The sequence below is a fragment of the Serinus canaria genome, chromosome 7 (assembly GCF_022539315.1).
Source record: "Serinus canaria isolate serCan28SL12 chromosome 7, serCan2020, whole genome shotgun sequence".
Lineage (NCBI taxonomy): Eukaryota > Metazoa > Chordata > Aves > Passeriformes > Fringillidae > Serinus > Serinus canaria.
The window spans coordinates 20459323-20526889 of record NC_066321.1 but is presented as its reverse complement, the minus strand read 5'-3'; the positions used below and the strand labels follow the sequence as shown (position 1 = coordinate 20526889).

Here is a 67567-nt window from a genome sequence, read left to right as displayed (position 1 = left end):
TGAGAACTGGAAGTCACGTAGGAAAGATTTTCTGAATTTGCAGTTAGGTGGAAAAAAATTAATGCAAATCTTTTAGAGATTCAAGAGCAACAGGAATTGACAGGTACAGAGAAAAGGGAGTTAATTCAGCCTCAGTTTAATTGTCTGTTTAATAAAATGAAAGGATGAAATTGGCTGGGATGAGAGCAGCAGCTTGAGGGAAGACAGTTCTGCTTAGACTTGCAGTGTTCCATGGATGTTGTCAATATATTAACATGCTCTGAATCTGCTTCCTTTAGGCAGGTGGATGGGCTTGGTTTTCAAAAGCTGTTGTAGTGTACAGAGCAATTAGTATGTTTCTAATACTTGGGTTCTGTTTCTCATCTCTAAGCCGTAAGTAGCTGTATTAATGCATTATTTTATGTGGGAGGGAAGAGGGCTATTTCCTTATTCAAACTGCTTTTCACAAGTTTTGTGGAATGACACTTTCACTGATGTTCATCTGTGGATGAAGCTGTTTTGGTGTCAAGGGTTTTGATGTCTCATTGCTGAAGATGAGATTACTTTATTTCTCAGAGCTCTTATGTTCACTACATCAAGTGGTTACTTTAATTAGTGTTTAGGTGGTACATTTTATAGAAAGATATGTTGTTAAGCTTCAGAAGGTAGATGTTGTGGAAGAAACTAACTCTGGAAGTCTCATGGAAAGCCTGCAGGTAAAGGGCCTAATGTTTCACAGCCACAGTGTTTGTGTTGTGGGATAGTATTTTCCAAAAGCTCCCTGCTCACCTCCATGGCAAAGATTCTCAAGCCAAAGATCTTAAGTGTATCTAGGATTGTTTCTACCTCATGGCCTTTTTTCTGGTCCTCTAGGCATTCATGTGATACCAAGACCAAAAGGTACATTTTGCAGAATGCTTTCCAGTTCTTCATGGGCTCCTGACAATGGTTACTTGATGTGCTTCTTGCTTCTTACTGGTACAGTCTTACATTTTACATACTTATTCTCATGTCAGGCTTCTCGCTTCTATGGTTTCTTGGTATGGTAGCCTTTAGATCCTTGGTTGGTTTTTATCTCTTACAATTTTCTGTAATCACTAAATAAGAAGACCTTAAAACTGGGTCTGCAAGAGAGCATGAGTTTGAGAGCATCCTGTGTTACCAGTTTCAGTAGTTCAACTTTCAGTAAGTACAAGGCCTGTACATACACTTGCTATAATCTCAATATTATGTTCATTCCTGAATGAACCAGTGGTTTGATCCTTGCAAGTTGCAAACAAACACTAATTCTTGCAGAAAACAAGAGCTTTTAATAATTGTTAATTACCAGGTCAAGGAGCAGTATGACTAAGGACAGTATCATCATCACTGAAAGGTTTGTGAGAAGCCAGATTTCTGGTCTGATTATGAAGATTTTCTTCTGGCAAGGGACTCTGCAGAGCACTTTTTTGGGCTTGTCTGAAAAAGAAATATCAGGCCTTAGTTTTAGGCATTTTGAGCAGCTGGAATCAGGAAGATAAGCCATGCCAATGGCTTCAGGAAAGATCTGATATGTTCTCTCAAAGTTGTTCTGGATGTTGGGGAATGAAGAAATGGAGCTAATAGTCAATAGTCACCTGTCAAGAGTGGTTCTTGGCTTCTTGAAGTGAAGAACTAATGAGCAGCCAGCTGTCTTTCCTCCAGATTTCCTCCACTACCATTAACACCAGGTGTGTAGAGCATGTACTGCAAAAAAGGGCAGAAGATGACATGGCTGAAATAACTAGACAGGACTAGTAGCCATTTTCCACAATAGGAGTACTAGTGGTTGGCATCAGGTTGTTCTGTTTCTAGTTTCTAAAAGATTGTATCAAAAGGAAGCATTTTTAACAAGCCATTTTACATATAATTCCTTCTTTCATCTTGGAACTAAGGAAAAAGAAAGCCATTTCTGACTCAAAACAGAGTGTCTGTAATTCCAGAACTCACTTTGGCATCTTGACACTGTACAAGCCTCTATGTGAACAAGTTGGTACCCTTCTCAAGCCTCATTATTGCAGAGCTGGCAGAAAATGCTATGGAAATTAACTGCAGGGAAATAACCTTCCTTCCCCAGCTATGCCTACTCTTCTGTCAGAAAACTCAGTTACACAGATTTTGTGCTCAACATGAGATGGACACCACCAGGAAAAGGTTCCAAAGCAAGATTTAGAACTATTTGTTTCTTGAACACTGCTTTTCTAATGGCCTCCAAAAGTTCAAGTCTTGACCATACTCCTGCCTGCCCACAGACATAACAAAATTTATTTCTGTATATACCTTGCAACATAGCTGCATTTTTCACAAAATTTGTTGAAGAACAATACCTTTACAAGGATTATAGGATGACAGACCACCATATCAAATAATTTTCAAACAGCAAAAATTAGTTGATAAGTGGTATCACATAATCCAACACACCTTTCTCTGTAAAGGTCTTTCAGGTAAGAGTCTTGTGGCCCCTGACAATAAAAGAACCATCAGAGAGATGATTGGGTACCAGGCATGGACAAAAAATCACTGAAATTTTACATTATCTAAAGGAGTCCCTGACTTTCACACATACTGGGTAACCCACCTACGCAAATTCTTAAGTTCTGTGTTTCTCTGGAACCTACTCCTCCATGTAAAGTATTCACAGAATTTTATTTATCATTTATGCACAAACACCACAAATGGCTACTTCATCACAGTTGCTTCCTAACTGGATGTTTTTCTTCCATCAGGACTTGTTTTGATTTGATAGACAAACACCAGAGAATGTAACAGAAGAAAAGACATCAGATTTGCAGGGAAAATCAATGGGATTCTGTTAATGTAATTACCCTATGGTAATTACCATGATGATGTTAGGTGGGACTGTTCTACATTTACTGCTTAAATTGATTTTTGATTTCTGTCCTCTGTCTAGGACATTGCATCAATCATTATCAGTACCTCAAGAAAGCAGTGGAATACAAAAAAGATCTTACTGCTTCTGCCGTTGTGGTTTTGGAGACTTTAATTCTGTCAGCCATTCTTCACTCTAGAATAAGGTACTAGACTGTGATTTTAGTACTACAAATGGTACTGCTGGAGGGTTTAGTGGTGAAAATGATGGCTCTGAAAGGGTAGTAGCCATGTCTTTTATTGTTAGCTTGGCTGCAATGTGCGCTGGGACCTTCTGCTTTCCTGAGCTCCTGCTATTTCTGATTGTACTCTTTGCCTATTTCTGAGGTGTTGAGCACAAGCTAATCTGGCACAGCTGTATCCCTTAGTATGTAAACACTGGCTCCCTGTCGGGACCTCAGCTATAGCCTTGCATAAAGAAACATGTAATGTTCAAGTGTGGTTGAAACAGACAGACACAAGGCTGTATGGCAGCACTCTGCCACACTTTTCAAGAGCTGCACGGGGGAGCAGCATAAGAAGACCTGAGCTATGTGACTTGGTATAAAACAGCTTCTACCAGACACTGAACAGTCTGGTAAGAAAAGGGTGCTCTTGTGGGCTGGTTGGAACTTATGAACGTGAGGACCAAGTGAGGATGGTGGGAAAAAGGTAGGAACAGATGGGTTGGATAAGTGACTTGGAGCAGGGTTGCAGAGCACTGTGGAGACACACAATAGTAAGAGTTAATATAGTTTATGGATCCTAATCCCTGATGTTCCAGTGAAACCACCTGGAGTATGGGTTTCAGACAAGTGTGACTGCAGCCATTGTGGGGGGCTGTTGATGAGTCAGACCAGATGCAATAAAGCAAGGAAAGGGGACTCAAAAAAGAAAAATCAATTGAGAGCTGCATAAAGCTTTTTGACATACATGATGCTTTCGTAGCAGTCCTTACTACCTTTTGGGTCTTTACTTACCTGTGCACTTCTCTGTCGTGTAATTTTCCTGCTAGGTCATAGATACCATAATCCCAGCAGAGGACCACATATTAAACTGAGATCTGCCATAGTATGCACTCTTGCTTGAGGACTAATGAAACTTGTACCTGGAAATGTGCACTACTATAGGTGATTTATGATGGAGAAAACCAGATATGTATTGAAGCTTGAACTGTGCTGCTTGAGCCATGTTTGGGCTGAATCCTTTCATTTGGGGTACAAGGATATTGTGTCTATCTTGGGAACTAAGTACAGGAGAATGGATTTGGCCTGTGGCAGCGTCAGGCTCGTTTGCATCCTCACTTCTGTGGCTCTTTTGCATGTTGGTTTTATTTACTGTCTGAGGAAAAGGTCATTTCTTGGTTACCCAGCCCCACAGGGCTTGTTTCCCTGCTGTGGTGAGGGCCCTGGCAGCCACCCTGGGACGCTCCAGGCCCCACAGGACGCTGGTGGTGGGCGCGGGGCCCTCAGACCCCACGGCCCCACAGGCCCCACAACCCCTCAGACCCCATGGCCTCACGGGCCACACAGACCCCTCAGACCCCATGGCCTCACGGGCCACACAGCCCCTCAGACCCCACGGCCTCACGGGTCCCACAGCCCCTCAGACCCCATGGCCTCACGGGCCACACAGCCCCTCAGACCCCACGGCCTCACAGACCCCACAGACCCCACAGCTCTGCGGCTGCCGCAGGCCTGTGCACACGGAGTGCAGCTTGAGTAACATGATGGCTTTTGGGAGCATCCCAAGGGTGCCCAGGTCCTGCTGAGAAGGAAAAGGAAAGCAGGTAGCAGGCATGGGCAGGGGTGAACCGTGTGGCATCGGTGGCCTTTGTTTTTAGTGGTGTTTGGCCAGTGTGCTGCCATGCCAGTGAAATTTGAGGCAGTGTCATAGGCGGCCATAGGTGTCACAGCCTCGTGCTCCTGACTTACATCCAGAGATCTGTGTGGGGATATTGGTGCCAAAGCTGCCATCTCAGGTAATGGGATTTAATCATAATTTTTCCACGTACATTTGTAGCTGTTTTTACTACATGTAATGTGTCCTAAATGCATAATTATTTAATAGCTTCCAAAGGAGCTATTCAAGTTTTTTTTTTTTCTGTAAATAACATACCTTTTAAAACTGCACAAATTCTTAATGTCATTTTGGGTCTTTTCTTACATTTCCTTTAAAAAAAAATTGACCTCCCCAGTCAGTATTTACCTGAAGAATTAAAATAGTTCCATTTTCAGTTGTGCTAATTAGCTTTTTATGTGCCCAATTTTGTATTTGCTCATCAGAGATTCGGAGTGAGGGGTGTTTTCCAGGTTCCCTGAAAGTCTTAACAATCCTCAGAGGTAGAAGTAGCTATAAAAAATATTTCCAATGTAGGAGGATTGAAGGATGTGGCAAATTTTACAGTTTTCCTGTTCAATACACGTACAATACTGAACACTAGTGAGTGGGAATAATCATGGTCAGCTCAAACTTCAGGAGCAGAGTAAGGGAGGTGAGCTGTCACCTTCCAGTGTTAATCCCTTCACTGCCTTCGTTTTCAGCCTCCTTTAATACTTGTCTTCCAAATTTCTTAGAAGCCTCTTTGTTCCTCCTGCCTCTTCAGGCAAGAGCAACAGATGTTTCCTGTCTGTTTCTGCAAGGCAGAGAGCTTTGCCGTAGAAATGGTCAAAACTTCGTTCTGTCCTGCTTATGAGTGAGACAGTGGGTGAAAAACAAACTGAGGATCCCGTTCTTGAATGCTGAATGTGTAGAAAGGGGGCAGAATTAACTGGCCTGATGTCATTTCAAGGGATCTTTAAAAGTAAAAAAATGGTATTTGTGAATTTTTCTTGTCCAGTCATTGCACAGGTTTCAAAATTTATTCAAGACTGAATTATCCCATCTGTATAATTTCATGCAATAAAGCCTACACAAGTAGAGAAAAGTCTCACTTCTATGAAAATATCTAATTAGGTTTAGAAAATTGTAAATAATTTATTGCTTAAACACAAGTTATATCTTTTCGTTTTGGTATACTTCATGACAGAAGTCATAAAGGGTTTGCCACATTAAAGCTCGGTTCAGCATTACACCACAAAATGTAAGTCAGGTGAAACACTCTTATTATTTTGAGTAAGGGTTCTAAAGTTTTGCTCAATGTTCATGACTTTTCTCATACTTTAGAAACAGACTAGTTTTAAAATTGAGCACCAAATGTTATAAGAAGATTGTAGATTTCAGAACCTGAGCATGTAAGCAGTTGTGAAGGATTACAACAATTTTTTAAAACATTAATAGCTATCTAAGTTATTAAAAAATTAACACCAACCCTCCCCCCGACTTGGCATGTCAAATATAAACAGTTTGCAATCTGAATGTTTAAAGACTGGTGTGTGTGCATGCAAAATGTGATTTGTTTTTCAAGTGCAGTGTTCAGTACTTATTAGTGATCCCTGCAATTTAAACTGACAGTTCTCTTTGAGTATATTTTAACCTGTGCTTAATCTGAGGAACACTTGAAGTAGCATAACTGGAAAATGCTACAGAGGCCAAAAGTTTTCTATTCTTTTCTCATTTAGTTTCTGTTTGACAGCATGCTTTTTGATAGTCCATTTAGTGTGTGCAGATTACTTGTGCATAGCAGGCAAATGAAGTATGAATTTACAATCCCAAGATTTCAAAATGTATTTGAGGACTGTGAGGTGATGTGGGGCTTTGTTGTTTATCATTGCTTGTTAACTTAGATCCCTATTTATTGAAGCATGAAAGTTTTGTATGTGCTAAGGAAGAAAAGTGGAAAGGTCCAAGACAAGCTACAAGAAAGTACCTGAGCTAGGAGTACAAACTTTCCTGATTCTCTTCAGCCAGGAAAGCATAAATACTTGCATGAAACTGTTAAACTTTTTAGTTCTATTATCTCTCATTCTTTTCATTTCAAGAAGGACTACAGAAGGCATGCTAATGGCAGTCTTAAATATCTATACAGTTACTTCATTTGATCTCAAGGATTATGGTGGAATCTTATCCCCCTGGATGTTTAGGAGATGCAGAATTTCATTCAAGGTGTTTATTATTTGAGACAGCTGCTTTAATGGAAGCATCTGCCACATTTGGATCAGAAGCACACTGTTTCTGACAGTCATCTCTTTTTCTAAATATTTTATTTCTCTGTCTCTTCCTTATTTTTTATTTCCCCTAACTTTTATCTCTCAACAGTCCTGTCTTTTGTCTCTCCCTGTTGTAGAAAGTATAAAGAGGATATTGTTTTAGCCTGAGTAATTTTTAGTTCTTACACATAAAAAATTTTCTACAGTGCATTATTGACTTTTGCTAGATTCCTTTCAATAAAATTTCTGATGTTACCACCCAGAACTTCAAATTCTGGAGCAGTTGTCCTTCCATTTTAAAATACTTTTGAACATCAGAATATGATATGAACATGTGACCATATTTGAGAATATCATGGTTCAGAATTTGGGGTTTGCTCTACTGAAAAACCAAGTGTCATTCTGAAGAATCAGAATCAATCTCAGGCCAAGCTTGGCCCTCTAAGTATTCATCTGTATAAAATGTCCATTAATTTGAAAGTTGTGCCCACCCACAAAAAAAGAGATGGCTTTGACTGCTACAAACATTATGGCTGGAAATCTGTTAAATAAATAAAGCTGCATAGAGGACCAGTGGAGTACTGGCTACAAAGGCTGCCCAAAACCTGTGAGCTACCAGCTTAGAGATCTGCTAATTACTGTTGCAGAATGGGACTGTTTCTGAAACTATAAAAGTATAACTAAAGGTACAGTGAGCAAATAATAGCTTCAGTACTCTTTATGGAAATAAAATATTGCTGAAATGGAGGCTTTTACATCCACACAGAAGAGAATGAAAAACCAGGAAAATACAGAAGGATACCAAAACTCTTAGTTCAGTTTGAAGGAAACCGTACAAGAATCCTAGGCTTCCCTGACAAAAAGAAGGAAAAAAGTTTCCTTTCCCAAAGAATATTATGTGGTTATTTAGAAAGAAAAATAAAGTAATTTTGTCTATAATTTTGAATTTCTTATAGAATAGGAGTTTTGGTTTTCTATTCTTTTCATCCTGTCTCTTAGATTCAGTGATGTTCCAACTTCCTCATGCTCAATTTGGCCTTGCTGGAAAAATGTTAAACGGCATGGTCAGCCCACACATCTATTACAGAGACTCACTTAGACTGGAGTAGAGGCAAATAGAAAGAAATCTTCTGCCTAAACCTTTTTGGGACATAACATAATGGACTTTGAAATAAAAGGTGGAGCTTTCTAAAAAATGGTGTTTCTTCCAAGACCTCTCATGGAGGGGAATGCAAGAGAAAGATTGTAGCAGCTTTGGCAGCAAAAATGGAGAAAAGAAGCTGACAGAAACAGATTGCTAGATGAAATAAAAAATATTTGGCAAAGAAGCAGAGGAACACAGATTCTGAAAGAGCCCTCAAACAGCTTACTATCCTTAGAGGCCAATTAAACCTGAATCAGTCAGGAAAGACAGAAAGAGCCCGCCGCAAGCTTAATGATATTTTATATCAAGCAAAATAAAGCCCTGAGATTATTGTCATATAAGGTGTAGAATGCTAAGAGAAACAAGCTAGCTTGGCTATTAATGATACCAGAGTGGTATTTACATTTAAAACAAAATATATTTGTAAGGTCTTTGAAGGTTTTCTGTGTCCATCTGTATGCTAACAAAAAATCAGCTCCAGCTGACAAAATATTTTATGTAATGAAGCAAATATGCCCCCAGGTTCCAGCTGCCCAAATCACCATTTGAAGCTATCTGAGTAAGAAAGAAATTACAAGATATCTTCAGAAAATTGTTAGCCAGCCTAGATATTGTGTCTTTTAAATACTTCTAAACACCTTTCTTAGCTACTTGTAAAGGCTGGTTGGCTTTTGCTTTTGGTAGTTGATACATCGCTTAGCAAGAGCTGGCTAAAGCATCTCTGTTAAATGCCATTGTTGTACATTATAGTAGAAGGATATAATCACTGACAAGGACACAGGTTAGAGTAAGGTCACCAGTTACTCAAAAAAATAGATAAAGTTATGTGTCTTGCCCTGTGTCCCCATGCCTTGGATCTCCAGCAGTCATTTAGAGGTGTGGCAATTGAAGGCTATTTTACTGGCATACCACTTTATATAAAAAAGAAGCTTAAGTAGGAAAGTCATGTTTTCATTTTCCCTATAAGTCTCCCTAAAGTGTCAAATACAAAAATAAATTGGAGAGATTTGTAACTCAGAGTTAAAATCAATACTTCTCAAATTTCTACTCTTCAGACATATAATTTAAGCATCTTCAAATGAAGCATATACCAAACCTCTTGTGACTGCCATCTTAGCTGTCTTGAAAGTCAGTTGTGTTCTGGGTTGATAGACACAACTGCCTCTTCTTTCACAGGGTGCTCTTATCATAGTGAAAATTTTCAGATTTACTCTGAATTTAGAAAACTTAAAGGCAAGATCTAAACTCCCCAAATTACAAAAGGCAAAAGGAATCAAGGAGTAATTTATATTTGATCTAGAAATAAACATCCAAATTATGTTCCATATCTCATTGTTTAGCTTTCTTAAGGGCAGAGAAAAACCCCTGGATATAGGCTCAGTAGAGAAGATTAGTCCTCATCCACAGGATTTTTTTGTTGTTTGTATAGGATTTCCCATATGTGCCTTCAAAATTCAATTGCAAAATTTTGAAACATTTCTGAACCAATTTCTGCATGCTTTAGGGTAATCCATTTTATTATTCTTTCTCTATATCTATCTGTTGAAGTACTTCCTATGGATATATAATGCTGTAATTGCTTTTCATGTTCTTCAGTTTCTGATTCCCTTACAAGTAATATATATTTAAAAATATTTTTAAAGATTGAGAATGTAGATATCTATCACTGTATACAATTTTAAAAAGTTAGAATTTGAATGAATTTTGTTGCTTTATTTCTCTGTAGTAAAAACTGTTATTCCAATTATTTTTACTTTGTTGATTGATAGACTCTCAACTACATGAAAGTTCAGTTGTAGGCCCAAGTGCACTTTAGCCTCCTGTTAGGATGTCTGATGATCACCAAAACCTTGTTGTTCCTAGTAAATGAGGCTGTTTCTCAAAATACCTTAAGTCCTTATAGAGAGCACTGAATCAGCTTTCTCCTTTTACCAGGTGGCTTGCCTTGTGTAAATACCTCCAGAAGGTGCACGTCAATGCAATCCCTCATGGGTGTGTTCACTGCAGCCCCAAGAGCTTCTTTCCCTGTGTAAGCATTTGAGAGTACCTTGGTCCTGCAATAAGGTATATCAGCTAATGGCTTTGTAATGTGTCCTGTCACAAAACAGAGCATGCAGACTATGAATTGACTCTTCATATGCGAACAGCTGGAGTGCAAGGTAGTTTTAAATGCATGCTACCATGTTATCCTCATGTCTGTACAGTCATTGTAGACCTCCTGCTGCTGAGCAATTTCTTTCAGAAATTTGAGTATTTTACCCCCATCATCTCCCAGATTCACGTTTTAGAACCTAAAATTATGGCCCTGAATTTGACTCACTGACAGATTCCACTTGAACTGAAACAGTTACAATGGCTGGCCACACACAGTACCTGAGGATGTGAAAATACATTCTGAAAAGCAGCAAAGTAAAGCAACCTTCTTGAAGAATTAATGACAACAAGAACTTATTTACCCTTCTCCTAACAGGGGGAACCACAGATGGAGCTGAAGAAGAAGTACTCATTCTTGATACTGTGTCTGGTTATGAGTATGACAAGAAGACATATATGAAATTCTCATAATATTTTTTTGTTTTGTTTATTGAAATCAAAATAAGGCTTTCTTTTGTTTTTAGAAAGAAACTGTAGGGCTTTTTCTATGACTCTGTTCTCATGATGACCAGTAACACATGGCAACAGTACTAGGGCTGCATCTGCTTTTTGTACATTTACCAAAGCAGCAGTTTTCCTACAGAACTAGAATAAGGGCATTTATATCCAAATATATATGAAAAGTATGGAAAGAGTATATATATAAAACTTGGGTGGCAAGGAATAATTTTGTTCCTGAGATATAAATTTGAAAGGGAAATTCTTAAGGCCTGTTTATAATTTATTTTTATGTTCTCATTAGAATTAAAATACCAAGTGATTGCAAAATATTCAGATCCAGAAGAGATCATTATTTTTATCTTATTCACCCCTCCAGAATTCCCATGCTTGAATTCAAAGGAAGAAGATCCCAGTTTGGGGCTTTTTAATTTTTTTTACTCTGCAATCTAAACAGTTCATCTTTTCTCTTAGGCCTCATGACACGAAATTCCTTTGGAACAGCAAAGATGCAGAGGAAGAGTATTTAGTAAAGGGAAGCAAGGGTTAAGGCCTGGGAGTGAGTATTTAGTAAAGGGAAGCAAGGGTTAAGGCCTGGGACTGCAGAACAGCTGGAATATGTTAGTTTTACAGGAAGTCAGCCTGGAGAGGGAGTGTGAACTGCCAGCAGGTGGCTGAGAATGGCTGGATAAGGAAGTGGTGGGACTGGAAGAGAGCTCTGCCTCTTACTGAGATGACTCAGGCACTTTTAGCCTGTTTTTCTTTGTAGCAGGGGACTTTTGTCAAAGCCCATGGCAGTAAATTTAGCATTTCCTTTAAATATAACAGGTTCTGGATCTAACTCTGCTTGTATTGACAGTTTTTGTTTGCTCTGCCTCTTAAGGCTTTGCCTTGTTCTTTCTCAGGTGAGGAAGAAAGAGCTGGTTGGTTGCTAGACAGGCTTCAAAGGGTGAGACACTCAGGTGTCCCTTGGAGAAACTGCCTCCAAGTCAAGCAGACACTGTTTTGTTAAGAGAAACTGCAGCAGACAAGTATGGGAAGAAGGGTCTGCTGGGGTTTCTTTCCCTTCTGCAGCAAGGAAAGTTAGGCTGACAGAGACAGCTGCTCTTACCACAGTGATGCTTTGCTGTGGTTTGCAGGACTGGTCTATGTCCTCCAGAAGTCCTAGTCATGTTTTGCTGTGGGTGGCACTGTACAAACACAAGAAGCTGGCCCTGCTCCAAAGACCTTGCAGTGTAGGTGTAACTAAGAAGCAGAAGACCCAATGGAAGTGCAGATCTGGGAGCATAGTACAGCAGTTTTCTCAGCATTTAACTGACACAGTGGTAAAAAAACCTGAACCAACCAACCAACCAAAACAAAAAAAGAACAAAAAAACCCAAACCAAACCAACCCAAAAACCAAACAAACAAACAACAAAACAAAACAAACAAAAAAAACCCACCAAAAACCAAACCACAAAGAAAGTTGGAAGGAAGGATTTGAAGATGACATGAGCCTGGACAATTATTTCTGAAAATCTCCTCCTGAGCATGAAGAGCAGTGTAGCTAAGATATATGTGTTACTATTTGACCATCCAATAGGATGACATTTGGCAAAATTAGAAGAAACCAAGATAGTAAGAGCTTGGAGAAGACTTTTATCTATATGGATGGTTGGCAAAAACTTCACCTTGTGTACTAAACGTCAAGGCTCTGTAATTATTGTATATAGGTATTAGAGGACCTATAGAGAAGTCTGAGTTGAAGATACCTGAATTACTTGTTTGAGGAACCAGCAGGATGGCCATATTATGACAGGAGACCTTGTGCAAGGTTAAGTTGGAGAGAGAGAATGGTGAGGATAGTAAAAGCTCTGTTTTAGCCACAATGATATTCAGCTATTGATCCAGAGAGAGCTGTCAGAGAAAGGATGAGAATGTATGTACAGAAAGAGGCAGGTATTAGGGAACTAAAGTACTTTGTGTTGACATGTGTACATGAGAGGGATTTATTTTTGAAGTCAGAAGAGGTAATATTTGGGGCTGGGGAAAACACTAAACAAAGACAGAGTCCCAAAGAAGTTGCAGTGTAAGTGTAAGATTAGAGACTTCAGATGCAGACAGAGGAGCACAAGCGAACAAAACACCTGACAGAAATCTGGAAATCAGAGGGCATAATCACAGGAATTTATCCATAGAGTCCCTGCAAAGGCAGGCAGATATTTGAAATAAAAGAAAATGTTAAATCCCAGTCAAAAAAGACCTTTGCATCATGAAGAGTGTTGCTGACTTTTGAGGTCAACTCAGAAAAAGTTCAGACAGAGGAGATGGAAGCAAGGTTAGAAAGTACATTCCAGCATCATACAAAGGAGAGCATATTGAGGGTTGGTGGCAGTTAGGAAAATGTTCTACAGAGAATACAGAATATCTTAACATTTGAAGGAACAAACTGCAGCCAGAAATCCAATTCTCTCATAAATTAAATACTCATTACTAAAGTGGTCTTCTGTATATCGTTACATGGCTATACCCTTGTTGGTAAATTTTGTTGTGCCTTTGATACTTTTCCAGAGTAGTACGTAACATGTTCAGGTCTTTGCCAAGACTCATCACTTATTAGTCTTGGTGTTTTGCTAATAATATACTTTTCCCCAGCTTATATTCTTATAAGTGGACAAAAGCAATTACTTCTGAGAACTTACAGAAGTGTTAAATAAAAAATATGGTTGAGAATTAATAGTTGTTTGTTGTGGTGTAAAGCTAGGTTCTTCCCCTCAGCTGTGACTACTTCCTCCTTGCCTGTCTCCTTACCAGTAAGTTCGAAAGATGCCCCTCAGGCCTGCGGTCATTGGCCTGTCCAGGTGTCATTGTTCCCTGAGATCCTCCCCCTCCCACCTGGTTGGTAGCTCACCTGTTCCCCCCCCCCCCCCGACCTTCCTGTGAGCTTAAAAGGGGTTGCGGCCATGCGGTGGGGGTCTGTTCGGAGCAGTACTGAGATTTGGAACTGGAATACTGTGGAATAAACTCTGGATTTAACTCTCCGGCAGAACACACTCTCTTCCTCTTCACTATCGCCTGGACTTTTCTGCTAGAGGTAAACTGAGTTTTGCTTTGCATGGGCCTATCTCGAGTGCTTAATAGTAACTGCTTGCGAGCCGAAGGTGTCTCTGAGGAGAAATATCCCCAGTAGCCACTTGTAGCTCGAGAGAAAGCATCAGTTGTTTTCATTACAACTAGCCATAATTTTTATTCTAAGATGTGTTTAATTGAAACAATAGCACTGTACTCCAATGAACTGTACTAATCCAGTAGAGGCATTGGCTATCTAATATTTTGAGAAAACATTCAATACAGATTGCTTTCTAAGAGAAAAACCCAGTGACCTGTTACAAAATAATTTTGGCAAACACAAAATGATAAACTGCTTGGCACTTCTTATCAGGCAAACTACTGCTTTAAACTCATGTATGGATAATGAAGTAGCAGTCTGCATAGGAGCTTTCATGACAGTAAGATAATAAATACTGACATGGATAAATTGTCATGAGTTGAACAAAAAAATCCCTGTCAAATTATCATTTTGATGAGGATGGTGCATCTGATTAAAATGAAAACAAATGTGCTGGTGGCTCCTTGCAGCAGTAATTTTGCTGTCCAAGATGACAGAGTTAGTTCTGAGAAACTTTTTAATTGTTTTATCCACATAATGGCATACTGATCACTTTCATGTCACTGGGCAAGGAAATAATCTTGACAACAAAAGCTAGATTTCATACCAGAGGTACCACTTTAATATTTAATTCTTTATTTGTGGCAGCACAAATGAAAATAGTTGTATAGCATGATGACTGGCACAGTGGGATCCACATTGTCCATGTCATTGAGCTGGATAGGAGCAGATACAGAGAGGATGTACAGATGCATGACATGTGTTTACCACAAAAATGTTTGCAGGACCCCTAATAGTGTGGCTATCTAAAATATTTTCCTGGAACTGCTCAGAAGGTCTGCAAATGATACCTGGTTTCACTGTAGTTTACCAGGATTGCTGCAAATGATACCTGGTTTCTCTGTAGTTCACCAGTGTCTCAGCATCCTCAGTGTTTGTTGCATTCTTCACTGCCACCTATCTCCATGACCACTATGGATGCAGTTGTAGTAGTTAGAGCTTCATTCCCAAATTATCAACCTTCCAGAATTATTCAAGTGGGGAGTAAAAGAGGCTGAATGATAGTGCCACATCAACATTTTGTGTGCTCTTTGAAAAAGAAGCAGATTTGTTTGAATATTTGTTTAATAGCTTAATTAGATCTGGTTAAATCTTTACTTTGGGGGTTGCACTGAGCATCCCTAAGCTCAATGCATGAAACATGAAAGCAGATCATGTCTGTCTTGGGTTTTTGGGACTACATCAAATAAAGAGCAGTGGCTTGAAGGGCATAGCCTTTGATCATTCACCTGAACTTGATTAAACTAAACAGACTGAACTAAATCTGTCATTTTTTAAATCAGAGTTATGAATTTGAAACTTACTGATGGTCATGCAGTTCTAAAAATGATAAGAATCAAATTACCCTAGTTCTAAAAACTACTGTTAAAAATCAAGGTAGCTAAGTGGCATGGTTCTTTTAATACACTACATACTATTTGGAAAACACAGGAGTATATTTTGGATTACATGTATAGAGAAAAGTTTACTGTTTGATAATTTATTTCACTGAATATTTCAGATAATTTTCTCAAAACCACTGATGATTATATTTATTTGTTTGTATATCTATATTCATTTATATTCATTTGTATTTATTTTATATTACTTTAATTTCAAAAATATGTTTTGCTTACATTTGTTTAGTTTTAGTAATATCAGAAGATGAAGAGACTGACCAATTTCTTTGTCATTTATCATGTTACACTGCTACTGAAACTTTTCAACACTGAACATTTCACTAATTCCCTTTTCTCTGCCATCTGTCTGATCTGGCCTCTATCCAAATAATGCTGCTTTCCCAGTGGACAAGGTTGTCCTGGTACAAGAGTTTTTAGTCAGGGTAGGGAAAATTCACATTATTTTCAGTTACTTCTTTGATATTGCATATAAATATTGAATGGCCATATAAACTCTACAGTTTGTAAATTCTAAGATGCACACTAAAAATACCTGTTTGTCACAAACTCTGACTTGTGCTGTATTTTATTGAAAACCTGACTCTGTTAAAAATATTTGGTTTTCTGTCTTTATGTTCTGTGTAAGTTTGCTTATTTTGACAATTACTTTATTACAGTACCTGAAGAATGAATGTTTTGAAGTTTGGTTGTCTGGTTAAAAAATATAAAGTTCGAGATTACACACAGCATTGTAGAAATGTTAATTCAGCATTTTGGAAATAGTTGTCTTTTCTTAGAAGTTCAACATGAAATGTCTTAGGAAAGATAGTATATTTTAGAAGCTGAGCACTTAGGCACGTGCAATTTAATAGACTGTCAAGCTGGGCACAAAATCACAAATCTCTTCTTGACCAATATCTTAGGAATTCTGGATTTATTTAAATTATATGTTTTGGTCATATATTTCTTTAGGTATTATATCATATCCAAGGACATTAACAGAGAAATTACATCCTACAGATCTAAGAAAATGCAGTGCATCATTAAAAATGCATATGAGAAAACATTGTATTTTTACATGCACAAGTGCATTAACTGTTGAAAAGGCAGAGAGGTCTCATTTCACCTTCTTCCCTTATGTGTGAACCACTTTCATGCTAGTAATTAAATAGTGTGTTTTATTGTGAGCAGTTGTAATAAAATCTACCAGATATTGACAACTTCTTTTAGGAGGAGCACATTACATTATATTTTGAACTATGTAGATCATCTCTGAACAGTGTTAGAATTTCTTGTTGGACAGTCAACTCTGGGTCTACTAGAATACATTTTACAAGCTTTGCTTTTTCTTTAAGAGAGAGAAATGTCTTATGTTAACTGTAGTCCTGGTTTCAAGAAGGGATTTTCATCCATTCAACTGAAAGAGTGAACCTTTGGCTTTCAGGATCTATCACTGTGTCAGAGTCACTTCCAGCTCTTGACTAGGATCTTGAAACAGCTGTCTTCTCATGCAGCGAGCTGCAGGGCCAGCACCGAGCCCTGAGCTGCTGGGACAACACGTTGGGACTTCAGTCCTTGGTTTGAGGATACACACGGAGGGCAGCTGAAAGGTGTCAGCGCTATTTAAGTCTCCCCCAGGCCATAACATGAAGACTTGCATTTCATTTATCTAAAGGCCCTTTTCCAGCCCCCTGGCAGTACAAATGTTGCATTCCCTTACCCTGTTCTGAACTGCAAGTGTAGGAGGAGTGAATGTAAGCATGTCTTCATCTTTTGACCTCATCATTTGAAAGAATGACTGGTACCTGGTAAAAAGGAGAGTCGAGAGTGCCTGAAATCAAGGCAGCCAAGGACAGCAATTTCATTCCAAAGGCAGATAAAATTGATAAAACTGACATGTTAAAAAGCTTCTTACTGAGTTTCTACCTTGATAGTTCAAAAAGTCTCCCAGGAGAAATAGAAAACATTAATTTTCTGGGTTTCATCTGGCATTTCAGAAAGTGTATTTTCTGCATCAGTGTAGGTTTCTATAACAAGAAAACTCTTTCTCATCCTTTGGGGGCAACCAAGTTCAGTACATTAAGCAATTGTTCTTTAGTTTATTTATAAGTTTATAATTTTTCTAGTGTTGCTGTGAATTTTTATTACGCTATTTGAAAGATTCCCAGTGATCAGCATTCAATGTAATGGTCTGGAATTGTGTCTGGATTCCATTTTGTGCAATTATGATACTGGTTTACCATATTTTCTTTACTAAGCAGACACTCAGCACTCATAGAGCAGAGTGTAGCTTTACAGCCAGTTATTACTCTGGTAAGTTATTTGAAAGAAACCCACCAGACTTTAACTTGATGAAAACAAACATACTCTCATATAAATTCCTAAAGAGAAAACTGACAGATTAACAAGTATGAAAACGGAATCTGCTCTCTTCACCAAAGTTTGCCCAAAGGCTGGGAAGCAGCTTAATTACTGGATAATATTAATACCTTGTTTTTACTGTGGAACAGATGTATGCTGCCAGATGTTTTTCCTGTGGGGAAAAAAGAACACAAAACAACAACAAATACACTGACCCTCATCACATCCCAAACTTAGCATATTATTTATGTTACATATAAATAGAATGTGATTGTTTTCAAACGTCAGCCAGCAAATTTGCCATCAATTCTTGTGAGATGAGAATCAGCCCTTGTATTTAATGAAAGATTCACTGTTGCTTAATTATATGAATGTTGTCAGAAAACAGTCTTTCTGATCAGAACATAGAAATCAGGTTGTGATGTTAAGTATTGTTTTCTTGCAAATAGTGGTTTTTGGATTAACACTGTTGACCCTGAGCCCTGTTTTTGTTGTCAGTTGCTAAAAATAGATTTATGCATGGAATTTATTTTAAAATATTGTGGTTTTTTTTTTTTTAAAGAGATAGAGATGTTTGGAGAGGGCAAAATCTGGATCATATTACTTGTACTAATACTGGATCATAGTACTTTGCCATTGCTTGTTGCTTTTGTAGACTCTTAATTTCCACATTAATCTGAGAACTGATTAATCTGTAGCACTGGATATATCTTATTGTTCTGTTGTTGCTGGCAATGTTTAAACCATCATCACTCCAAAGGCCAGTTGGGGGGGGACAATTACTGCCAGTGATTACTGCCATCTTACTGCCTCTGCACACCTGGGTGAGGATTGCTTGCTCCATGTGGAGTCTATGTATGAGGAACTACCCTTTGCATTAGGGTGTTCTAGTCGAGATATGCTGCATGGCAGCTCTAATAATAGCCCCAAAACTGTTTCCTGAATGCTCTTGTCTCCCTGTTCTTTTTCTTGCCCTGCCAGCATCACCGCTGTAGGAGCTCTCTGGAGCACAACTGCAGTGGGACCCACGGTGTCTCTGCCTCCCATGTTCGTTGTTGCCCCTCCACTGCAGAGCTGTTAATCAGTTTGAGGTGCCTCAGCAAAGCTGGCATGTGTCCGAAAATCTGGCCATACAACTGAGCCCATGCCAAATAATGTAACTTTCCATATGAATGGCTCCTTCAAAGCCAGTAGGAGCACTCAGAAAGGCTAAAGCTCGGCATGTGGGTCAGCAATTTTAGTATGTCTTCCTCTTTTGGAAATGGCGATGTGGATTTATATTTTCAAATGCTGTGAAAGGGAAGCCCCTCCCACATCTAGAGCCATCCACTAAAATATTCTGGATAGCAAAGACAGCAGAACATGTCAGTCATGCTATCCTTGCACTACTCAGACATCTGTGAAAATTTCATGCTTCTGTGAGCAGATTCTCCAAAGGGCTGAATTTGGCTGCGTGTCTTTGAGTGCATACTTCCATTTTCCCTGCTGTGCCTGTCTGTTGTATGTTTTTAGTTGTCTTTGGCATTTGGGGACAAAAAAGAAAAAATGTGTATTAAATAAAATGTATAACAGGAGACAGAAGGCTTAAAATGGCAAAAAGCAAGAAAAACAGACTTGCTGTAAACCTGGAAATACTGTTCCAACTCCTAGTGTGTGCAGGAAATGCAGCACATATGGCACATGGAATCACCTGGAGCTAGGCCTCTCTGTTGCACCTTGGCATAGGAGAGCAGGAACAAAGCAGAGATGCAGATTGTAACCCTTAGTGGCCTGGTGTCTGGTAAGGATCAGCTTAAGCTTGTTCTTGTACTTGGCTTCCAGTTCACAAATATGAGATGTTAAAAATAGAATCATTACTGAATGATCACTTTTGTACTTAAACATGGATATCAGTGCATTTTTGTTGATTAGAAACTTTAAATATAATTCTTCCAAGTGTGTAGGAAATACATATGAATGTAATTGTACCCTTTCTTATAGAAAAGTTGGATTTTATTATAATGACACTTCATTTATGATGCTCCTTGAAAAAGCTGTTTCTGATATTATGCTTTTAAGTGAGCTTCTCAGTGTTCCTTACAATCATTAATGAATCAGACGTTAGATAAAGACAGTGTAGGTATGGCAGCATATCATTATACAGGGGAGTAGAGTGAAGCATAAGGATGTAAATATTTACTACATCTTGCACAATGTTGAGGAAAAGATAGCTCTAAGGGTAGAATGATGCTTTTTACTGTTCACAGTGAACTCATCATAAAAAGAACCTTAAAAAATTCAAACCTTTGCTAACTTTTGCTCAACATTGGCAAAGGATTTTGTCTGATAAGGAATAAAAGAAAAAAACTCAGAACATCTGATATTGACTATTTGTTCTGTTTTTTTTTTTTTTTTTAATTTTATTTTATTGAAAAGGCTTCCTTTTTTTCTTTCTTTGGTTTTTGTTTGGTTTGTTTGGATTTTGGGTTATTTCTTTGGTATTTTTTTGGTATTTTTCATTTATTTGGAAAAAGAAGAAGGATAAAAATCTTCAGAATGATAGAAAATACTTGCAGATTGATGCCAATCCATGGGATTTTGTTCATACAAAAGAGTCTCTTTAAGCCTCCAAAAGCTGCTACTTCTCTCTCCCTTTCTGCTCTAGAAATTTATTTCCTTCATTCAGCTTACTCTACCACAGACCACCTTGATACCACTAAGTATGTGCCCTGTCATACTAATGCATGTGCATCTCTGCTCAGTTTGTCTGTCAAAACTTAAAAGTTTTTCTGTATTTCATGCATTTCCAGAACAAAATTGCATCAAGCAAAACATTTTTTCTCTTCTTTTTTTTTTTACAGGGGCATCTTCACTATCACAGGCTGATATTATGCAGTTATATGATTAACTGAAATCTTATGCTTAGAAATAGAGAAGTGCCAAGATTTTAAACTTGTGAGTATAATTACATGTATTTTTAGAAATTGAAATGAGCTTATGCAGAGATTTTCAAAATAGACCTAAAAGGAGGAACAGAAAATGTCCAGCAAATTTTATACATTCAGAAATTCTAAGAACATTTGTTATATTTAAAAGACAACAATTACTTGGAACCCTAGAAAAGGTGGCAGCTGTTACTCAGTGGAACTTTTCTTCTGCACAAGTATTTTCTGTTTAATAAAATTTCTGAATTGTTGCTGTGTACTTGGATAATATATTTAAGCTGCATAAGCAATTAAATACAATTTTATGTCTTGTATTTTCCAAAAAGTAGGGGACTTAGGAACATAGTGTAGTCTATGATGCATGAATTGTCAGAAAAACAATGTGTATGTTCACTTGAGACAAGGAAAGCTAGGATGTTCTGACTGTAATTAGCAGTTATTGGGGAGAAGGACTCTGCTTTTCAAAATGGTTTGTTTGCAGTAGTTGAATTTGATTAATGAAAATTATCCCTTTATCATATTGTGGCTGTTTGAAAAAAGTGGTTTTAGTACAGTGGAATTGGTTTCAAAGCTACCTGGAAACAACATTAAACTATAAACACGTGAATGAAGCAGTCTGTCCCTGTGCAGACTGATTTTAATAGCCACAGGTTCTGAGTTCTGCACAGAATGCTTCAGACGAAAAGTTCTACAGCTGTTTTTGTCCCTTTTCTCCTCAGCTTATATATGCTGTGACAATATAAGGGTTTTGGATCAAAGCTGAATTGCATTTGACTGCCCTGAAGCAGAGAGCAGAAGAAGTTGTATCTTAAAATTAAATGCAGTAGGATTTTCAGTGGATGTGTTGCAGCGAAGGCTTAAATTCTTGAGTCTGACCCTAACAGTTGCAGTCTCACTTTAGTGTCTGCACTGAGTTTGGGACCTGGTGCCTGTGGTCTTGTTCACAGGGGTTCCAGGATGAGGGAAGAGACGAGAAAGTTGACTCCATGTATCAGAAGCTTGATTTATTATTATATGATAGATAATATATTAAAACTATACTAAAAGAATAGAGGAAAGGATTTCACTAGCAGGCTAAGCTAAGAATAGAAAAGGAATGAATAACAAAGGTCTTCTCTCAGACCAAGACCGCCTGGACAGGTGAACTGTGATTGGCCCGTAGTTGGAAACAGCCTGACGAGGCCAATCACAGATTCCCCTGTTGCATTCCACAGCAGCAGATAAGAATTGTTTACAGTTTGTTCCTGAGGTCTCTCAGTTTCTCAGGAGGGGAAAAATCCTAAGGAGAGGATTTTTCATAAAACATGTCGGTGACAGGTGCCAAGTAATCCTCTCTTCAGGATAAAGTCCCTACCCTGTCAGGTTTGCATTCTATAGTATTCACCCCTTTTTATATTTATTACAATTAGATTTACATGTTTTAAATGTGTTGGGGGTTGCCTGAATTAAGAAAATGAGTTTTGATGGCTTAATGGATGAAAAGGAAGTGAAGAACAACAGATTTATTGAAATTTCCCACCTGAAATCCCCAGGATGGGGTGGGGTGAAATATTTTCAGTGATGGCACTCTGAAGGGGGCAAAAAGGGGACAAATGTGTGATAGAAATACCCTAAAATTCCTGACTGAGTTCTCTAGTTTTTATATGGTAGAAGATACAAGAAGTTGCCAACACTAGTGCTCATTTAGAAACAGGATTTATGGAAGTTTTAGCTAGCCTAAACTGTTTTCAAAGTGGGCAGTTACTTTTTGGTTGTCTCAATCTGCATTTTTTAGCACACCGATTTATTGGGTAAAAAAAACAGCAATGTCTTTCAGTGATAGTGACACATGAATGAATGAAGCCACTGATAGTTACTGAAAGCACTGTTGCTGAAATGGCCAAAATTAAACATTTTATTGGTAAAAGAGGGTAGCAGCAGCTTTGATCTCTCAAAGTCTTTTGCTGTGCCCTAAAGATTTTCACACCAGCTAATCATCCCAGGTGGAGAAAACAACACTTGGGAGTCAGAGAGCAAGAAAAAGTCAGAGTTCAGTGAAAAAGGTTATTCATGAGGGAAGATCTTCATTGGAGTTGGAAGGCAAACACAGAAAAGTAAACACAGCCCACTGGATTACAACTGGTTAGTAAATACAAATGCTCTAGCATTTCCATAGAGCTCTTTCTGTAGAGGCAGCTGTTATATGCAATGTATTGTATTATTTTATTATGATCACTTTTTTTTTCTAAGTTATATGCCTTTTTTTCATTTTTAGTGTGCTTTACTTACAAAAGTTGTTTGAAGTTAGTGAATAATAGCACTGAGAGACATCAAAGTTTCAGAAAAGTATGGGAAAAAGGTGTTACAATTTAGATGAATCAGTCATTATTAAGGTGTTTTGGGATCTGCTGGTTTGGCTTCTAATGTGCATTCAGAACACCATCTTGTGGCCTAAGTTTCCAGTAATGTGTTGCAGTTGTGAACTATTTTCATACCTCTCACAACAGTGCTGAGAATTGAGGTACCTCTAAGTCCCATGAACGCTGTGGCAAAACTCCCACTGAGCTTTATGGAAGGGAGAGGAAGGATCATTAGTGGCTTTTGTGAAGTGCAATGAGGTACTGATGAAATTATCTGTATCAACCTGAATTGCTTTTGTTCATTACACATGGAGCAATCCCTGAACAGAGGAGAGAGAATATAAATGAAGTATTTATTTAACATCAAGGTGCTAAATTTTGGGTGGCATATTGTAAGTAAAAGCCTGACCTTTTGCTGGGGCATTGACATACTACCTTTTGTTCCTTTCAGCTTGTCTTTTTAAACTTTCTGTTGTTTCTTTCTATTAATGCAAAATTGTCAAATTGTAAGCACTTCCCTATTCCTTATGTCAGTAGTAAAAGTGTTGGCAGGAAAGGTTAATCTAATGTGGACAAGCATTTCTGACCTGTTGTAAAATATCTCTTTTCTGACTATTCACAGCTATGGGCTAGCAGATAACTCTAATCATTCATAGACAGTGACTTCTTAGTTCTTTCTCAGAGAAGCTGAGATGAGATGGTTGTATTTTGCCATATGCTCTCACTGTCTTTGAAGTATTTCATTGTGTGTGTCTTGTTTGAGAGTTCATAAGATGGAGAAAAGCAGAGTTGTTCCTCAAAGAAAAGGTTAGTGCAGTTTTCAAGCATTACCCTACTTGTCAAATTTCTATCTCAATATCAGATGATATAGAAGGACAAATGAAGGTGAGGTAAAAGATTTATAACTGAAATAATGCCAGCACACTTACTTCTACCTGTGCCAGGCTCAGTCATACATTAATTATTTGGACTTAACTTCTTGTAAGAAATAGGTTCAGGTTTTTCTGTTTTTACGCTTCAGTCATAGGACTGGGAGGCCAGTCAACCTAAGATAGAGAGAGAGAGAGACAGACAGACAGACAGATAAATATGCATAATGTTTATATATTATGAGAAATACAGTGCTAAGTTTTGTTTTAATTGAAACATAAAAAGAAATATTTTTGATTTATTTATATTTTCTTTTAGCAGCACAATATTTATTTGATTTTCTCATTATGGTTAGCTCTCATGTGACTTTTCAGGCACCCCAGTAATATCCCTATCTTCTTATTCTAGTGATAAAAATACTTAGTCAGGCTATTTTCAATGCTTGATCATATGTGAATTGACTGAACAACCTACATCCTATTTCTATTCCTTTTATTCTGTAGATTTTTACCTATGCAACTTGCAGTAATTCCTATGAAGCTGTCAGAATCTGTTCTATCCAAATTACTTACAGATCCTGTTGTTCAGGGATCATTGCAATGATAGATTCTTATGGCCTCTCTTGTTAATGTGTGCTTAGGGAGTCCTTCATTTACACAATAGACTTATTCAATTTTTGGTGAAATGTGGTTATTACTCTTGCACAGAAGACACATGCTCAATCTAGATATGGCTTGCTTATTTTTTAAAAAAATTGCAGAAAAATAGGATGTCCCTCCACAAAACTCTGCTTTTAACCTTACAAAGCATTTGCCTTTACCTTGCTATTTGAAGGACTGGCAATTTCATGTACTGGACTGTTAATAACATCTGGCAAGAAGTCCAGCTGCAACAGAGGCAGACTGAAGCAAGACTGATGCTTAAGGTGCTGGAAACAGTGAAAAATTCACTGAGAAGTGTATTCCTGTCTCCATCAGCTCAGTGATGTGGCAGAAGTATGGTTAGAATAGTCTGGTACTGGTTGTGGACTTGTATTTGAGATTTTAATATTTGAAGGTACCAGGTAGCTTGAACAACTGTAGTCTAAATTCAACTGATTTTATCTACAGCATTTTTATTCAGCCCTTTTTAATGAGAATGGTGTTGACTTTAAAAACTTTTTCTTACTCGAATGCTCCTTTGATGTTATTATTTTAGTTATAATGCCATTTCTTGGTAAGTCATCTGTGCTGTGACTGAGTAGTGATGGGCTGAGGATCTAAAACTGAGGCAGGAAAATACAGAAAATAATTGTGAATATAACCCTGTCAGTAAATTGTAAATATAATCCTCTCTTCCTCTAATGATACTGTCATGGCAGTAGGCTGTGCCTGCTTATGTAGTAGCTCATAAGGCTGAGACCTCTGCTTGCAGCCTCCTAGACTATGAGCACTGACTGTGAGTTCAGTGGGAGAACATGAACTGAGGAATGCAGAGAGATCCTGGGAGCTCCTTTGTTCATAAGATTAACAGCTGTATCAGCTCTGCTGACTGCACCTTGTGTAGTATCTGATATTTAAGCTTTTGTAGTCTTAGTTGTACTTTTAGCTTCGAGTGGGCATGTGAAACCACATACCTTAGAGAAAAAAACCAAATAAATGGATACTATCATTCAATTTCAGGGGATTTATTCAGCCTATCTTGTAATTTTTACTTACATGAATAATTTTTGTTTACACATTCTTAATTTGAATGGGATTATTTGCATTAGTGATAATGTGAGTAGCAGGTACAGGATTAGTTCCTGTATTTGTCAGTGGTGTCAAAAGCAATAGAATATACAGTAATTTGGTTACATTTTCAATTATAATCTGAAATTAAAGAGCTTTATTTTGGAGCTGTTGCTCTGAATAGCAAGTATTGATATTTGTAATTGAATTCTAGGATAGAACTTTCCATACATTTGTAATGCAGAAAGCTCTCTCATCATGTGAGATTCACTTGGCAGATGAATGGTCACCACTTAGTAACAATATTAAATCCTACATTTCAAGAGTCAAAAGGAGTGGAAGCTGCTTATCAGGTAAAATATTTAATCTGTTTCATATCTAAAAATTCTATAGTGTGAAATTACTAGGTTGAGAAACATTTTGATAAATATTTGAGTACGTGCTGTGATTAATTTGTATTAGAATTATACTTTGAACTAGAGTAATTCATGTTGGTAGGACACCTGATGAGCCAGACCTTGATCCTGAAAAAGGCTTCAAGCAAACCTCCAATAAAAACTTATCTGCCTTGGGCAATTTTCAGGATTCAGAGGTAAAATTTGATCAGTGTGAATGGGTGGCAGGTTGAAAATAAATAAATCATGCTGCAGCTAGCCTGTTTTCCACAGCTACAAGTTTGGGTTTTTTTTTTTTTTGTTTGTTTGTTTTTTTTCTTTATTTCTTTTCCTTTTCCTCCTCTTTTTAAATTTTGTACTTGCACAGCTTTTTTTTAAGATTTATTTAAATCTAGTTCATTTGCAGCTTTTAGCTTTCATGTAATTAAAAAGCAAATCTTGGGAAGTGAAGAAATTTGGCAAATATTATTTTTTCAATGTCCAAGAATTTTATTGCTGGATAAACACTATCCACATTTATATAATAATGGAATAATATGGAATAATTTCTCCTCATTAAAAAAAAAAAAAAAAAAAAGTGGGAAAAGAAAAAGCTTGCAATAGTTTGAATACCAGATAGATGCAGATCATACTAGTCATTGTGGCTGCAATTACTTTGTATGCAGGGATGTCCAGTGACCATGACTCCAATCACAGCTTATTTCACAAAGAGGCAACAGCAGACAGTGAATGCAGTCCTGGTGTTTGCTCCCAGTAAGTGATACTGCAGGAACTCCCTCTCTGAAACACCAGCTTCCTTACTGGTCTGAGAAGGTGGCTCAGGATTTTGCCAGCTCCTTGATCACTGGAAGTGCTCCAGATCACAGCAGCAGTTGGTTGCCTATATAGATATAGATATAGATATGTATGATATAAAATACTTCCATTATTTTTCCCCTTGAAATTACATAAAAGATAATCACAGTTTGGCATTAAATAAAGACTTAATGTTCGGATTTACAGTAAGTATTTCTAATATTCAGGTTTATGTTTTTTAAACTGCTGGATTTATTTTAAAAGCCAATGTAACAAACAGTGAAAACCTGCTGCCATCAATTGTACTAGAGATTGTAGTTATGTGAGAATTGGCTTGATGTCAGGAATGAAAAATGGGTAGACAAATACCCAGGTCTGGAGAACCGGTCATTAGAGTTACATGAAGAAAGAGGAAAACAGGGATGTATTTTTTAGATGACCAAGGAGTAGCAGCAGATTTTCATCCTGTTGAAAAGAACACAAGAATAAGATATAGGGATTGTGAATCTAAAAGATTACCTGTTGTTCTTGGTCATATCAGATGGTCTTTAAGAATATGTTACTTTTCAGACAAAGCTTCCTTGTCTTGTAGCTGTAGACACCCTGGCTACAACTTAAGACAGAGAAAGACTGTGAAAGAAAAAGGAAATTATATATGAAATATTACATCAACAGTTTGACATTCTTGCAAAACAGGGAGTTCTGCTGAATGAACAAGAGGCAGTCTGGTAGATTTAGATAATTGTCTTAGCATCATTAATAACTTGAGGTAGTAGAGAGGATTTAGGAAATTGAAGTTGATATGTCCAAATACTGAAATGAAGAACAAGATTTGCATATTTTTGATCATAGACTCATTCATTATTCAAGTTGCATTTTCATCTGCAATAGGCAAGAGAAGACCACCATAGACTGTAATGATAAAAGCAAGGGCAAAATTTGACTGTGACTCAGGGGGAAATGACTAATCTTTCCTGATTTGTTCTGAATCTTGACATGTTGACCTCAAATACTCTAATTTATGAGAAAATGTCTTCTTTGGTCCCTCAGCTATTAAAAGTTGTAATGATGCAAGAGCACAAGATCAGAAAAAGCTTAAAAAACTTATTCTCCTAAATAAGTGATTCTAAACTCAAATTATATTCACTAGACCCTGTATTTTCTGAGTTGCCAGGGAGTTAGCCACAAAACTCACACTAAAGTCAATGGGAGTTACTAAATCAGTGGGAGTTGTATGCCATGATGGCATGTAAACTCTGTAAATTTCTCAGATAATAGCAATCAAAGTAGTGGTGGAAAATATAAAGTATCAGAGTAGATAAGATAGGAGTAAATGAGCCAAATATCTAACAAAACGTAAAACATGATGGAAAAGAGAAGATGGATGAAAAAGAGGTTGTTGAATACATTGAGTTATGTAAGACTGTAAAGGAGATTTTGTAAGGTTTCAGAAAATAGAATTTCTTGAGAAGCTGAGGGAAAATGGAAAGAAAGCCATAAGGCAGAATTGCTGTGAGGAACAGCTTACTGCTGACATAAAAGAGGTTTACTTTCAGCACTATACAAATGCATCCCAACAAGTACAACAAACAAAAATAGAAGCATCATAAAATCAAGAGTAAGGAGAAGGGGTTTCTATAATCATACAAACATATTACATGTAATGGTAGGTTTACATGGAAGAAAGGGAGAACTGTGCAGGAATAAGGAAAATACGGGAAAAAAACAGACCTGTACAGTGGTTGAAGAAGAAAGCAGACAGTTGGTGGCTGCCTAAGAAACATGGGAAACATGCACTCTATCTGTTGAAGAGGGTGATGCTGATCAAAATAATTAGTGCTGGGAGAAACTAACTCATCACAGCATGGGTTTTTTGTCTAGCAGTTATGTTCAGCAAAATAACTCACTAGTTCCGTAAAAAGTATTACAGTGAAACAGGGGACTTACTCTGATCTTAATGTTGTAGATTCTCTAATTCATTAAGATTTCAAACCTGTTAGAAAGTTTCAAAAGAAAGGGAGGGCCATTACTACCAATATTCCTTTTAGTTCTACAAGGTGCAGGTGCTTAAGACCCTTATAAAATCTCACCCAAATAAAAATGGAGAAAAGCTCTCTCCTCAAAAGCTACGATTTAGAAATGATCTTCCACAGAGACAAGGAAATAAATAAAAAGTTGTTCATAAAAACAATTTTTTAAACATTAGAAAGAGAGCAAAGTTTTGCAATGGATATGGAAAAATTATAAAGTTAAATGTCACTAAGCAAAGCTTACTGACTGTTCATACCCATGCAACTGTTGAATAGAAGAATGTTATTTTATGCTTATGGTGAGACTGGGCCATAATTGCAGACTAGAGGAAAACCAAAGTTAATCAAAGACAAAGTACTTACTCTGTAGAGCTACACAGTGGATTGTATTGTCAAATGAAGTCATTCTTAGAACTTAGATCTAAGAAAATCATCTTCTTTCAAAGAAATTGAGAAAAAATGAAGTCAATGTGCTGTTGCAGCAGGGGTTAAGCTTAGATGCCCCATGAAAAGTTCCAATTTTTATGGGTGCTCTATCAGCAGAACCTATGAAGAGATAAAAAATCAAGACACAAATTTTAACAAACATTAAATGGCCAGTGTGCAAAGCAGTTGAATTGTGAATTGCTTATAGGTAACATACACATTTCCTATGACATTTCATTAAAAAAATTAACTGCTACATTAAGCTGGCTTTATGTCCTGAAGAGCATATTTACAAGCAGTGTTTTACAGGTGGATACAATTGGTGATTTAATACACAGGCCATCTTTGAAGCTGTGTAGCAAATCAGATGAACAAATGGGATTTGGTGTCATTGAGAGATTGCATAAGCTTTCCAAACTAATGAACTTTGTAGTGTGGGAAAGTAAGATAGTGCTCTGAGTACAAAGCAAAAGAGGCTACAAAACCCCCCAAGAACAGCAGGAGAACACAGGTAAAGGTTTTGAATAGATGCCAAATACTAGAAGGTACAACAGAGATAAATAAAGTACACAGTAAAGATGCAATATAATAAAATACTGTAATTTGGGCTGTCAGCATGAATGTAGTGAGTTCAAAATAGAACAAGTGAGTTAGCTTTTATGGGGTATTTAACCACAAACTGCCATAAACAGAGACTGCTGCTGGTAATACATATTCAAATGCAGCAAATATGTTATTGGGGAAAATGATATAAAATCACACTATAAATTTTTTTGTTATATTTCTTGAATTTGTCTGCTAGGCATCCGCTATTTGCCTTTTGCAGACTTGACATCTGCAGAAGTGGTAGCTTCACTACCATTTCCCACAGTAAATAATTATGACTACATTGACATAGGGTATCCCTGCCCATGGCAAGGATTGGAACTAGATGATCAGTGAGGTCCCTTTCAATCCAGGCCATTTTATAATAAAAAGAATACTTATTTTGAACATGGACAAACCAAATTGTCTCACATTCAACAGGCAGTTTGCAATAGTTCCAGAAATGCCTCCTATAGCACGGGTTTTTTTCCTAAGTGATGTTAACTGAAAGTACAACCAGATCAGAGAAAAAAAAAAAATTCTCACCTCAGTATGTGGAGAAACTATGACAGATGTGTGTCCAGTGCTTCAGGACAGCTGTTTTTATGTATTCTGCCAGAATAGTTTACTTAGAGCTTTGTACCACTGGCTTCTTGGGCTGTTGGAAGCTTAAGAGCTGCAGAGGGTAGGTAATGTCGAAGAAACATCAATCCCTGGCATCAAATGCTACTTGCAAGGCTGCAGTGCTGTCTCACAATGCTATGTCAGAGTATTTCTTCACATTTAATGATTGCTATTGCAGTGTCCTGTGTTGTTTCAGAAATAGATAATGCAAATATTTCATGCCTTCTTAAGAGGTATTTTCTGGGCATGTTATCTGGTCTGATTTCCAGTAGCACAAGGTATGAGTCTTTCAGCAGCTGTTTCAGTCACCATTCTTAACTGCCTCCCAGAACCACTCTTACAAACTGAGCAAGGATAAAGTTTATTCTAATAATTAGTTACTGAAATAAGACAGATATTATTTTCTTATCTATCTATATATTTATATAAAGTTATATTTCTTTTGTGATGATGTTTTCTATTAATTCTAAAGGTACCTAGATTTTTCCATTATTTTCTTTTCTGTATTTAATTTTTCATAGCTTTATTAAATTAGTTTCCATCATTCAGTTCTTAATATCTTCCTCAACTATTACTATATACACAAAATATTACTGTTACTATTCACACAAGATGTTAGCAAAAAGACCCCCAAACCAAACGACTGCCACCAAAAAAAACCCTCACAATCAAACAAACAAATAAAAACCCCCCAAACTAAAACAACAAAAGAACCCAAACCCAAAAATAACCCCAAAACAAATAGCCCCATAAACTAAAAAACAACCCCCCAAAAACCCCTATCATTAATTAGCAGATTATTCTGTTATTTTAGCAGAATAAAATCTGAGGAAAATGCGGGTTTTAGAGTAAAATGTTTTAGAATAAAATTGCAATTCTTTATTTATTGTTCAGTGAAATTTCTGCAAATTTACTTGAAAGGCTTGCCACCTGCTCTAGCTTTTATCCTAATTTTTCTGTTGTTCTGTCAATGTTTGATGAGGAAATTACCTGCTATAAAAGAGACGTTTGAGAATCAAAGATAGTAAGTAGGAAAAATCTCCAGCTTCTTCTTAATTTAATTATTATTTTTAGAATTCTTAATTTGCTTACATTTTATTATTTATTAAATTAATTAATCCAATATACCTTAATTAGTATAGTTTAATATATTTATTTCTCTAAAGAGATATGTTATATTTCAACTGGGGTTTGAAATAAGTTTTATGTAATTAGCTAGAAATTTTCAATTGTTTCATATGCAGTCGAAGGAACACAGTAATTTTCTTTGCCTGTTTTCTGGATTATACTTACTAATTTCTCTCTTCCCATTGGACACATGCTGTATTTTCAGAGGAGCTTAGTTCCAAGAGCCTCTTTTTTCCTTCTGCTATGCAATGTTTTTAGTAATCTTACAATTTTACAAGTATATACTTATATACCTGTTACATGATAACTAGAAGAGCATTTTTTTTGATTCATTTTTACATTTCAGTGATAGAAATAAAAAATCTTTTCTCCTTCAAAGAAATATTAAGATGCTTGGAGTAGTGTCTTCATTTTTAACCCTGCAATTGCTAGGATATAAGAGATTAAATTTTGTATGTTCTCTGTTTTTAAAGTAATAACTGTTTCTAAAGCAATCATAAAGTAAGGAAACATATTTCCACACATACTGAAATTAGTCAGATGAGTTAGGAGAAAGCTGAACTGAAATCAAAATAAACCTGCAGCTGGTTTTTGCTGATCTTCTTAAAATGCTGCCATGGCTCTTGGAACATTCCATACATTTTCAGGTTAGGCACTTCTGGCTTTCAAACAAAACCAAAATAGAATTATTGAAGAAACCATGGCACAAGCAGTTTTTCCACAATATTTTTAGCCTGATTGCAAGCAGATTTCATGGGAATTTAGTGATTTAGTTCATTCTGAGATTTACTGTACCATTCAGAGAATTTGTTCTATTTTGCCAATCCTTCCAGCCAAAATGTAGGCCATGGAAATTTTTTAATTCTCTCTTTACTGATCAAGCTTGTAATGATATCTATTCCTTGTGTAGAAATTAGACATTCATGAGTATGGAAGATGACTTGTCCCTGAATTAGGATTTAAAAAAGGAGATACTATAAAAAGGAACTTGACAGTGCAGTAATAGTAGCAGGAAACTGGGAGACTTTTAAAAAGCAGATGCTCTTGTGAACCAAAACACAAGTTCTGGAGGCTCTGAAATGTTCATGATAAATTTAAAAATACTTGAAATCTGAACACTTTCTCATCTTATTTCATTGAAATTCAAATTATAGTAAACTTCCACTTTAAAATGAACATGCAGATGCTTGGATTTTTTTTTTTCCTTCGCAACAAAATTACCTTCTGATGAAATTCAGTGAAAGCAAAACACTTAAACTTTAGACAAAAAGTTGACAGGCTTTATCCAGTTCTTTAGAATCCCAATAGAAAATAATTACAGCAGAGATTGCATAGATGTACAAGAAAGCTGACGTAGCCTGTGACATTTTGGTTCTATTTCCTGTCTCTAAAAGCTCAGATCTGCACATCTTTATATAAGCAATTAAAGGTATATTTTGACGTGCATGAAGAAAATGGAAATGTACTCATAGAGTTCTCATAGGATGCTTTCTGATTCTTATAATCTGTTCAATGAGCATTGAATCATACTTGTAAGTATACTCCTCGCTGAATTTTCTCCTCCTAATTTCTGCAGGGATCATGTGGAAGAGGAGGAAAATTTCTGCAATGAAGTTTGAAGAAACTTTTTCTCTTTAGGAAAATATAAAGAAAGGGGGCATATGGCTATCTTCATAGCTGCTGCAGAAATGAGATTTCACAGTGCTCTTAAAGTAAGTGTCCAGATCTGCATGGTGACAAATCACACTGAGGTTTGTCACTGATCTCTCATCTTATCTATGGGGCTTGATGTGATTCATCCAAGAATCCTCAAAGAGCTAGCTGATGTTATTGCAAAACCCCTCTCAATGATTTTTGAGCAATCTTGGGAGTCTGGAGAGGTCCCAGCTGGTTGGAAGCTGGCAAGCATTGTCCCAGTTTTCAAGAAGGGCAAGAGATAGGACTCTGGAAACTACAGGCCTGTTGGTGTCACTTCAGTGACTGGTAAAGTTAGGGAGAAGATTATTCTTGGAGGCATTGAAAAACACCTGAAAGACAGTGCAGTCACTGGTCACAGCCAGCACAGCTTCATGAGAGGAGAGCCTTGCTTATCAAACCTGATTTCTTTTTATGACAAAGTAACCCACCTGGCTGACCTAGGGAAGCCAGCTGATGTAATCTTGGATTTCAGTAAAGCTGTTGATACTGTCTCTCACAGGATCCTTCAGGACAAAGTGTCCAGCACACAGCTGGATGTACCTGCCATTGCAATGGGGGAGCAACTGGCTCACAGTTTGGGCACAAAAGGGTTATAGTGAACAGACTGATGTCATCCACTTTCAAAAGAGGGTGATGTCCACTTCCAGATTTCTACCGGTTTGGCTGCATTGGCAGTGGACTAAAATCTGAGTATTTCACACAGAAACTGTGATAGAAAGACAAAAGAGGAGCTACAGTAAGAGACGCTTGTCCTGTTTTTGTCCAGTCATCCGTCTTAGGGAGAGTGAGAAATATTCAGTTTTATAGGCTATCCTGGAACTTTTTGTTTACATTAAAAGCCAGACTGTTCACTAATGTGTAAATAGGATGCAGATTCAACTGATATATTATAATAAGAATGTTGAATCCACTGAGAACCTGGAATTAGGTGTATTTAGAACTAGAAGACTGAGCACATTTGTTTGTCAGACTCTTCCCAAATCATAAGATTAATGTTTTATTGCAGCATAACCCGTAAATTCAGATTTGGTACAGAACAGACTGAATAAAGAAGGAAGGAATCTGTTTAAAGATAGTTCTGATAACCTTAAATAGAATAAGAGTTTTCCTTACTCTTCTTATACTGCAAATTTAACTGCATTTAAAATCTGTGCCAGGGGCTGTGGGAGACTGCTGCAAAGCAAGTAGACTACATTATTTGTAGGGTTTTGACAAACAACTGATGTCTGTCTCTGACTTGGCAGAATGCAGGTCTTTGTGACCATTATGAACAGGCAGAGAGAACTTGCTTAAACTGCGAACAACAGAATCAGAATATTCAAGCACAACGTGAAACTGGATGTTGTATGGAGTGAGTCAAACACTTTTTTTGTCAAGAAAAAAATGGCTGAAATCCATTCTTCTTTTTTTAAATCCATTGATTAAAAAAAACCCCCACCTATGAAGTACAATTCAAGGAACAGTAGAAAAGATTTTCCAGATAGTTTACATGATAGTAGTTCCAGTATATCCATATTTTGTTCTGGGAGTAGCTATTGTCACTAAATAGGTGTAAATACTTATAGAAAAGCCAGGACTAAGTAAAAGCTAGAAATGTTTTCAAACATTTGCACTTTGCTGATGCAAATCTAACTCCAAAGGGAAATGGTTTTCTGTAATGAGTTCCAGATGTACTTGTAAAAGTTACAATGAAAAGGTAATTATGTTGTAAATAGTGGGAATGCTTTTCTTCATCAAAGTGAGAGTTTCTTTATTCCTGGACTCAGTTAGCTGGAATAAGAAATACACACTGGGAAGAGCAATTCTAAACCCCTGTTACTGATTCTCTAAATTACTCTTTCCAGGACAATCAGTATTTACTTCAGACAGATCCTCTTTCTGATGAATGGAAACTCTACACTGAATACATAGAACACATGATTGTAGATGGGCTGTTCAAAGCTATCAAGTGTCTTCTTCAGTAACCGAATGAAAACACTGAGGCAACATTTAAATCCATTCCTTTATCTGCAGTGCAGCTTTTTCTTAATAGCAGTGAAATAACTTTTAAACTTTCTTTGGGCTAAATGTCAATGGCAATTTCTATGATATTATGGGAGGACTAATCAAAAACAGCTATGATACTGCCTCACCTGTAGACAGATTGTCAAATATTTCAGAAAAGACCCTTTTCGGTTTTTCCTACTTTTGCTACTTTTATGGAGGTTTTTTTGGTTTTTTAAGTGTCACAATTGACCTTTCCTCTAGTCTACGTTAGATTGTAGTTGTTTGGCCAGCTGACTCACCCCTATCCAATGGCTTATGCCAAGAAGGCTAATAACTACTAGATACATTTTATGTATGTATCTAGTAGTTTCCATCAGCCACCAGCATATATTTTTAAAATTATATTAGCTGACTTCTTTTTAGTTCTTTTTAACTTCTTTTGGTTCACTTGCCCAAATGAGAATGCCTTTCTAATACACACTGAAATCTACAGCTGGATGGACTCTCTTAAAACCTGGTTCAGGAATTTACCTCCTACTTTCACTTTTGCATTGTGCCCAGGCAGTCTTTGGCTTTACAATGCCTGTTTTACCAAGCATTTGATGTCAAATGAGTTCTACATATTCCAGGCTGGGCACTTCTCAAGAACTGCTGGTTTCTTTGTGATTATAGGTTGAATGTTTGCTTTCTTGGTTACTACATCTCATCAGGACACCTGATACTGTTTCTGCATCCAGATCTGCAAGTATAGATGAGCTATGTATCTGCAGTAATTTCCTTCTCTAAAGCTGTGAGGTTATGTCCACAGGTAGCTGACAAAAGTGTTTAGTGAATTACAGTGAAACAATTTTGCCAGAAATGTAATGTAAATGCAAGATTTTGTGTAAGAGTATTTTTGCCAGACTAGCAGGACATGCAAAGTCTTTGTGCAATTTCTTCCTTTTGCAGGTTTTTTCATATGTGATGAACAAATATCAATACATCAGTATATCAAAATATCACTGTTTACACAGGCAAAAATAGATTAAATATAAATTGGTTACACTGTACAATAGTGAAAAGGAAAAAAAGGAAAAAGTTGAATACAATATTGCATTTTTGGAGCTCTACTGGAAAGTGACACTGATGGCCATAAGGACCAGAATCACAGTCCATCTCACTAGCAAGTGCTGTAAGTTAAACCAACTTGTTGGAGGATGTGAGTAATAACAAGTGCTCTGTTTTGTCTCTAGCTGATGACTGTAGGTACTTTGAATTTTTGATGTTAGTGTGATGCATGAAACATAAATTATAATACTTGAGAAATATGTATCCAAGCCGTCATTTCTTATTAAGTTGTTTCAGGGAGCAGGCAGGAAACCTGCTGCTAACTGAGAAGTTATAATTGTCATTGCCATCAGTGCAATATCTTTGGTCTTGGCATGTGACTTAACTTTAAGGATGTCTTTTCTTTCTTGAATTTGTCTCTTCTGCTTTTCCACTTTTGGATGTTTGTTTAGCATTATGTATATCAGATGGATACCCTGGAAGAAAGAAGTCAAGTAGCTATGAGGAAGAGGGACTTGGCCACTGTCTGTTTTCTGGAACAACACTGAATACATTGAGTACCACTCTTTGTTAGATGATAAAATTGTATGTGTGGAGCACTTTCTGCTCAGTGGAAAATTTCTTTGTAAAGGGAAGTTTGAATTTTATTAAAATTCTGAGGGTTCAAAATGTTCATGAGACTTACTGCATTCTAAAGAAGAGGTATTTCCATTCTTGCAGAGGTTCCTTTGCTTTCATTTCCCATGCCTATTATTGAAACATAAATAATTCTACTATTCTGTTGTCTTGTCTAAAATCTCTTGTTCATCGTGTTTCTTTTATTTTTTTTTATTTTTTTTTAGGTCCAATGCTCTACATAAGTTAATGAATCTTCAAATCAGAAGAATTTTTAATAGTTGTTTCAGATCAAGTTGACCATAAGCTTTCTAAAATTCAATTGGTGAATTTAATTTAAAAGGGGATCTCAAATTTTAAGGAAAGCAGCTCAGGTTTAGTTAAGCTTCTCTAGTTTCTGTTTAATATATATTTTTTATCTATACATCCGTAAGGACAAGTATACATGTATATATGCATATATATGTAATCCTCCTCTCTATATGTGTGTGTATATGTAGATGTATATATGTGTATTTATATTGAGAAGGATGGATTGAATGATGTTTTAAATGCCTTCTGTCCCTTTAAGCCATGCAACAATAGAGATATTTTGCAGACTTTCAAGCCATTCTTTGGGAGAGGAACTCTTTGAAATTAGCAGCAATCCTGGACACTTTTAAAAGATGGATGTGGATCACAGCACTATACCCATCCCCTCAAATGCCCATCCAAACTATTTCTTGCTGTCAGACAACAAGTCCTGGTCCCTGATTCTGCAGCACTGACAACCTCAATAGGGTTATTACTTGAACCACATGCAACAGATGCAGAAAAGGAAGAGATGGTCAAGAGTAAATGACTCCATAATATTTCTCAAGAATGACTTCAGTCATGCGAAGTGCATTTCTCTCTTGCTTAAAAAGAGGGGGGAAAGGGAGCCCACCAATTAAGCCTTAACACTATGCTTCTGTGTTTTATTTGATTGAATTTACTTGTTCATTAATATTTTTATGTGTTTGCTTTGCTTTAAGTTTTCAGGTGTTCTGTGCTAATTACCTCAACATTTCCTTACATTGCATGTTCCTGAATGGAGAGGCTCACTCATGAAACCAGAGAAAGGTTGACGAAGGAAGTGTGAGGAGGAGAGTACACAGCTGTGGGTGAAATAATGAGACACCCATAGAATCATAAAGGCTGGGAAAACCCTCCAAGATCATTAACTCCAACCTTGACCCAATACCTCCATTAAACCTTGTGATGAAGTGCCATGTCTACTTGTTTTTTGAACATTTGCAGGGAAGATGACTCTGCTACTTCCCTGAGGAGTCTGTTTCAATGCTTAGCCACTCCATGAGTGATCCAATGTTTATGCAGGACCAGGAATCCATAGATTACATTTTCAGTCTTAAAACTGACCTCTTGAGACCTTGTGGATAGCAGCTGAGAGACCTGGGGATGAAGATCTCAAGGAAAACTGGAGGTAAGGATTCAACATTACAGCTCTAAAACTTTGGTCCACACTTAGTATACGGGCAAGTATAAAAATAACCCTAAATACATTTGGGTTTCTTTTAGAGCTCTTTACCTTGGACACTTTTACTGAACGTATTTTAAAAAATTTAATGATGTTTGCTGTCTGTTCCCAATTCTAGGGAAAATGTTCTGTTGACTTAATGTGTCCAAAGTAGGAACATTGTACATTTATTGTAGTGTTCTCAAGTTTCATTCAAGAGATTTAATAAGCGTTTATCAATGTTTTACCAGCACTGTCCTCCTAAGAATCAACTAGAATGTTTAGAACAAAAACTTGTTTGTTGGTGGAAGGCAATTTTTCACCTAAATAGTCATGTGTTAAAGGCATTTTTGATGACAGAATTTAACTGTGGATCTCCCTTATTAATAGATTTCAAGGCCAAACAGGAGCATTAGTTTACATGGTATGCCTTTCACAGAATAGGATTTCCATACTGCACAAAGATGATCTAGAAGGCCCACCTGAAACTTTTATTTTTATGTTTGGTCTTGCATTTCAGTTAATCCTGAAATGCAGTCAAAAATGTAATGTCTGCTCCTCTCCAACCTCTGCGAAGAGCAGAGCTGAGGGATACAGAGGGATCACATAGCTCAAATAGCCAAAGATTCTGGGTCAGGGGGTTCAGCACAGCGTGTGAGAGATAGTGGACTTAATCCACTGTCTGATTTACAGCAGAACCTTGGTCTTGGTCAACCTCTCACATTCCAGTTGAATGCATGAAACATGGGGAAATCCACTGCTGCATTTTGATATGTACAATTTTTATACAAAACTGTTGTAAAGTTGGTTCTGTCTACTGCCCTGCTGGGACAACAAAAATAATTTTTGAAACATGAACAATTCTGGTTAAATGAAAATTCTTTTTCCAGATGATCTGAGCTAAAAAACTCACAAGAAGCATACGATTTTGATTTGGCAAACAAATACTGAAAATGTCTCAATTCACCCCTACCTCAAAATTAAAAGGTTTTTCTGTACATAACCTGAGGCATGTTAAATCCCTTTACTGTAAAAATCTACAGAGTAATCTTAACCTTGAAGGATTAGGGCATCCCTTTTTTGTGCAGGTAGGTCAGGTAATTAGTAGCTAATCACTTTGCCGGTGTGCAAATTATCTTGTCCTGGGTGCACTAATAATGCCCTGAGCAGCTCCTCCTGGGGCTCCTCCCCATACCCATGGGACTCTGCAGAAGCTCGTCCCTGTGGTCTCACTTTCTCTCAGGTACAGGCTGTTCCTGTCTTGCAGCCTCCCCTCAGCCCTGCCCCTGGGGGTGCTTAGACCTGGCTCTGGACCTGTGCTCCAGGTGTGCTCTCCCGGTGGACCTCAGTGGCTGTGTGCTCTTGCTTGACCTTATGTCTCTCTCTTACCATCCTGGCTGTACTTGCTGGTGAAACCCAGCATCTCTTTCACTGCTGACTGTGTCTTGGGCTATTGATGCACCCAGTTACAAATGCCTGGCACTGCTGCAATTCTTAAGGCCCTCTGGGGCTGGGCCCTTGCTTGATGAGGGTATTGTTTTCTGGGGTAACTTTCTGCTCAGGGTTCACCTTCCCTTGGGGAGCAGGCAGCCCTTGCTGCTCCACGATGAGCATGTGCCTGTTTGCACACAGAGGTACAGAGAAATGGTGCAGAGATGGTGTGTGTGAATTGGAGGCAGTTCTCTTGAAAATTTGAACCATGCTCTTTAATGTAACTTTAATTAGAGAAGTGCTGGCAGACCAAAAATTGAGGCAGTAAAAATAGCACTATTGTAATCTTTGGGGTTTTTTAAAGTGTTTAAAACACTGGATCTTTATGAATCAGAGTTTTGCTATCAGCCTGATTTTTCCAAGTGACTAAATGTGTTTCTGTAGTTATTTTTTCCCTACCATCACTTGCAGGAAATGTGAAGATGTATACTGCATGTGAAAATGGGGACTCTTTCCCAATAATTTCTTTACTATTCATTTCTAATCTGTCTTGCCTCTTAATGCAGCTGAAAAATAAACTTCACATGCATGGAAATATCCATTTTAATGTACAATTTATAAGCAGGTATTTCATTGTGCTCTTATTTACACATTGTCAGAGGACTGCTAGTGTTTATTAAACTTCTAGCCATTTTCTTCAAATAGTGATAGGAAACTTTTCTGAGCAATATAACTTGCAAGGAGGTAATGAGGTTCAGCTGTGTCACAGGATTGTGGAATTAAGTTGAACGAGATTCAGAGTAAACACAGATGTTTGCAAAAGCCCCATGTAACTTTTTCAAAACAACATCAAGGAAAAAACACATTTATCTTTGTGTATATTTTTCCCTTTTAATTACTGTGTCTAATTACACTGTTGTGAGTGAGTCCATGTCCATATTCAACTAGACTTGTGGCTGACATTTTTGTCAGTAGCAGGTATATTACAGAGCAGATGAGCCTTTGGGATGTCTAACAGGAATGTAAGGAATATGGTGGGTTTTTTTTTTTTTTTTGGACCAGACTGGGTTCAACCCCACCCTTGTTAAGAGCTAAGCTGGTTAAGCAAAATGACTTGACATGTTTGGGGCTTTCTAAAACATTCAGTTGTCACTATGAGTATTTTTGTGCCTTTCTTATGAGTGGGTCAAAATCTATTTATCAAACTATTTTATCATGAGTTGCACCACTGAGGTATCTTTTGTGTTCCTGAGGTTTATTTCAAAATGTAATATATCTAAACATTTTCTAACTAGAAAATGTAGAAATGTAGGATATTGTAAAGAATAATCTTTTATCTTTCCCATAAACTGCATTTAGCAAGTTATTCTGTGTAGAGAGTCCCTCTTTGTCACTACATAACAACAGCAGGGAAGGAATTGCACAAACTCAGCTAATGTTTTTCAAAAAAAGGAAAAAGTAGGGAAAGTTGAGGAGAATAAAAGTATGTGTGTTTGTGTGTGGGGTGGGGGTATTTGTTCTGCAAACTGACAAACACTCTCTACTTGTAATGTGGTTAGGAATTACCTGAAACGTGGAAGAATCGTAAAAAGATTGACTTCACTGTAAAGCATGAAGCGGTACCTCAACAGTCCAAAGAAGTGTTGGTTATCAGAAGAAAATGTGTACTTTTGGAGGTGAGATCAGTTCAGTGCTCTGAACCAAATGATTTTTCATTTTTTGTTCTGATAACAAGCTGGAGGCAAGCTTCACTGAACTGAGAAATTGTAAACTCTTAGAAAAGGCTGTCGAAAGATAACAATTCTATGTTTCTGCGTAATGTATTCTGAATGAATCTGATCATTTAAAGCCCACTCCACCAAAATGGGAGTCATGCTTGTGTCCTCTTTATCTTCAATTATGTCTAATCTCTTTCTAATTTAAACATGATAATGCTGTTGTCAGATCAAATACAGATTTTAAATGTTTTTTTCTTCTCCTTTGGCAATGTTTTAAATGTATGTGGGCTTTTAAATGTATGTGGGCAGTACTGACTGAGCCTATAAAAGTTTTAGGTAAATTTAAAGGAAATAAGAATGCTTAAAACTGAAATGGCTCATAGTTCATGAGATGGAACATATTTAATGAATGACAGCTAAGGAAAAGTTAGGCAACAATCTCCATGGATTACCTGTTTAACCTCTAAGGAGCCCTGATTCAATAAGTAAGTTGTATCTTTCAGGTGAAACAGCATGGGTTTAGAAACAGATGTTTTAAAAATAAGAGTGCCCTTTAAGCTATTTACTCAAGTATTTTCCAGGATATCAAGAAGTTAAGAATAACCATGATTTTATGATCTGTTTTGATCTATCTGTCACTGTCAATATCTTGGAGTACCAATCAGAATTTCAGTTAAAATATCAACTGCATCAACATGATTTATCAAGGTATATTCTCAAGTATTCCACATTCTGACAACAAAAAATTGCAAAAAGAGCTTTCCCAAGTAGACATACATTTTTGAGGAAGTGAAACTAGTCTGAGTACATTGCATTTTGAATGTCCATTCTCATGATCTCTGCATTCAAGAAAATGAACAAGTTTCAAATAAAACAACTGATAAATTATTTGGCAGAGGATTTTTTTCTCCTCCATGATCAAGAACTAAATGAAGAATCCACCTGTATTCTTTGAAAATTCAGTTAATGAAACACTGAAATTATTCTAAAATATATTCTGATTGCAGGCTGATTATGAAGTTTGTTCTCAAGTTAGAAGTAATTTCTTTATTTGTGCTTTCCCCTCCTTAGATTTGTCAATGGAGTGGTTTTTGGGTGTATGGGGCTCAGTGACTGCCAAACTGATAAAAATAAGGGGAGAGATGGTGAAGTGTATGGTGCAGTCCCATTTTTTGTTTACTTGTTTTGGGGTTTTAGGGGGGTTGGAGTTGGTACAGAACAATCTTTCAGTTTTGTGTAATCTGTTGACTTGCTGAGGCTGCACTCAGTCTCACTGCCTGTGCCACTGGTAAAGATGTTGAAAACCACCAGTCCCAAGACAGAGCCCTGAGGGACACCACTCGTCACCAGCCTCCACATGAATGCAGAACCACCAACCGTAACCCTCTGTGCCCATCCAGCCCATTCCTTATCCACTGAGTAGCCCACCCTTTGCTTCCATGTCCACTTCCAAGTTGGAGATAAGGGTGTTCTGTGAGACTGTGTTGTGGGCTTTAGGTAGATGACATCATTTTGTCTTCCCTCACAGAAAGCCACCATATTGCTCAGGTGCAGTTTGTCATTAGTGAAAGGCTGGCTGTCTCAGATGATCAACTTGTCTTGTTCACGTTGTTTTATTGTAATATTCACCTTGCTTAGGCTAGCAAGAGCTGTAATGGAAACATATATGGAAGGAAACTCTTTATAAAAAGAATCTTGATTTGCAGCATCATTCTTCTGATTTCCAAAAAATAATCCTAAAAAACCTGTAATAGCTTGAGTTAGGTCCAGAGTTCCCAAGAGCTGGGGTATGTCAAGCCTATGTGGCTATGCTGCTGCAGCTTTTTCACAGAAAGAGTCTCCAGATTTCATGAAGTTTAGCTAGCAATTTTCTGCTGAATATTAGCTTAAACATTCATGTACAAATTTGGACTATAGTTATTAACATTCATATAATGGACTCTATCTGCTGTAAACTTACTTTTATCCCTTTGCTTATGCAAAAAGTTCATGCATTTGTGTGCCTAAGGTTCCAATCCTGAGCAAAAATAACTGAGAAAGGGAGTTGCTTGTTCAAATTTGTGCATAGATAACTTTTGTAGCCTAGTCTGGGTGCTTTTGAATGACAAACTCAGGATAAAATTATATGTGTACACTTGGAGAGCAAAGGTGGTGTTTAGCATTTTATTTATAATAAACCAGCATAAAATTATATTAATTTGTATTATGTCTATAATTCTCTTTTTGTGTTGCTGCCTTATATCTCTCCTTCAGTGCTAAATATTCAAATTGGTTTGCTCCTTTATTTACCTGGAAAAAGCTCGTTTGACTGGTTTGCTCAGCAATGGTCTCATTCATTGTACTGTTAAGAGCAAAGTGGATACTTAAGTGTGACATACTGAGGATAGCAATTATCTATGTGGATAGGAATGAAAAAAAATTATTCAAAACAGGAATAACTTTCTCAAATTTCACCCTAATATCTTGTGTGATTCAAGTAGGTCCTAGACGTTCATTTCTAAAGGGCTGAATGCAGCTGTTAATCTCTAATTAAACAAATGAACAAGTGAAAAGCTCACTTGGGACCCCCAAAAGCAGAATTGTTTCAAACAAATTTCCTAATGTTTATAATTCTCTCAACATGTCCTCCTCTTATCCCTTTCTGTATTTGAAATATTCTCAATTGTCTGTCACTTCTGTTAGACTAGAGAGCAAGTTATCCAGATGAGAGATTACCTGCTTTGCCTTGCTTTTATGTTAATTTGCAGGCTTCATGATTTTAGAAGTGTGTGTGCAGGTATATGTCTAAATACATATATGCTTATACATTTGTTTATAGTGTCCTAATTGACGGGTCCAGCAATTTTCTGTGAAGTGTTGACAGCAAGCAGACCTTTGTTTGGAGAGAAAAAAACGCAATCATCAGTACATTGCAGAGGCCTGGCACTCGCAGTCCCCTATTAGCTTTGTGCATTACTGACCTCCACAGGCATTTCAGGGGAAAACACAGCAGGAAGAGATGAAGGTCAGTACAGAAAGTGTTACTGCTTTTGCAGGCAGGTATCGTGTATTTAATCATTGTCTTACACCATTTTTGCATATAAGGCTGGGCTGTTCTTTCTGGTAAAATTATTGGTCTGTAAGAATTTTTTTCTTATTTCAATCTAAGGGCCAGTGATAAAGAGCTCTGTCAAGTTCCACTGGCTCCATGTCACACTATACTTCAAGATCGAAGTGAAGCTCTGATCACATCAAAGCCCTCTGGGTGCCACTGCATCCAGATCAAGACTCAGTTGGATGCATTATCTTCCTCATTGGTTCACACCAAATTTCTCTGTGTATATGAAACCCAGATTTGAAGATGTGATGAAATGTGAGTAGAACCCCTTCCTGTCCCATTCCAACAGCTGGATTTAATGTCTATTTTCTGTTTGCATAGAATTTATTATTAGTTAAGCAAAGTGATGTGATACTTATAATGCACACGTGTTTATATTTTGATTACAGAAAGGCTCTGTTCTTGAATGGTCAGGATGAGGAAACACCGCAGAGTTATGGGGATATGTCTTAAACAAAACAGGCTCTGGGTATGCCTCATGCTAGCACATATGCAGAATGAATATTTGAGGAACTTTGAAATAATGCCTGTTTGGGTTTTTGATCAACCTATGAACTCTTCCCAAGTGGTCTAAGAAAATATATGAAATTGTTTTGTCTGTGAAGCGAACAATATTACAAATGAAGTCTTAGACTTCTGACTTAGTTTAACTCACTTGCATAAAAAAGCACTAGTAGTTCATTACCATAACCCTCTGGATGGAAATGCATTAGTGGTGTCTGCACGAATAAGCAATGAAGAGTAGTGAGAAGAAAAAGCCTCACACAGTACCATGTGAACCCACAGTGTCTGCCTCAATTTGTACCTTTTCAGTATCTGACAGTGAATGATAACATTATTGCAATGGTATTTACTGGCACTGCTGGAGTATGGGGTCTGTCATTTTTTTTTCTATTCTGAACTGTTGTGCATGGCTTTAAAAAGTGCCCAAAGCTGAAATGTGTTTCAGAGGTCGTCAAGGAGGAAACAAAGTGGGTTTTTTTCACTACTTTTTATGAAATTCGGCAAAACAATTTGAAGCTGGAGGAGTTCCAAACCTAAATGCACGTTATTATGGATTCAGATGGATAAGATGGTTCCTGGTGGGGATAAGTTTGTCATAGTGTCTTTCAGGAAATTATACAACTGTCTTTCGTTTTCTTCTATATTTCTTTAGCCTAAAGAAAGAGGTTTCAAAATGGCCATTTAATAATCCCCAAGAAGAATAACCTTTGCAGCAGTCCTATTTTGTAACATAAGAACTATGAAAACCTGGCCTTGGATGGATTATAACAGAATCCTGTCTATTGACTTATATTTTATGATTAAGTCACTAATCTGGCATCCAGCTTTACTTGCATTTGTTCAGAATGACAGGAGTCCCTTTCAGTGGTCATCACAGATTTCTCTTTTCATCAGCTTTTCCTCAGAGGTAATTGCAGCTGTACACAAGCCATTCAGTCTCCAAAAGAGGACAAAATTTATTTTAATGTCCATGAGTGCACAGTTACCTCAGAGATGAAGTTATTGTTGTGGAAGAATAGGAAAAGCTCCTGCTCTGATGAAACAGAGTGCCTGACAAGATTATGAAGCAAAAGATTTTCCTTATTTTTTTATTTATATTTTTTTTCATGAACAAAACATTGTTCACTTTTAAAAAATATAAGTTCATTTAAGCTTGAACTCATTTTACAGAACCCAAATATTTTGTAGAATTTATTTCTAATACATTCTATTGGTTTTAGTATCTTGTACCATAAAGATTTTGCCGCTGCAATGGAATTGCTGTCGCTCTAAATGGGAGTGTTTCAGCTAAATGGTTTTTGTTAATGAGAATTTTTGATACTCATAAGGTATTTGAAGGTTCAAATTCAATGAATCATTAGTCCCAAAACAAAAACATATGCTTCTGCATGTTAGGTGGACTTTTTTTTTTACATTCTAGTGTACTGATTTACGTGTGGAGGATACTTATAATTGTGGTTATACATCATCTTCGAGTGTCTCTTAGAGCTGTTTGCATAGTGGAGTAATTTCTCAGGAATAAAGTCACTCCACACTGGTGTAGAACACCTAGACAGTGAGTTACTTAGAGTAGTTCTATTGCAACCTTGTTTACTGAATACATATTCCAGGTGATTATTTTCTGGAGAAGTTCAAGAGAGAACTTCTGGGATTTTTTTTCCCCTATTAATTTCATTAAAAGATCCAGTTTTATTTGGAGTCCTTGCTTATACTAAAGCAGGTAAATAATGTACACTTTTCTTTCAGTTTCGTTGAGTATCAAATATTTACCTTAATTGAATTTTCTTTGAGAATCTAGAGACAAATTCAGTCAATACATTTTTTTATTGTAAGAGAGATATACCTGTTTATCTCAGGTTTGAAATTTAGTTTTTTCAGTTTTTTTACTTGCACACCTCTCATCCATTAATGTTACTAAAAAGATACTGAATAAGAAGTGAACTGATTCCTATTTGTGGAATTTTAATACTTTAGAAATGTGTTTTTACTTTGAAAATAAGCAAAAAATCAATCCATAAAGTTAAGGATCCCTTCCCTATAACAAACAGAATTCTAGCACAAAGGATAAAAAATCCTCTTAGATTACTTTTCAGCATCAGTAGGTTTTAAATGTTGAAACTCATATTATTGCATTTGTATACCATACATATTCATAAATATTCACCTGCTGATGAGTTGGAAACCATGGGCATTGCTTAGAATGTAGTAGGAGCTGTTTGTTTATTTTTTAAAATTTTATAGACAAGTATTAAGGATTGGATGAAAACCCCATGGAAACAAATAAATGATGAGCACATGGAGATGGAGCTCAGAAGATTTGCAAATGTGATCATTTCCCTAATGAACAGTGTTTCGCTACTTGAAATAATCTCTCATGTTCTGAGTACTCTGCATTATGTAGGAGCCTGTAGCTTGTTAAATTCCCTTCATTAGAGGGTTTTTGAACTCAAAGGATTAAAAAAATTGGGGAAACGAGTATTACAGGATTGAACTCCCAAATCTCCAAGTACTTCTGAAAATATCCCTCTGAGTTTATTTTTTCTTCCATAACCAGCAAATTACCCAGCTGGCTTTCACATAAGATTCAGAAGTCAGATTCCAAGATGCAGTCACTAACCTGCTTGCTCCTTTACTGCTTCTGTCATTTCATTCACAAAGGTCTGCTGTGTAAGAAATGAAGACTTGTCAAAGGACTAGGAGATGGGATATGTGCTTTTCAATCAAGGATTAATCATCTGAAAAGAGCTGAAGTTTAAGAAATTAAAACTTCTTGTATTTCAGAACCCAGTATTTATGGGCACAATAGCCTTTGTGTTCTACATTTGCAGAATTTTGGATAACTTCATTCCTGCAATGCTTGTACTTTATTTCTAAGGCAAAGTTTGTCAGTGGCATAACACATGGAGGACTTTTTCATTTTACAGCTGCACAGAGGAGCTGTGAGATAAACAGATATGTGTAGCTAAAGCAGTAAGAAAAATGGCAGTAAAAAGAGATAGATGCACACAATGGTGATTGTAAACTAACATCCTAGGGGTGGCTTATAGGAATTAAATATCATCTGGACATGTAGGTACATAGTTTGTGGTGATTGGGAGTGGGGCTGTGGCCCCATCCCTAATAGGGTACAGCTGTGAAAAGCAGGTGAGCAGCATTGACAGCAATGAGCCATTGAGTGCCCAGGTGAACTGACCAGTCACCTAAGGGACCAGAGGGCACCCAGGTGCAATGCATGAACAATGAGGGCATAACAGGTTAGGCAAAGAACAAGATGGGCAGATGCCTTGCAGCCTTCTGAAGTGATATGGTGTTACTCTGTATGGGCAGGCACCTGAAGCCTTCTGATGAGGTATGGTGTTACTCTGTGTGGGTTGAAGCTTTCAGAATTTTTTTTAAATTGTGTTGTGATATTGCATGTATCATTGCAACTGTGATGTATGCTGTGGGAATGTTAGGTGTCTGTCTATTCATACCCTACTTTAAAAACTAAATTAATAAATGAAACCCCCTCCAATATTTTGGGGATATGAATGATCAGGAGGTGAAGGGAACTGCTAACTTAGAGGAAACACATGTAGAAGGTAATAATTCTCATTCTTACCTATCTTAAAAATTTCTGCACGTATGGAGGACTTTTATGAACTTAAACATACCATAGATCACTTTTCCAAATGTTGCAAAGCAATCTATATAGATGAAAATTTCACTTTGGTTTGGGGCAGAAGGATGAGGTCATTGAGTATTTGTACAATATGGATAATATCAAAGTGCAACTGAAGAATGTCTCAGTAGTTGGGGCACTTTCTAAAGGCTGATGAGACAATGGCTGAGATCTCTTGAGAGAGAAAACTGAATGGGAGTCTATCATGTGCTTTTGTTTGAACATAACTCTTTGAGTACCAACTGTTTGAACAAAAACTGTCTACTGAATTTTACACCAACTTTTTTTATAGATTTTAGTTTCCATGGGAAAAGCTTTCCTACTGTATATCTTGATAGTTCCTAATCTTTCTACATATAAGAAATATATTCACTCTTGTGGACAGGAAAGTGCTACTAGCCCTACTTTACAGCTGAGAACTTGAAAGTTCTGTGATTCTTTAAATGACACCTTCAGAGCTTTTGTGAAAGTAAGTCTCCTAAATCCTGGCCAGAGCATTTAATGTTGGTCTATCCCTTCTTGGAAACAAACACTTAATTTCTAATTACATGTCTGTCACCAGTGCAGTGTGTTAATTTCAAATCCTCTTTTTAACCTTAATATTTTATTAAGACCATGCAAGGTTTAAGGAACTTCTTAGAAATTGGCAGACCAAAAATATTTTGCATAAGTGAGTTGGAATATTGTGATAAAAATAATATTAATCCATCTGGAGAAAAGATGTTCTCCCTGGTGAGTCATTTATCAACAAAGTCATTTTGTTATGTGCACGCTTCACATGTGCACGTAACAGAAGCAACTGTTCCTCATTTTGAAGGGTGACCCGATGTGTGTATGTGCTCAAATGGTTTAACTTGTATTTCAGCAATACAGGAATTGTTCTGGTACACAGAGCTGTTTTGCAGATCAGAATTCAGGATTATGATGCTTTAGAAATACCAATGAAAATGACCTTAAAACAATGGAAATACTTTAATTTTTACAGTATCTTTCCTATGATGTCAAACACCTGTTCAGAGAGTAAAGTTATATAGAAAGATTGCCGTATAGAAAAGAGAAGAATGACTTGGCTCTGTTTGGCTCCATTCATTTTGTTCTGCTTTGGTTTCATTTCCTTCAATGACAACTAATATTTCTAACATGTCTACTGTAGTAGTTCTAAAAAGAATTATTGCCAGAAGGATTCTATGATCCTTGTGGAAGATGGGGGTCCCACTTCTTCTCCATGATGCCACTTCCTCTGCAGTTGTTTTACTGAAAATCATTCTGAGGGTAACCATTCAGAGCAGGGAAACTTTTCGTCCAAGATAGCTGTTTTTTTTAGTCACTGTTTTTAGCCAAATAAATTTATTCTAACTGCAGGTTTCTTCAACATCTATCAACAGATTGCAAAGTACTCAAGTTATTTGACAATGTTACCCAAAATTTGGTGACAATAAGAACCTGGCAGTATAAACAATGGTTATGTGTACACTTCAGTGCCCTGTGTTTAGTGAAGGACAAGTCAGATTATTGAGTAGTGTATTTCCTTGTCTGATGTTCTGCTGAATTGAAAGATATGAAGCAAATAATTCTACAGACCTTAGACTCCCTGTTCAGACCATGTTATCTGTTACATCTAATGGGAGAAGCTCAGTGGATCCTGAGGTCACAGCATTGAGGAGAACTCAAGGGAAAATGGGTATCTTTTTTGTCCATTCTGTTAGCCCAGAACCATTTGCTAATTGTACAAAGCATGGTCATTTTCTGTATTCCTTTTTGTCTCCCCTTGAGGCTTGCTGAAGTGTAATTTTATGTAAAGATGATGGAAAGATTGTTGTTGAAGCTGAACGAGAAATCTCAGAATGTAAAGACTTATGTTTCTAATTAAAAGTATCCTTACACTCTGGAAATGAAATAATTTAGCCAGTTTGAAGAACCAGCATAACCATAGCTACCTAGGCTTAGGAGCCAGAACAAGTGTGTACTGAGGTTTAGACAGAATTGCCTGACATGCAGCCTAGGCTCCTGAGAGGAGCAGGAAGTTTGGATGTTCAAAAATGATTAGTGAAATTTTTCTCCTCAAAAAAAGCCCAGACAAACAAATAAAAGAAACCCAAAATACATTAGCATTTTCTGTGGGAAAATTATGCTTTGGGTAAATTTCCTGTTAAGAAAGGCTAATGAAACCATATATTTTCAACCAAAAATAGCAGCTGCTTTTGACTTAGTCAGTACTGTAGTGTGACATAAGGCAGAGGTCCCAGTAACCAAGTAGCTCCACAGTTCATGCTGTTGATTCCCTTGGGCCTATACTGGAAACTGCAGCTAGTTCTTTTTATTTCCCACTCCTCCCCAGTGGAACTCGAGTCTCTGCTGGGCTGTGTATCCCATGACAAACCCTGCTGTCTTCCTGTAGTTCAGCCACTCCTGCCAATAATGGGATGTAATGCAGTCACACAGCAGTGTGCAGTCTGAAATATGGGCTGCCTGGAGAATGTGAGCCATAGAGATTCAGATGGATGCAGAGATTAATATTGACTCAAAAGTTGGAAAATAATATTAACTGAAAAGTTGAAAGTTTGTCTTTTCAGGCAACTATTTTAAAAAAGTTTTGTTCTGAAACAAGTTCTTAAATATAGCTATTAATTTTCATTCAGAAAAAACAGTATCAGACTATTCTATTACATGGAAATTTCATATTTGATCTGCTCAATTTGGGGATAGAAAAGGAAAGAAAAGACAACTGCTTTTCCTTGAAAAAAAGAAAATTGTATTCTCTGAGAGAACCTTGTTTCCCTTTAGCACCTGCTAACCAAATTTCTTCTCTGTTCTCTTGTCTTGCTAATGCACTTAAGTGCCTGATCTACTAAAGGATAGTTTAAGAGTTTTCAAGAGGAAACTAAGAAAAGTCTCACCTTGTTTTCCTCCTGAACTCTCATTCTTGCCTGAGCAAATTCAGTCACTTAAAGCACTTGTACTTCTGTCTGAACCTAAGGAGCAAAGTGAGCAGGGGAAGGACAAGGTTGTATTTTACTTTTTTTGTGGAGGTTTTAACTTTTTCTACAGTAAGTAACTAATTTAATGTTTTCAGTAATATTCAGCTTGTCTGAGAATAATAAAGTCTTATCCATATGCAACTGTAGGTCAGTCAGCTATAGTGCCATCTTGCCTTTGCTGCTCAACTAGTGATTTTGACCTTGGTATGAATGGATCATTCACTCAAGTGATGAGAGTTAATTTAGCCTTCATAATAGCCCAGAGCTCAACCTTTTCAGAGCTGCGATTGTTTCAGTGATGCCAAATTATATGCAATCACTGAGTAATATGAACAGTGATCCACTGCTGTGTCTTTGGATGTAGGCCACCAAAATCATTCTCTTCATACTGGTAGGAAGCAGGCTAAAAATTCATTCAGTGCTGCATGTTGTGGACTGTATGAGCCATGTTACTGCATAAACAGTATACTGGGAGAAAATGAAGTTTGGTGATTTTTACCCTATTTTTTGTTCTATAGCTCTTTTCTCCTTTGAGAGAAGTCTATGGGTTCCATTTAAGGGAAACTGCCATTAAATTCTTTCTCTTGGATTCACAAGCTTTTGTATCCTATTGTTAGAGCTTGGGGAGAAAGGCACAATTGAAGACAAGCATAAAAAATGAGTTATTTTCATCTAGCTCTGTAAATTCACATAAGGTGTGAAGTAGGGCTTTTTATTCAAAGGAGACTGGGTGAAAAGAGCAGAACACCAAAGGTTTTATTCATAACAAACCTGTGTTCTGAGCAGGCAGATCACAGTGTGTTTTACAGGACTGAGGTCTTTCACAGTGGAACTCGTGTAGCTCAGAGCCTGGGGTTAGGATAGAGGTTGTTCTGTCCTCCGGTGTGCTGAGCTGTAGTCGCCTGGCCTGCCCAGGTTTCAGGTCTGTGTGTTTTGCATTTTGACAGGAAACAGGTTTAGCAAGAAGATCTTCAGAAGCACCATGACAAAGTCTGTGATGTTATTCTCACTTATGAATGATTTTCATATAAATTGCTTCTTTAAGATGTTAGAGGAAGTAGTATTTACATTAGCTAGAATAACAGTGAATTTAGAAGGAACTCTGCCACTTTTTTTTTTTCAGAAAAAATTATTGAAGCAGCAGCAGCATGTGAAAATAAACTATGAAATCAGTCAAAACAATTGATTTTATAGATATTGAGACTATGCTGAGGATGTTGAAATCTTCAAGGATGTAGAAGAATGGTTGGAAATCATCTGAAAGTCTGCAATCACAAGTAGGTATGCAAACCTGTTATGCACAAAATGTATAAAAATGGTAATTTTAAACAAAGCAGAAATCTTACGGTATAAGTCCAATCCGTGAAAATTTAGTGATTTATAAAATTTAAATGCCAAAATCTAGTGATCTCTTGAGAAAATAACACTACTTGCCACTAAATCAATCTACTAAGGATGTTTGTTTTCTTTCACCAGTGCAAACATTCCCCTGTTGCAAAGGTGGGATTCTGCATGAAACAACTTTTCAAAATCAGTGCCCTAATATCTTTAGCAGGCTCTGTCAGAAAGTTTTGTCTTGCAACCATTTAAAAAGTATATATGTGCTTACTGTTATTTCATAGCAAGTGTTATTTAGAAGGACTGTTCTGGGGTCCCCTTCCCTCCCTCCACCCTCCCCCCAAAAAAAACCAAAAAACAAAACTAACTTTATTGTTTTTGTTCAGAAACATCACTTTTTAAACTAAGATTTCCAGATGCTTGGGAATAAATCTAATTCATAGTGACTGCCACTGGCTTCTAGGGCCATGAAGACAGGCAGTCTGGGCCACCTCGTCAGTGTTGCCATTCCCATCAGGCTGGGGAATTACATAGCAGCCTGATGAAGGAAGCTGTTCTGGGATCCTGCTTTTCTTGTTCCTCTGACACAAAGAAGCCATCGTGATCAAGGCAATCAGGCTCCAGAGAGTTGTTGTTTCCCTCTCCTCCCCAGCCCCTGCATTTCCTGTAGTAAACATAAAGTGTATTGTGAGGGGTTTGGAAGCAGAGTTTTAAAGTATATGTGTGATACTTTAAACATCAAGTAACTTTCTCATGTGTGCAGTTACAGAGTAGCATTCCAAGTGCAGTATCAGACTAGTATTTATCTGTTCCGAAGTTAAGTTCTGGGAACCAGCAGAAAAATGTATTCTTGTAATTCGGGAGTAAAATTAAAATTGTAAGAAAACAATACCATTATTAGTTTGTGGAAGTTATTTGCTTTGATTAAAAGCACCAATAAATGTGTCTTGGTTCTATAACTGCTCCATTTAGCACTTGACATATAATAGGTTTTTTTCCCCACAGTGTAATATCTCCATTGAAATATAATTATTTTGCAGATTGCTCAACTGAATGCCCTTATAAACATGCTGTTAGGGGAACTCACCCCTGGTGATCATCAGAACATCATGACAATGTGCACAATTGATGTACATGCGAGGGATGTTGTAGCCACGCTTATAGCACAGAAGGTAATTTGTTGCAGAGCAATTACACTAATGCATTTTTAAAAGCATAAAATAAAGAATAATTTCATTTGTTGAAAAGATATTCTGCTGGCTTATGTATGGCAATGACAGAATATTTTGATTAAATCAATTTTTGTCCCGTTATGTTTTTTGCTTTAGATTTAGCTAATTACATTTACCAGTTAAAGAATTCACATTTAAAAATATATGGATATTTTGTCCAAATATTTTAAAACGTCCATTAAAAATGTATGCTGCAATGTGACAGCAGGTTTCTCATTAATTTGCCTCCCATTACTGATCTTTTCACAATTAATATAAATCTCACACTTATTTGAGGTAGCTAGAAAGCTTAATATATACAAAATATAAGACAGCAATTGTTTCCAGATAGCTTTTGGGTTTTTTCTATAAATAGATTTTATTTTCCTATCAGTTTCTGAGGTGGAGTCTGTACTGCTAACCCTTTCCATGCCTGTCTTCTGCACTGCTGGTACCTATTTATAGTAATTTGCTACTCCATCTCCAGACTGCGAGCACTCAGATGGGAGGGAAGGAGGTGGTGAGAGGCACCATGCAATGTCTGTTCCGTTATGCATGGTAGGGCAGGTGAGAGAGAGCTGTTCTATCCTTCACTCCTCCTGCCTGCAGCCAGCTGACCTCCAAAGGGGCACAGAGCCCCAGTTTGAACTAGCAGCTTCATTCCAGAGTCAGACATCTAGAGCTTTTCTGTTTATTAGTGAGGAGCAACAAAGGAGAAGAGAAAAACTGTGTAGGTATGAAGTGTGTGTGTGTAGTGCACATGTATTCACCCATCCTCTGTAGCCTGTCATCTTTCTATGCATGCGTTGCATTTTAACCTTTATTCACTGTAAAATCCAGCTTTTGGCAACACGTATCTGCCAAGATCAAGGATTGTGCTGTTTCTCTGCATTTCCAAACACCCTCCTATCCCCACAATTGTAAGTAGTTCATTATTTTGCTTTATTACAGATCATAATTTTGCTGCAGACCAGACACAGTATTTTGGTTTCTCAGAAATCCAGTCTTTACATAAATGGCCTAAATAAATAGTTCAAGATGAAGACAACAGTGAACTTGTGAAAGTAAAAATTGTTTTGCTTGAAAGAATGAAATAGAAAAAAAACCACAGTAAATTATTTTAGTATGCCATGAAAACTTGTCTAGGACAAAATAGTCTTTTAGCCTTTTTAACTGGTATTCTGTAAAACTGAGGGAAAAAAGCAAAGCCAAAAGCAACATGAACAACAAAAAAAAACCCCTCAACACTCTTACAGTTGCTGAACAGAATCCATTTTACTGAGCATAATCACTTTGTTGTGGTGTGATGCATAATAGCAGTTGCATCGAAAATTTGCAGCAATTTAAAATATTCTTTTCACTGAAATTGTTTATCCACATTGCCAAAGCCTTTAAGGAAGTACTGATGTTTTTCATATTGTCAGGAGCAGCTGTTTCTATCTGCTGTGGCTGTCTAACCGCTAACTAGGCAGATGGCACACAGTAGCTGAGGTGTGTCTGTTGTGTACAGGATCAACTTTTCTGGCTTATAGGAAGCACAGCTGCCATGCTATTATGATGATGATGATCCTTATGTATTGCAGACATTGGAGGCCTTATATAGAGCTGCATACTTTGAAGGGGTGATTAGGGTCTTTAGTACACTGAATAAGTACTTAAAATAATCAAACTGACAAGCTGTGTGGAAATATGGAATCCCTATTAATGAGAATTTTGGGTAGGGATCAGGGGACTCTGTAAAAAACAAGTAAAAGTATTTGCCACAGATAGAAACATCTCAATATGATATAGCATGTTAATATCTGTATAAATTCAATATCTACTGGAGACAAATACGTTTATGAATGAATAAATATGTTTTATATCATTAACTCTGGTCAGTGATCCAAAGAACATGTTGTAGAAAATACTGGATGGTGAAAACTAGAGAAGGCCTAAAATTTTTGTCTCAGTTGTCAGAAACTTCATCCATGGAATATTGGAACCAGCAACACTTCTTTTCCTGTGTCTAGCTTGTAGTAATTAATACATTAATATCTACTCTTTTTTTTTCTCCAAAAAAACTACTTCCTTAACATTCTTGTGCACTGGGGTAGCATAAGAGAGCTGGAGGTGATAGTAAGATGTGTCTGGGGCTTAAGGAAGCAATGAAGTGCTGACCAGATGCTGCATTTCCTGTTGATTTAAGGCATTAGTTCATTAGGCCACTAATCAAAACCATGTGCTCTGCTAACAAACCATTTCATCACCTGAGTGCTGGAGCATGCACATACTGTTTCCAATGAATTGATCCAGGTCAATGCAAAGTCTACCATCAATTGATGCGAATAAAATGTCTGAAAATGGTTGTCCTTGTTATTGTTTGTGTCTTCATATAACTCAGCTGAAAATATTGAATTATTATATCTTTTCTGTGTCTTTTTAGGGGAGTTTATGTTCCATCAAGTATCCCCCCTTGTTATAAAATTTTAAAAAATTAAAATAATTAGGAACCCATCAGGTTGATGTACATAAATGTTTGTTTTTCAGAAACCCAATAGCTAACCTTTATTCTCTAAAGAAAGATGTCAAGGTATTGAGAGACATGGAGATTGATTCATCATTGTAGTCCTGAGTTAAGAGCTGAAACTACTTGAAATACAGACTGGGCAACGTCACCTTCAGAGTGCTTATGCTGACCACTACTGTGTGTAAAGCAAAAATGTCCAACTTCAAAGCTTACAGCTTGTTCTTGATGGCAGTATAAACAACATAATAAAATCATATTCTGCAGTTGTTTCTAAAGCATGGCAACCCTAAAAGCCTGAACAAATATAACTTAAAATTGTGAAACATGTTTGTTTCTTCAACTTAATGCAGTGCTATCACTCTCCAAGTATAAGTTTGTAAGTTTGGAAATAATTATAAGAGCAATAACTTCCTTGCATGTGATAACACCAGCTCATGAGAAAAGTGGGCAAGTTTGATCACTTAGATTTATCAAACAGGAAGAGGGAGATATCAATTATCTCTTAGTAAAGCTGTGGGATCGTTGTGTTGGAGAGGTGTAGAAGAACAAAAAAGGATGATGACTCATGGAGTGAAAGGGGGAAAGATAGAGCATCTTGATCAGGAAAGGACAAAAGAAATAGTCTTCCTCAGAAGCCAATGGAGGCAGACCTGCAAGCAAAGTACAAGGTGAGCAGTTTACAGCAATAACAAGAAATACTGCAGGGTTAGAGGATCCTGCAGAGATGGTCACAGAAGAAAGCAGAAGTACTGCAGTGCTAAGGGAAAAGGTTTTTACAAAGTCACAGATATCAGAAAGCACATGCAAGACAATCACAAAGGTGAAGAAGATGAAGATCAAGGGTGGAGAAGAGGACTAATGAGCCTGGGAGATTTAGGACAAGCAAGGAGAAGCACTGGTGCCTGCTGCACATAGATGAAAGAAGAGAGATTGATAAATCGAAGGGATTTCTTAAAGCAGGTAGAAAATGTCACTGCGTAGGAAGTGAAGAAATCTTCCTTGATTGAGACCATAAAAATTTGGTGAGGAAAAATGAAAGGACAGGAATAGGTGATTGTTCTTCAAGAACATTTACATATGGTAAGAAAAGAGAAGAAATTCCTACTTTGTTTTTTGAGGTAGTGCTGGCATATGCTTCTTTCAGGGTAGGATGGTTTTGTGGTTGGAGAGTTGGGGAAACAGCACTATGGATGGAATTATGGAAACATCAAATGAAAGAAGATGTATGCATTGTGGAATTTACTCTTGGAGCATCACAATCAAAATTATACTCTTCTGATTGCCCGTGCTCAGTTTTGCATTCCTGACTCTGGTAAATAACTTAGGATAAAAAAAACCTGAACAAACCAACCAAATCAACAAGACCTTGCAAACTTAGCTGGGGTAATTTATTGGGTTTTTTAAGGAAACCATGTATTTTGGAATGAAACCTGCTCTGTGGGTAGCTGTGGTGCTTTCTTTGGGTTCAAACTACCAGAGTGTGTCAGGCTTTCCTCAGGTAGCCTTCATGTTTCCTGCTGGGACACATGACCTACAAGATCAAAGCTGTCAGCTCACCCTTCCCTAGTGCTGCTTTGTGTTTCAATAATTTCTGGTCTGGCTTTTTCTCTCCCCATAGGTAGAACTTGCAGACATGGTAGGCACAGTAAGTCCTAGACATAAAGAATATATATTATGCAATTTTAGCTGACATAGTATTTTTCAGTTGATTGAAGTATTTTTCTGCAGAAATCTCAGAAATGTTGACTATACTTGTCTGAAGTCAGTCTTACTAGAGTAATTCTGAATAAAATTTGGCCCTGAGCACTCAGATTAAAAATGTGGCACAAAGTTTGAACCAAGTCTAATCTGGTAGGATTGAACACTGCATTTCACTGAGACCAGAAGAATTTTTATATAGAAAGAAGAAACTGAAAAGAATCTTCTCACTGTGTCTTATTTTACTGCTTACTACTGGTATGGTGTCAGTCATAATTGTTACTCCAAATTCATCATCTAAAATAACAACAGGAAAGAGTAGGCTTTGACAGAAAAAAAAATTGTTTTGAGTCATAGACGTTAACATATCTCAATAGCCTTTCTCCTTTTTTGCTTTGTTTCTCAAGCTAAGCAACCTGAAAACTGAGACAGAAGCACACAGAGTCCATGTGCTGTATATGTAAAGTTTTGTTTTCTCTTGATTTTATTTATTCAGTGTAACAAGAAACATGAAGCCAATGACAGCAGTGTTCAGGAAACACATGATTGGTATCCTTTGATAGTGAAGTAATAAAATTGGACTGTAGCACTGCATTTTTCTTCATAGGCCTCTCTTTTGAGATGAAATATTGCTATTCCACAGTCATGAAACTGATGTTCTCTGCTTCCAAGTTATACCATGCTTTAAAATTTGGTCAATATAAAAGAAAGAAAATATCTATGTTATGATCATCCTTTCTTTACATGCATTGTTTTATGTAACGGATCTCGCTTGAGTTTTCTAATAGTTTTTTACCTTCTAGAGTCAGTAGATTGGCCCTGCAAATACTTGAGTATCTTGTTGATCAGATGTGGTCAGCAAGAGAAAGGAAGAAAATATTTGGGCAGAATAACTCACAGATATTAATTCTTCAAGAGCTGCCCATTAACTAGCATTCCTTGACATTCATAAATCAATTGAAGAAAGAACTTTATTCTACAGGAAGAAAAAACCCTGAAGTATACCTGGTGTGAGCTGGCCAGGTGTACTTAGTATCAGAAACAAGAAGATGAATAACAAATTGTGACTTCACTGGATTTTCTCCATCCAATAACTCCATCTCTTTTTTAACTGGGGAGCCCAGAACAAGAGCATTGTACTGTCTTCATCTCACTTAGTAGTGTCTTATGCCTCTGTATACTTCTAGTGCTATAAGATTTATTTACCAAATAAATATTCACTCTAATTTCTATATATGACTACATGTTCTCTGCTTAAATTTGCTCTGCATTTTTATTAAATGAATGTGAGACTTCATAATTTACAAATTACAACAGTTAATCCCTTCTGCTAAGAAAAACACGTAATAGTCCATCAAGGCAGTTGTTTAATTTTGTTCAAGAATTTTTGAAATGAAAACAGTAAAACAAGGTTAATCATCACCTATCAAAGCAGCCCTAGTGTTTTCCTGTCTTACATCAAGACCAGTAAAACAGGGAAATCAATTATTGCATTGTCTTAAATTCAGAAGAAATGCAACTCCCTTTTTACAGTAAGACAACATACAAGATCTCATCAGCAACAGTGCATGTATAAATTAAATGTATACATTCCCAAATTGATTCTGTAAAGAGAAATCTACAGGCAAGGGCAGAATTGTGTATAAAACTATACTTTTCTTTTTGCTAGTGATGCACTTCACATAATTCATTCTGATTTTAATTTTGATGATTTTTAAAATATTGTTCTCTCTAGGGCAGGGATAATGGTTAATTTTATTAGTATTTTTGGTACTGGAATTATTTTTGTTTGTACAAGACATTGCTCTTGTGTCCTTTAGTCTCTTCTATTGTGTGTTCTCCTGTGATCAGGTCTGCTTGTCTAGCATATTTCAATATACTGCATGTAATAGCCATTAAGGGTCTTTTCCAGCTGAAATATTTCTATGATTCTATGCTTGTGTGGATCTCTGGGGTTAGCCTCATAAAGGCAGGCTACTTTCCAATCTCTCTAGAATAGCCTGTTTCTAAAGTAAATAAGTCCCTTGAAAGACACAGCGGAGCCCTCTTCAGAAAGGTGGACTTCTCACTTTCCACCTAGTGAATGAAAAAGTATCCCTTTGTCTATCATTGATCAGAAAAGATGAGATGTGCCATTGGAGTTTTTCTGCTGACAGGGTTATCCTTCTAACATGTGTACCAACAAAAATGCCTATAGTGCTTCCTGAAATCTTTGTGAATCAAATGGACTATGTTTAAAACACTCCACAGAAACGTCTGTCTTGTTGTTCTGGGCCCTCATCACTGCAGCTGGCTCTTTTTCTCTTTTATTATTGCTAGTTTGAAGTATCTATAAAGGTTTATGGCAAACTGGAGTACAGGAATGCTTTTATGAACTCAGTTATATCTCTGTACATTTGCTTTCTGTTGTGGTTCTTTGAGTTAAGACACTGCAGGATGGGGTTTGGCCAAAGAATAAAGTTAAATTAGCAATAAAGTGATTTTTCAAGCTTATGTTTGTGTTATCCTATGGCACAGTAACCTTTTATTTTGATTTTTTCCAGCGAGATTGCTGAATTGGAAATGGCAGGTTTTCATGGTAGTAAATCCAGGGGGGAAAAAAAGGGAAAAAAATTAAAAGGAAAAACAGAGTCTTCCACAAAATATCAAAACTCTTTTTTGGTGGATACAAAACCCCCTCTTCTCCTCTCTCCCCTTTTTTTTTTTTTTTTAATGGATTATAGTGCTTGACCATAAGTTACTCTCAATAAGAACCAGGTAAAGGCTAGAGCTGAAGGTCAAGATACTGACCTGAGGACAGTTTGGTAGATAGATCTGAGATAATTGAAACTTTAAGCTATAAGGGCATATTCCATTGCAAAACAGGCTACAGAAGATTGCAAGGGAGCTAAAATGATTAAGAACTTAAGCTATATGAGACTGTGTGGCAGAGAAAAAATTTTTAACTTAAAAAAACTGGGTATTTTCTTCCCCTAAAACTACCTGAAATATATAGATGAAAGATGCTATAAAATAGTAAAGCATTGCTGGTTTATTAGAGGTTTTTTTCTGACTATCCCAAGAGATTTACCACAAATTCTCCTGTGTATATATGCTAAACTCAGGTTTCAATACATTTCTCATTTTATTGAATCATGATTCTAGGAAAGCATATAGGCCTTCTTTTTTGAAAATTGCTTGGTATAAAATCAGTCCTACGTGCTTACCAAATTCTGAAACGTTTATGGTTTTTTAATCTCAGGCAAGGAAATATTTATTGATCTGTTAACTACTAATGGAGTTTTCTTAATCTTATCTCGTTTATTGCTTGCATTAACAACTTTTTCCTGTGTGTTTTTAAGTCTGAAAATGTCTAAGTCCAAAGACTGCTATAAAACATTCCTATTGCTTATAGATATGTTATTAATTAGCCACCGACATTAAGCCACTGATGTGTTAATTGATGTATGGATTAGGCACAAATTCTCATCATCAACAACACAGTAAGAGGATGGTGCCAGTACAACTCTGTTTCACATGTTCATATATCCTTTTCTTCCTGCAGAGCTTATACAATGATGATTTCAGACCTTTGTGTGAAATAGTGGTGACATCAGAAGAGCTGCAAATTCAAGGAGACTCATGAGAAAGTTAATCTATTTCTGCACATTGTATTGTATCTACATGGGTGCTGGAGGAAAGAAAATTAAACTTTTTGGAAATGCTGCTGCTAGGCAAGTATACTAAAGAATTTGGGGGGCAGGGCAGTATTCATTAGAAATGGACTGTAGAGTATTCCCAGCATATTCAGAAGCAAGAATGTGAGAAATACTCTTAGCATTGCACTTGAATGCCAGCAGAGAAGAGAGAAAGCAGGCAAGTCATTAGTGTACACTCCTATATCAGCTCAGGTCTTGATGATCTCTTTCCAGTGCTTTCGGAGAGTAGAGGAGAGAAGGCTGCTAAAAGACCTGTCCTTTCTGAGAGAGCTTGGGTGCATATTTATATAGATTTACCTGGCCTTTTCCAAAGGGAGAACTGGCACCTCTTCTCTGGTCCCTCTCCTTACTAGTCTTTCTGTTCTTCCCTTTTTTCTTAACTCTCTGTGAGTGCAAATACTTTAAGTCCTTCCTGGTGCAGGGAGTCAAGGATGTCTCTCAGGTGTGAGAGTACTGGGTCTTCTCCCTTGCTTCCTGGCACTGATAATGTTTTGAAGTAGCTGTGGACAGTGAGAAGATTCTTCTCAGCTTCTTCTTTCTGTACAAAAATTCTTCTGGTCTCAGTGAAATGCAGTGTTCAATCCTACCAGATTAGACTTGGTTCAAACTTTGTGCCACATTTTTAATCTGAGTGCTCAAGGCCAAATTCAGAAAAAATCTGATCAGATGCATCTCCTTACTAAATAAAGCTGTCTTGTTCTCTGTAAGTTTGATTTTGATACGAAGCCATTGGCTTTATGACTGCATGAGTGCAAGTTTCCTATGCATGTGGCATTGCCTGATGCTCAGATGAGAACATCATGTCAGACATGTTTAATCATAACAGTGTTTATTCCTTTTACTCAGAATGTATCCTCTTCATGACAAATGTATGTAAATGCTGAGATAAAAATAGCATTTGACAAGATAGTTGGGTATGTTTCATTTTATTAACACATTAGTCAACTTATTCTGCTGAAAGTAATATGTGAATAGTAGATATGTGTAAGATTAGCATAATTTTTCCAGTCAACATTTGTTCTATGAGGTTTTTGATTACATTATTTTAATTAAGCAGTAAGTCATGACAAGTACAGGGTTTCATGGTGAGTATAGCCCTCCTAACAAGGTATTATAAAGCATGTGGCTGAAAGCCGAATGATTTTAACCATTCAAAATGTGCATTAATAATTCCATGAGACTGACTAGAGTGCCCTTTGGTTTCTTTAATTAAGTATGTATCATTGAACAAAAAAGCATTTACTGGTCATAGTTGCCAGGACCAGACTCTGCTCTTGGACAGTGAAAAGCTCCATTTGTGTTCTAAAGCCTTCTGTGCTGCCTCTGGAATTAGTTTGCTTATGAAACCACACTAACTTTTTAATAGATTGATCATTTCACTATGAAGGAAGCCAAATTATTTGTCTGGAATTGCACAATGTAGTAGGTGCCCCATAAAGATAAATGAAATTATGGACTCAAAGAAAGAACATATATTCTAAAAAAGGCCTGCCAGTCAGAGATTGGGAAATTGAAAATGTTTCATTTCTTTGTACCTGTCCAGTGGAAACCAAAGAAGAATCCTGAACCAGAAATGCTTTGTATGTAACTTACTTTGTATCTGATTGCATCAGACTTGATGATATGAAGTAATAAAATGCTGGGGTTAACAAATGTCTGTTTATTTCAAACAGTCATTATGTGTTTTTTTGCACTTCCACTCAAAGATGCAAAGTAATTTCGATTTCTGTGGCCAGGGTCTCACAGTATTTAAATGTCTTTGTTGTGATTGTTATTCCTGAAACAAAAGGACTGAAGTAAATCTGGAGCTTATAGACCTGTGTTGGATTTTGATATTGCTTTGTGTATACTTAAATAGGAAAACGCAAATAATAATTTCTGGACCATGAGCATGAAAAGCCTCACAATTTCATAAAATGTTTAATTTTTTTTGTTGTTCTGTAGTCCCACCTGTTTTTAATAACCGTTTAATGAGGTAAAGGAAAGATGATTTCTTCTCCTCCTCCCAGAATCCATCCTCTTGTAGGCATGTGATTCTATGATATAAGAATACTGTCCTTCCTCCTTCTAGCAGCCTAATCTCACTAACTAAATGGAATATGTCTTGAGATAGTCCTCTGGTATCTATTAGTCTTTTTCCATGTAACAACTCCCTTCTTTAATTAAAATGTTCATATTTTTTTAAATCCAGATCTGTTCAGAGAACAAGCAAAGTGATGAAGTATATTGTTATATTGCCTGATTTGCTTATGCTGGATATCAACTGTTTTGGGAAAATTTTCGAGATGTTGTAGAAGAGCAGGTTGGGCTCCTGAGCTTGGTATGAGGAAGGACCAAGCATTGAAATTCCTTACAGAGTCTACAAAGGACTAAAACATTAGAAATGACTTGGTCTGGTGTTTTGTTAGTTTGGTTTTGGCTTTTTTTGAGGAGTTGCAATTTCCTATATCTTTGAACTGTGTATCACCAGAGGTGACATGCTGTATATGACAACAGAGGAAAGTGAACCAGAATCTCAATGTCTACTCCTGTGAGAAATTGAAATCTCCTGTCTGAATATAAGTGGAATGATAAGGCAAAAGTGGTTGCTCTTGGAATCCATATGTGTGTGCTTCAAGTTATAAAAAACCTCCAGACCTACTGCTTGAATCAATCTTTTGCCATTTGTTATCATCTAAATCCTAGGAATCCTGTTTACAGAAAACTAGGTTTTGTACAGTTTGTTTCCTGTATTAACCTTAGTAGCAAGTGTGAAGGTGATTCACTGTTCTAACATACCTAAAGGTAACATGAGTATGATGAAATAGGGTTAAAAAGTGTCATGAGATTTGATAAGCATTCATACATTTTATCTGACTTGGGGCATTGAATCCATGGAAACATTGGCTTTTACACATCATTTTCTCATTCACAAAATTAAGTAATTACATCCTGGGTGAAATGCACTGGCATTGAATATACAGCATCCAGACTATGCCACTACAGGTAGCAGATTGAGTTTAACTAGCCATATGCATTGTAATTGTCTAAGTATGATTAATTCATAATGTTTCTTAATTTTATGTCTTATGGTTTGTTACTATAATGTCAGTATTTTCTCTTTTTTTTTTTAATGTTTCTTTTTAATCTAGGTTTTGATGAGAGGCCTCAAGGGAATTTAATCTTATTATGACACTCTAATGATGTCCTTATATTCTGGGGTCTCATCAATAGCTTGTTCCCCTTTCTGGAAGTTTCATGGAAAAGGGTTCTGAAGTTAGAACAGATGGTGCATCAGTTCATTGCAGAACTCTGTTTTCAGCCAGAGGAAAACTTTATACTGAAGGTGGAAATAATGGTTTTCTGCTTAGCTTATTGTAAATTCTAAATGGGGTGATTGAAGACTGTAATGATCACTGCTGTTTGATGCCTATGAGTTTTAACATCTGGCTAATGCCTTTACTAGCCATAACAGTAAGAAAAGGCACGGTAGACTTTTCTGCTTCTTTCTCTAAAACAGAATATAGCATGTGTGTATGTATTTGTAAATACCCACAAAGTTTGCATATGACAGTGTGTGTGTATATATACTTCATATATGTAAATCGCTGTCTATATTACTATCTGATTTGCACAATACTGAAATGGAATATTACATAATAACACTTCAGTGCCAACACCAGGCTTTCCAGTTTTAATACCCAAATTTGATTTCTACTTTAACAATTGGAATTATTTGAGTTGACCTCCTTATCTACTTTTGCCTACAGATCCAAGCCATTACCCCAAAGGAAATTAGGAAATATATCTTTGCTTCTCATGTGGGTTCCAAGAAGAAAGCATTAGTGGGACTGACAGAGATGGTCTTTGTAAAGGAGACTGAAGATCACTTTCTTCAAAGTGATGGACCTCATTGCCCCAACGTTTTTCTTACTTGACTTTTCAGAAGATCATTCAGTAAATCGCCAAAGTCATTAGTCTGTTCTGTCATTACTTTATAATTGACTTGATGGAATATTGTTAACTGGAATTGTGATTGAAAACTAATGTTTTCACGGGGAAATTAGAAAGTTATTTCTGTACTTATGTTGTTTTGGTTGGTTGTACTTCAAGCTAGTTAATGGAAACAGTTTAAAAAATTTCATTTTAGAGATGCAGATGGTATTGTCTTAACTTATGCAGCAACTTGGCCTGGTATTCTTGAATCAAATTGCTAAAGTCTCTAACAGCATTGTACTTCTGTTGTTTAGCTGTTTTGGGTTTTTTAAACAGTCTGGCTATATTTGAAAAAAAAGTGGAAAGGCTTGCTGAACTTTCGGCACATGCTGTGAATGCTTTGAATTAAATGGAACCTTAATCACCTTAATGGAGGCTTAAAATGTTATTCTGAATAACAAATATTCAGTACAAAACAAACAAAACAAAATCCAGCAGTCTGGTCACTATTTAACATTGTTACTGGGTTTTGCCCCTGAAGATGTGATGCTTTGTAGATTTTTGCCACAGTTGTCTACTCAATGAATTATTCAGGCCAGGCTTATAAAGTACCTATTGATAAAAAGAGTGGTTGAAACATTAAGCTTTTGAAATAACTATGTGGGAATTTAAAAATATTTTACTGTATTTCTTCTTTTTTTTTCAAATTTGCAGTGTATTTGTAACTAATGCTGCCTAGTGTCAGCCACAAGAGGGTATAAAGATATAGGCAAGTGATTTATCTACATGATCAGATGGAACAGGAGGAGGCTGATAGTAGCTTGGTGATCAAAGGACAATGCTATTGACAAAATAAAAAATCAGTGATCACAGAATTGTGATTCCTTTTAGTTGCTAATATTATTTTCCTTTTTTTTCAGTGTCATTTGCAAGACATCTTCCTGTACACATCAGTTAATTGACTTAATTTCTGTACAATCAAGTTTTATATTGGACTGATACTTTTCCTTCTCTTATTTTGCTCACAGATGTAGTGAAATTCATAACAACATTCACATATTAAGGTATGACATATCAATTTCCTTTGCAGGGAACCAGTAATAGTGGCATCAAATGCCCATTCTTCAGTTAAATAAAAGCACTCTACCTCTTTCAACATGTTAAGCTCCCTAAACAGACTTTAATGTGATTTATATGTATTGCTGTAACGATCACCAAGAGACATAAAATATAAATCAATACATAGTAAAGCATGTGTGATTTGGTGAGTGGTCTTTCTGTTCAACATTTTCTACAGTGCTGGTTAGTTATGCCTTTGTGCCTTCCTCAGCACGACTCTTGTCTCACATGGTGACTGCAATGACAGAGCTAATAGGCAGAGTAGCAAATCTTTCTAATTACTTTATATCTGTTTTAGAGAATCTTAAGTATTTGGCAAATTGGACTTGTCTCTCTGAGCTTCTCAATGGGATGGGAAGTAATCAAAGAAGAGTGTCAGAAGTAC

General features: G+C 36.9%; 1 long non-coding RNA gene across 2 annotated transcripts; it reads left to right on the top strand.

The window, feature by feature from the left end:
* The first annotated feature begins 37662 nt into the window (after positions 1-37662).
* LOC127059817 (uncharacterized) lies at positions 37663-54211 on the top strand. 2 transcript variants are annotated; one of them, XR_007777983.1, is made up of 6 exons: positions 37663-38272; positions 41296-41412; positions 44273-44458; positions 44603-44806; positions 52818-52975; positions 54073-54211. It is a non-coding gene; the product is annotated as an uncharacterized LOC127059817 (long non-coding RNA). The 2 variants fall into 2 exon arrangements; XR_007777982.1 differs by having other exon boundaries at positions 52818-52971; positions 54073-54194.
* Positions 54212-67567: the final 13356 nt, after the last annotated feature.